At 42.3% G+C, this 71,661-nt stretch overlaps 4 protein-coding genes across 6 annotated transcripts; 2 read left to right on the top strand and 2 right to left on the bottom strand.

Moving 5' to 3' along the window:
• Window positions 1-25,655: 25,655 nt before the first annotated feature.
• thnsl2 (threonine synthase-like 2) lies at window positions 25,656-34,448 on the bottom strand. Of its 2 annotated transcripts, none has more exons than XM_080779399.1 (10): window positions 34,406-34,448; window positions 33,156-33,387; window positions 32,531-32,725; window positions 31,881-32,033; window positions 30,710-30,964; window positions 29,846-29,994; window positions 29,256-29,381; window positions 28,217-28,371; window positions 26,464-27,023; window positions 25,656-26,116 (listed from the first exon to the last, which is right to left on the bottom strand). In XM_080779399.1, exons 2-9 carry the CDS (start codon window positions 33,376-33,378, stop codon window positions 26,816-26,818), a joined length of 1,464 nt encoding a protein of 487 aa, XP_080635525.1. In that variant the 5' UTR covers window positions 33,379-33,387; window positions 34,406-34,448; the 3' UTR covers window positions 25,656-26,116; window positions 26,464-26,815. The 2 variants fall into 2 exon arrangements, with proteins under 2 accessions (XP_080635525.1, XP_080635524.1); XM_080779398.1 differs by having other exon boundaries at window positions 25,656-26,131; window positions 26,477-27,023.
• A 1,300-nt stretch (window positions 34,449-35,748) lies between these two features.
• Window positions 35,749-42,731, top strand: psmg1 (proteasome (prosome, macropain) assembly chaperone 1). The gene is made up of 7 exons (XM_080779835.1): window positions 35,749-35,911; window positions 36,721-36,812; window positions 37,947-38,059; window positions 38,836-38,898; window positions 39,217-39,418; window positions 40,286-40,416; window positions 42,553-42,731. Exons 1-7 carry the CDS (start codon window positions 35,775-35,777, stop codon window positions 42,628-42,630), a joined length of 816 nt encoding a protein of 271 aa, XP_080635961.1. The 5' UTR covers window positions 35,749-35,774; the 3' UTR covers window positions 42,631-42,731.
• A 2,385-nt stretch (window positions 42,732-45,116) lies between these two features.
• Window positions 45,117-60,070, top strand: ets2 (v-ets avian erythroblastosis virus E26 oncogene homolog 2). 2 transcript variants are annotated; one of them, XM_080779695.1, is made up of 11 exons: window positions 45,117-45,236; window positions 48,081-48,154; window positions 52,255-52,378; window positions 54,330-54,449; window positions 55,189-55,389; window positions 56,403-56,483; window positions 56,765-56,905; window positions 57,134-57,388; window positions 57,956-58,074; window positions 59,101-59,271; window positions 59,411-60,070. In XM_080779695.1, the coding sequence occupies exons 2-11, from the start codon at window positions 48,089-48,091 to the stop codon at window positions 59,453-59,455; spliced, it is 1,323 nt and encodes a 440-aa protein (XP_080635821.1). In that variant the 5' UTR covers window positions 45,117-45,236; window positions 48,081-48,088; the 3' UTR covers window positions 59,456-60,070. The 2 variants fall into 2 exon arrangements, with proteins under 2 accessions (XP_080635821.1, XP_080635820.1); XM_080779694.1 differs by having other exon boundaries at window positions 54,327-54,449.
• Window positions 60,071-65,597: 5,527 nt separating this feature from the next.
• Window positions 65,598-70,697, bottom strand: kcnj15 (potassium inwardly rectifying channel subfamily J member 15). The gene is made up of 5 exons (XM_080779822.1): window positions 70,394-70,697; window positions 68,410-68,702; window positions 67,874-68,252; window positions 67,517-67,728; window positions 65,598-66,179 (listed from the first exon to the last, which is right to left on the bottom strand). Exons 2-5 carry the CDS (start codon window positions 68,656-68,658, stop codon window positions 65,985-65,987), a joined length of 1,035 nt encoding a protein of 344 aa, XP_080635948.1. The 5' UTR covers window positions 68,659-68,702; window positions 70,394-70,697; the 3' UTR covers window positions 65,598-65,984.
• Window positions 70,698-71,661: the final 964 nt, after the last annotated feature.

Raw genomic sequence — 71,661 nt, 5'->3', positions numbered from 1 at the left:
TTTAGGACTCACTAGTCTCATAGTGAATTCATCCTGATGTGAATAAATATCAAGGAACAGATAGTTTTAAAAGGCATAATGATTTCTTGAGAGGAACCAAAAATGTAGGGGCCTATATAAGATTACGCTCAAATCAGAAACCCCTACAGCCCAAAAAGGGGATGTAATTTTGTGTAGTGGTCAATTGCCACTCAGATATAACATGCAAATAGTGGTCTGTAGTCAGAGGCAAGTTCGACTCTACAGATTGACTTAAGTATAGGTAGATTAGAAATGCGTAAACGATATTGTACCCTTAAATAAAATAGATAATGTACAACGGTATAGAACATTAAGAGATATGTCATTTGTGGGATACGAAAGATTTAAAATCGTCTGCAGACTAGAGTATTCCTATTTAAGTGGCCTTGCCGAGCCATGAGGCCCATAGAAGAGCCTGCTCCTGTTTCTGTAGCATGAGGCAACTTGATGTATAAGTACACCCCCTGGACATGACACTAGTATGTCGCAGGGATTGAACCCCAGTCCAGCCCTTGATGCTGAGTGTCAAGCAGGGCGGCACTGGGTCCCATTTTTAGAATCTTTGATTGACCTGGCCGGGGGTCGACGAGCTGCGACCTCCCAGTCTCAGGGCGGTCAGCCGGACACTTTGTCCACAAGGCCACTGAGCTGGTCATTGTTTTAGTTTTTAGGTAACTGGTTTTAAATTACGTGAGAGGCTCATAGCATGACATCATGTCACTTAAGTAACAGGTGTCCGTGCTGGACACCCCGGTGATTCAGTCTGTAAGATGCGACTCCTTATAAGTCAAAGGGATTTATGAGTCCCACTTCAACAACAAGGCGTTCTAGAAGTCACCTCAGGTGTTAGATTTAACAGTCGATGTTGCATTGCAAACAGTCTGTGACTGTCATGTTTCCCTATGGGATAAACAATGGTCAGAATACCTGCAATTGGATACTTGAATCCGATTTTGTCTGTATTACTTGTAGCAACAAATGCCAGTAACGTCAATTTTGAAAGTGAGAGCTTCGTCCTTGTAAGTAGAGTAAACTTGCAAAATATCCCAAGAAGGGGCGTAAACAGTTGTCACTTCCAGCTTGCATCCTTGTGTTAGACAGGGACTTTTCTATGCCATAACAGAAGGCAGCAAGCATGCTGATCAGTTCATTAAGACACATACACATTTGTAGGATAAGCTATGAGGCTCAATTTGAATTGGGTGTCTAGCTGATCATATAATTTGTCCCAGGAGGCCAAAGGTTTAGTTATGGATAATATCACTTATATTATCTATATAGAAAGCAGTAAATGGCCATTTATGATGATGTACAATAGAACACCCCTCATTTCGCAGGTGTGGTTTTTGTATTCTCTACTTGCCAGTTGAACGTTATGTTTTTGTGCAAGTTACAAGTCATGTAAATACTAGCGTTAGTATTTTATCAATGAGAACATTAGAGGTGCCAACTTTCACAACCCACATGAGTGTGTGCAAAGTCTCTTGGTGTCATTAACGGTGTCAATTTTATAACTTTCGTTGTGACATTGTGACAGCATTGACCAGGTTGTTGACCATGGCTCCCTGTAGGCCCGGGGCCAAATTAGGCCCATGAAGGAATTATCGTAGCCCGTAGGATGATATTTAATTGGTATTAGAACTGGCCCTCTGGTATATTGCACGGACCACCATAATATTACAAGTCCCACAATGCACGGCGAGTGCATTGTCACGTATCGAGGGCCCACAAGCGCAATCATGCGTCTTCTCTCCACTATTGATCGGCAGTGAAAGTATATCACTTGTGGTCAACTTTCAGCTACCCCTCCCGTCAAAGATGGGCCGTGTGTTGAAACACAGTCCGGCCCTCGACTTGTACCAATTTTACCAATTTTGGGCCCACTGTGTCAAGCTGTGAGGTCTCAATCTTGTAGATTTGTAAAGTCTTGTAAAGTTGATGATCTTAAGTGAGTTGATGATTTACGCAAATGAGGGGGGTGGAGGCAATCCGGTTTTAGTAAGTATTTTGTATTTTGGCCTGCAGGTCTGATCTACGGGAGGGGACTTGCAGATCAGCTATTTTCAATAAGCGAGATTTAACAGTTAAAAAACCACCAAATCTACATTGTATTATATTTTGTTGATTTTTCTGAATGTATTCCTAGATGTTATCTTTCCGATTTGTTGTTTTCTAGTTAATGTGAGATGAGTTTATTTGAAGTTAGGGAAATAATTATGTAAATTAACAGTATCGGCTTAACGGTAGTCCTAAATATGTTTTAACATCCCATTAAGGTGGGATGACCAGATCCTGGGCATGCCATTAGAGGCGGATAAGGCCGTAACTTTCCAGCATGATGTATAATCTAGGAATGGCCCATTTTAGCTTATTAAAACTCGCTCAGAATTGAGTGCGTCGGTAGAAAGGACAGGATTTTTAGAAAAAGCAGATCCCAACTACAGGGCCAGATACGTTTATGCTTTATTGTGTATATATTATATATCCATTGGAAGAACAGGATTTTTAGAAATAGCAGATCCCAACTACAGGGCCAGATACGTATATGTATTATTGTGTATATATCCATGGAGGGTCTTTCCTCACCAATGTGCTCAGTCTGAGTCATGCAGCTGTCAATCAAACAGCTGACTTGACTCCTTCACACTGTCATGTCAACTGACACTTTGAGGGCATTCCCAGAGTGGAAAATAAGGAGAAAGTCACAGTTAGTGGTAATAGGTTGGTGGTGTTTTAAATAGCTTGATAATATTATCCCTAGCGATTGTGAGCAGTTCTCTCTGTCTGAATCAGAAATAAATGCTCACAGGGGGGGAACGCATAGGCTAATTTAATTCATTGCATAGGCTAGGTAATTTGATTCATTTGATAGGTATTGGAACATATAGGTAATTTAAATTAATTTGATAGGCAGTGGAACATTTAGATTTAATTCATTTTAAGTATTTGTAAATATTTTAATTATTTGTAAGTAAATTAATTTGATAGGCAGTGGAACATTTAGATTTAATTCATTTTAAGTATTTGTAAATATTTTAATTATTTGTAAGTAAATTAATTTGATAGGCAGTGGAACATTTAGATTTAATTCATTTTAAGTATTTGTAAATATTTTAATTATTTGTAAGTAAATTAATTTGATAGGCAGTGGAACATTTAGATTTAATTCATTTTAAGTATTTGTAAATATTTTAATTATGTGTAAGTAAATTGGAGTGATTAGTGAAATTATTCATCATGTTTGATTTATTTGTAGCTTTGTACATGAGTAATTAGTAAACAGCAACATTAACTTGTCTCCATGGGGAGTTAGGTTTTGTTGGTGTCAATGGCACCTGGCCATTTATGCAGGCAACTTCAGTAAAAAGTAAGCTGAGTCTAGTGACTCAAGTACTGTCCTATTGGTTAGGCCACAGCTATGAGTGTGATCAAGGATGAATGACCCGGGTATGTTTGTGTGGTGTGTGATGTTTATTGAGTAGGCTTATAAGTGTTAAAATGTAAAATGTATCACTATGTATAACATGTTATCTTTAGGTAAAATTATTGTAATACAATGAAAATTGTTCTTTCCTACTTTCCAGGATGGAAGTCACTGTTAATTCAATTGTTCCAGGTGGCGAGGATGGCTGATTTAATGAATATTATCTTTTTCCCATTGTGCACGGCACGACTAACTCACTAAAACCTTAGATTAACTTGTCTAGGAAGAGTTTGTGGTATTGTGATAAAAAAAAAATGCAATTGCAGGAGGACATTACAAGGGAGAAATTAGTATCTGTCTAACACATTACGTCGACAAGGTAAGAAACCAATCCCACAAAAGAGACACGAATGTGTTACAGATCTCAGACATTATTGAAATATTCGGATTGGCATACTGAACTAGAAGTATAGTGTAATAATCTGATGAAATACTGTGTAAAGATTCAACAATGTGCAACATGTCTATAAAGTTAATAACTATAAAGGAGAGTTTTAACCAGAAATTGGACAACCATGATCAAGATAGGTCTTAAATAATTAGGAATTACCATCCGAGAAATTTATAGAACAAATGTTTTAGTATAGAGTGTAGGGTTTGTTTTGTTTTTTCCAGCTCTGAAATCCAGAGAAACATATCAGGAGATGTGTTTAAAAAAGGGAAAAAAACCCAAATGGAAACAAGGAGAACGCAATCTGGGTTTGTATGTTGGGTAAATATACACATACATTGACATTAGTCTACTGTGTTATGAAAACAATTAATGTAAAAATAAATAATAATAATGAAATGAATTCTATATAACCACCTTTTTAATCATGGTGGGAATAATTCAAGTGAACAAATAATGTGCACAAGGTGTTTTTTTCCCCTCTATAGTTCTGAGGAACCTGACAGATATAAATATGTCACATGGGCTAGTGACACCCATGCGTGAAGTCACATCATCATGTCCATCCTACAAGGCTCCCAAGGCCGAAGGCCCACTCACATTCAACCCCGGTCACCCCCCAGTGACAGATGTGAGGAGAGCCAGATAGAGAAGGAATGCTGTGCCAACCATGGGGAAAAAGACTAGATGCCATGAAGCTACAACTTGTGACACAACGAACATTTGTGTGGAGGAAAACCATGCAACCACTATACACTTGAAGTGCTGGCTATATGAAGTGATCGCTCACAAAAGACAAATCGAGGATCGTAGGATTGGAATTTTCGCCCAAGAGAATGGGTTTTCGCCCCTACCAGCCATCAGAAGTGTCCTGAGTGTAATATAAAAAAAAAATGATCGTGTGACATTGGATACACTTGAATGTAAACCTTGCTCATTCTAGGATATAGTCCATATATGAAAGTCATCTTTTTATAGTAAATTTGCATAGAGAATAGTATTTCATGTTCCTTGGTGTCAATTAATATTCATATTCATATAAATTAATATTTAGATTCATTGACAAAAAACTAAAAGGATGGAATGTAAGAGAAGTTTTGAAATGAGAATACTATCCACCTGTTGGCTGTCCGTCAGAGGACCTATTCTTACAGGAGGCCCATGTCTGACCATGTTTGACCTACTGACCACACCTCCAATGTATTCTCTGCTCTCATGTATGTATAAAGGAGAGCGATGTAAAGGGCTCAGGAGGCTTGCATGCGTGCAGTCTCCCTGGGCTCGTGATCCCTTGTATTAAATAGTATCATTGTTTCATGCCACTCTCTGCCCTGTGTATTTCTTAATGACTCTGATTTGAGTTCTAAAAATATCTTTGACAGTGCCAAGCAGGGAGGCATTGGGTCCCATTTTTACAGTCTTTGGTATATTAATCAAAACATGGTTCCTACTTTGAGCAGTCTTCTAATCGATGTCGTCATCAGTGTAAGATGCTGCAGGATCTCATCATCACATCCTCAAACTCTGCAATGTTGTCGTTTGGACTCTGGGGTCATCAGCAGGATATCTGAAAGAAAGAAAGAAAGAAAGAAAGAAGCTTGTGACTAAATAACTACAATATAGGTCCTCTATTTAACACAGCTTATCTTTTCTATTTCCTGAAAAGTTCAATTTGGACACACACACACACCTTACACTCACACTCACTGTGTGTGTGTGTGTGTGTGTGTGTGTGTGTGTGTGTGTGTGTGTGTGTGTGTGTGTGTGTGTGTGTGTGTGTGTGTGTGTGTGTGCACGCCGGCTACAACACCTATTTGCCAATGTACACATCGCACAACATGCACTGAGAGACATGACAAATAGAACTGTTAAACTGCTAAAATGGGCAAAAAACAAAGGAAATGTGCCCATCTCTGATGGATTAATTACAGACTCCAGCGTGGTAGTGAAGGCTACCCTCACCCACCAGGGAGCGGACACTAGACTACAGGAAGAAACGGCAAGAAGGGTTCTGCTTAGCACGAAACAGACTGAAGCCAAAGAACACTGGCGTGGCCTTCGACTGCAGGGAAAGTTGGCCTGTGTTGATTCAGCTGATCACTCTCTGAAACTCTGTTTCACATTCGATGTACAAAAATGCTGCTATTGGGGAGGATGTTTTAAAATTCACCATCAAAGCAAGACTGTAAGTATTACCAACCAAGTACAATCTGTCAATCTGGTATCCCGACACCCACACTCCACTCTGTATAAAACATCATGATTCTGAACAACACCTAGAATCCATCGCACATAACAAATGGATGTAGTGCATACAAAAACTCGCCACGACCGGATTGTTGACCTCCTAGTGTCTGATGCAGTTCGAAAGTATGTGCCATCTAGTGCAGCAATGTATAAACATTCAAGAGTGTTACCAGATTGGTTTAGCTGCATGCGATGTCTTTGCTAACATCCCGAATACACCTGATGTTGTCTTTGTTGACACCAGTCACAAGGAGGTCCTGATTCTGGAGGTGGGCTGTGTCTTTGATTTGTACATGGACCAGGCATTCCAAGATAAACATTCCAAGTATCAACCATTACTTGGAAGTATAACAAACCTGGGGTATCGCTGTAGATTTGCCATACTGATATTCGGAAGCCTGGGCCATGTGCATAAACTGACCATGAGTGGCCTAAGAATAGCTGGCATGACAAAAAGCAAAGCCAAACAACAGAGAATCAAAACACGGTTCCTACTTTGAGCAGTCTTTGTCGTCTCAGGATCTCATCATTACATCCTCAAACTCTGCAATGTTGTCCTCTGGACTCAGCAGGATATCTGAAAGAAAAGAAAGAAAGAAAGAAAGAAGCTTGTGACTAAATAACTACATTATAGGTCTTCTATTTAACACACAGCTTATCTTTTCTATTTCCTGAAAGACACACACACACCTTAGACTAGAGACACACGCCAAAATCTGCCATTGAGCCCCATTATAAAAGTCTCAAATTTGAAAGCACTATATTTCTAAAACTATGACACCTTTCAAAGATTCCTTTTCAGGCAAACATGTCCACCGTAAGATGAACTTAAGTAGGCTAGAATGGGGTTGGAAGGTTTAAGTATGTAGGACTAGTAGCATGCCAAAGTTTGTGCTATTGCCATAGAGAATGCATTGGGCGTTTAATAACTCTTACATAACTCAGAAACTACAAAACATTTCAAAGTAAAAAGTTCCAGACACACATACACACACACACACACACACACCTTAGCTGGTATAAACAGTGAATGGACAAATCTGTGACACAGCATGAATTCACAAATAATGACCCTCCGTCATGGACTATAAATACACACGGTAAATAAATGTGTGCATTTATATATATATATTATCATTGCAGTAATTATTATTAAAGTTTTATAGGTTTTGCTTTTAATTATATGGACTGGACTGTCTTCCAGTATGTATTATCATCTGGTGACCAGAGTTGTGTTTGTTGTCGGCGCCGTCGGTGGAGGAATTCAGAGAAGAGTCCGTCTCCCGCTCGTAAACAAACCATGACATTTAATTTCACTGAATTATAGATATTAATATAGACTCAAGTGTCCGCTGTAAAAATACGACTATAAATTGCCGTTTAATGAAGCACAAAAGCATACAATTCCTTACCGTAGAGCCACAGGATAGCTGGCTGTCGGTCCGTCCATCATCTTCAAACAAACTTATTGGCGCTTTTTTTAGTTAGTTTAGTTTAGTAGTTTAGTTAGTGAATACACGTTGGTCACCTAAACGAATAACGAGCCTAATAACTAATAACTTAATAATGAATTCTGAAGGAATATTAAATATAATAATATATTGTCCATATTGTCCAAAAAGCAGCGACTGAACTATAAGCTACACGCCAAATTAACAACAGCTGCTGCTACTTTGCTCTAATTATGCCGCCAGACAAACCTCACCCACACACACCCACACACACATTTCACTGAACTACCGGTATTATATATATATATATATATATATATATATTAATATAGACTCCTCAAGTGTCCACAGTAAAAATACGAAAAAGCATATAAAGCACAAAAGCATAATAAATTCCTTACCGTAGAGCCACAGGATAGGCTGTCCGTCCATCATCTTCAAACTTATGGCGCTCTTATAGTTACCGTAGCAGGTTAAATACAATTCACTTTCTGAATGTGAATGAATACACGTTGGTCACCTAAACGACCCAGCAATGACGAGCCTAATAACTAATAACTTAAGAATTAATTTTGAAGGAATATTAAATATAATGTCCATGTTTGTGAAAAGCAGCGACTGAAAGCTACACGCCAAATAAACACAACAGCTGCGGCTAATTTCCTCTGACAAACCTCAACCAGATTCATCTAATAGGAGAGTAGCGACACGCTTTGATCTCGTCCTATGGTAACAATGCAATGCGGAAGTGCTCATTCTATCTCAATGGGATAGTTCCATAGAGTTGATAGTTCCAATGTGTGGCACTATGGGAGTCAACGCTAGTGTCGCCACTCTTTTACTAGATTTACTCTGACCTCACAGAAACAAAAAACTTTAATAGAATACAAAATATAAACTAATGGATGCCAAATGTTAGACAAACCCACCTCTTGTCTGATATGCTGCATAACAATATATATATATATATATAAAAAAAAATAACTCTTGTTCTCTTCACGTCCCACCTGACAGGAGACAAGTCACGTGACCAATAGGGTGAAGTGGGCACCTTCCTTGGATATCTGGGCAACTCGTTGTGAAATTGGATATTTTGTCCAAAATGTTAAAAGATTAGGCCAATAGGCTATAGGCCTACTATATATTTGAAAAGAAATGTCTTTAATAAGTAAAGAAAGTAGGCCTACACATGATCATTATACATTGCTTAAACATTCGATAATTAAGGTCTAATATAATATTTCTACAAATTGCTACAAAACCTATTTTGGAGCATATACTGTAAAAACAAATTTGAAGGATAAAATTAGGTCTGATAATGATGTAGCCTACCGTGCATGTTCACATAATGTATACTTTAATACTTAAAATATATGTAATTCTTTTACATTTTGGACAAAATAGCCAATTTTACAATCGAGGTGCCCAGATGTCCTAACCTGACTCTGCCAGCAGAGGGAGTGGTTTCACCAGGCTACAGGTGTCCATGGTGCCCACTTGATCTGTGGTGGTTCTCAACCTTTCCCAGGCAGTCTATAAACACAACACCAGATATCTGTCTAAACACAAATATAAAACAACAACTGTTAATTTTATAATGGACAATTTACTTTTTGCAGGGCAAGTGAAATGTAATTGGCCATTTATATGTAATTGTCAGTATATGTTGTTCCAGAAGAGTTAAAAACGTTCGCTCTGACAGAATACAATATTCAAAGATTTGCACCACATTTTTTACGATTTTTCAAAAAATAGCAGATCTACAATCTACTTGTAGATCTGCTATTTTCAAATAGCTAAAGTATAACACATAACGCTCAAAACAGAAGTCCCCTCACATCTCAATGCAAACGACCATCATGCTCTGAAATATATTTATTTTTGATGTGGCGTCATAATTAAACAGACAACCCCCCCCCCCCCCCACCCCCTAGACCACATCCAGTAACAAAACCCCCCCTAGCCCACATCCAGTAACAATTTCCAGTAGGGAGAACAGAGCATCGTATTGTTGTATATAGGCATCGCATCGCTGTTAACATTAATTACACCCCTAGCATAAACGGCTCACTGAGACAACATGTAGTCCAGGAAGGAAGTGAGCCCAGCTAGTGACCATGACATCAGAGACACCAGGCTCACTGCTACAATCTAAAATATCTAAAACCACATATTACACACATAAATACCCCCAGGAAAGTGTCCCTTTAACAATGGGACAAGCAACGTACCCCAAAAACTTTCCACATTCACATACAGAGTTGCAACCCCTACAACCAGAAATAAACTAAACTGCACTGTAAATTGCACTGGCATATTTAAATAGGTTGTAAGTGCTTTGTCTTGTTAAAATAAGTGTTAAATAGCTCCATATTCCAACAGTATATCACAGACAAATATTGCGTGTTTGTTCATGAGCAGGGATCTCCGTTTTTACAGCTCTTTAGTAAACAGAAAAGTCACATCCGTGTGAAGTGAGGAGCGCTCTTATCGTCGTACATCATCATGACGTAACATAGACACTATCTGCTCAGACACTACGTGAAATTATCCATTCATTGTCAATGGGAATGTAATGTTTGTGTAGGACAAAGTTTGCGGACAGACACCAAAAGCTGTATAGAGGAGGAAGTTATGGCCATTTTTCTATACACACCATAGACAACCAATATGGCAGTGTTCTAAATTTCATTATACTTTAAGTAGCCTGTGGCGTGTCAAACTAGGGTTTTTTTTATGATTCTGAATCCATTCCAAGCTTTAGTTTTGCACGAAAAACAATCCTTGGGCTAAATTCGGCCATAGCCACCAAATGTGCTGACCTCATCACATTTGTGATGACGGCTACTGAGATTTTACATTATTCTGATAATATTCCCTGACTAGCTACTGTAGCATTATCACAGAATATCCTAGTATTTGCACTCTGGGGTTGTGGAGATGAACCATTTTTGTACCACCCCCTCTAGTGTGACCTTACTTACCTAAGATATACTAAACAGGGAGAACACACTAAATTAGTGAAGTCCAGATATAATACATTGAAATAGTTCTTTGGATCAGGCTATAGGTGACCGGGGGTTTCACGCACACACATTACAGCACTTGAACTCTCTCCCCACCTGCATCCAGGATTGGACAACATTGGACGTTCAAAGGTTCTGTTGTCGCAAACCTTGTCCTCATTCTGTTTTTAAGCCCCAAAAACGTTTCGTGTGACGATGCTGAGTCAGTTAACTCCTTGACCTAACTTAACGTCACACAAATATAACTATAGCTAACCCTAAACCTAACCTGAACTCTAAATCTAAGCATAAATACAAAAAAGAAAGTGCACAGGTCTCCATCCGGAGGATAGGAGTGTGTGTGTGTGTGTGTGATGTTTGGCAAAATGTTTAGGAGCAATATAAACGTGTGTGTGTGTGTGTGTGTGTGTGTGTGTGTGTGTGTGTGTGTGTGTGTGACGTGGCTTGACCTGTTGTAGCGCCACCATGAGGCTGATTTGAAAACTGTCAAGTGGCATTTCTTCCAAAGCCTAGTGGGAATATGTATGCACAGTTTCACCACAATCGGACGCTGCGTTGAGTAGTTGTTTGTACAAAACGGGTACAAAGTGGGCTACTCCTGAAAAGTTTAGAAGCCAATTGTAGCCAATGAGGGTGTATTATGAGAAATCAAACAACGGTGCCGGAGATTAGCTGTTCACAGACGGAAGGACGGACGGACAGACACACACACACACACACGGACGGACGGAGTGCAAAACATACTCTCCCCCCATGCCTTCGGCCTGGTGGAGACAATAAACGTTAGGTTTATGGTTAATGCTTTATGTTTAATGGCATAGCTAAATGTAACATGTCTGGGAGTCCAGAAACAACGTCCAGTGTTTGGGGCGTGGAGTGGTCAGGTGGAGTGTGTGTTTATAAATACTTCTGGCTTCAGTCACCTTTTCAAAGAGCATTTGACCGAGTGACCGAGCTAGATAATTATCAATAGTCAAAGCTGATCCTCCTGTGCAAGGTAATTCTACATGTGCAAGGTAGAATTCAAATTCTCTCATTTGTTCTTTAAAAAAAACCCATTTAGACCTGAGAAGTGATGCTACAAATGTCTTCTAAATCTAAGCAAAGATTAGAGTAAAAAGCGTTCACTGGGAAAGAATAATGTATATATTCAAAGATTTGCGCACAATTTTGTGAAAAAGTTGCCAATAAGCTTCACGGCACACACAACGGCTAAGTAAACTTCTGTAAACACACAATACAGTTTCAGTTAGTTTCATGTTTTTTTTTTGTAAAGCTTCCACTTTCTACCTATTTAAAACAAAAATTGATTCAGGTTTTAGTCACAGAGTATTATAACTTATACAATTATTGGGGTGGTTATATTTGGCCTCCCTGCTCTCCCTGACATTTAGATTGTGTCAAAGGTCATGTCAAAGGTCATGTCTCACCAGATTTTGACCTAATGGTCAAGATTCAGTTCATCCCCTCAATGGTAAACATTTCAATCACTTGCAAATCCAAGTCATCAGTGAAGAGTAATTAACTGTTTCGTTACACGTCCACGCATAAACATCTGTTTATTTATGGTAATTGGTAAGTATGCCGGAAGGACAGCCAATGACATGTGAGGAAGCTTTTTTTTCTCGAAATAGGATGATAAAGGTTTCTCCACTCTCTATCATGCAGGCTGGATGGGTGAGCATAACATATCACAGTCCAGTAGATGGCAGTAGGCTAGTGCAACACTAAAAGGAAGAGCAACAAGATGGCCTCGGCCTTGTCACAATTTAATTGTATAATAATATGTTGTGAAAAGATTTTTTTTTTTAAAGAAGATTACTCTTCTAATTGATTTTTTTCTTTTTTTTGTTTTCACATAAAGATGAATCAAATGTATACAGGTAAAGTGAGACAAACTAGAAAGGTATAAATTAAAAGCACAATACAAAAAAACAAAAAGCACAAAAACAAAACAAACGAAAATGGCGAGCAGCACATACACAATACAGTCAGTTATTCATTAGGGAGAAAATATATATATACATATACATACATACACAACACACATGGGCACATCAGAAGGCAAATTGCAAGAGTACAGCTGGGGCTCTCCAATCCAATGAATCACTTCCTTTATAAATCACAGTAGATAGATCCCTGGGCAAGTAATCTATCAGCGGCTGCCATATATTCATAAAGTTATTCTCTCTCTGTTTTAATCTAATTGATTTCTAACAAAGAAAGTCCAGAAATAGCACAGATCCTGAATTCCTCCTCCGCCCCTTCAAAATGAATCTATCCATTCCAACGTCACTGTACTGAAATGCTGTCAGAGTAGGCTATAGGCTGCATTTCATCATGAGGACACTGGCCTCTTGCAACATCTGCAGGAAGCTGAAAAAGTCATTTTCAATGTTGTGGTGTGCTATAGGTAGAGGTGCCATCAGGGTGGGTGTGTGTGTGTGTGTGTGTGTGTGTGTGTGTGTGTGTGTGTGTGTGTGTGTGTGTGTGTGTGTGTGTGTGTGTGTGTGTGTGTGTGTGTGTGTGTGTGTGTGTGTGTGGTGGGTTTTTTTTATTGATTGATTGAAATATTTATTAACAGTTTGTAGAATTACAGTACATTTCAAGCACAAACTCAATACAAAGACTGTTAACTGTGAGTGGTTGTTAATTTTTTGACCAACTGTTGTTAAGGCATGTCTAGATATTATTATATGCTCTATCAGTGAGGGGGGATAAAAACCGTAAAACCTTATTAAGATTCAAGCACAACTTGACTATATTTCAGGACAACAAAAATGTATATAGAACATTTCAGATCATTTCAGTTCAGCTCACATCTATATTTCTCTGTTTGCCAAATACTGCTGCATCAGACTAGAATAAATATAGGTTATTGTATAATAATCTGGACAAGATTGTCGCCATGCTGTTATGCCATAAACAACATATCTGTCTGGTAAACAAGGTCAAAAGTAGTAACAATGATACAGAGCAAAACCGGTTGAATTTGCAGTTAAAAGTGATACTTTCTGTGTTTCAGAGCAACTCTAACATGCCCCCTCCTCGCTCTCTTGTAGCAGGCAACTCTGCATTCTACACACTGTCTGGGAATGCTCTGGGCTTAGTTGTAGATCGACTATGCTATTTTTGCCATAGTACATTATTTATTTATTTATTATTGGCACCGGTCATTGTCAGCAAAGTAAGTTTGTGACAACAGAACCTTTGGAACGCCCAATGTTGTCCAATCCCGGCAGGGGAAAGAGTTCAAATGCAAACAGCTTTAATGTTTGAGGAATCACAGTTTCGAGTTTGTGAAACAGCTGACCACTCCACGTTTAGTGTGTTTATATATGTACCGCTGGCTTCAGTCAACTTCCAAACATCATTTGACTGGATGGATGATAGATAATATAGCCAAAGCTTTCCGTCCTGCCTGACTTTTTTTCTCCAAACATTTTTCATTCCAGGTGGCTACTTTTCGGAGCATATTCTCCAGTAAACATTTGTGAAGAAGCCTGATCTGGGTGGTCAGCCATGTTTGGTGTGTGGCACAGCGTGTTTGTTTTGGCGGTGGGTTTGAGTCTTGGTAAGGCAGCGCCATCATCATCAACACCACAGGACTGCCAGAGCATGATCACAGCGCTGAGTCTGGACAACACTGCCAAGGTCCAGTTCAAATGATAATGACAATGATTATGATTTGTTTCGTATAGTGCTTTCCCTAAAATAATTACAAAGTGCTTTACAGATAAAGAGCAGCATGGTAACCATGCACAAGAGACAAAGCTACAATAAAACATAAACAACAAACATGAAATAATAAAAGTGGGTGTTATGATAAAAATAGGTACAATATAATGGTGTGTAAAACAGAAAATCTAAACATTTGCCACGGATACGACCAAGTCTTTGTCCATGTACGGACATGTTGGTGACCCCTGCATTTAGTAGAATCTGGTCTTATAGGTCACAACGGGTTCATCTGTGTTTGTCTATCCCTCTGCTATAGCTTTCAGGTCGCTGGAACTTAATTGAAGGCTTTTCAGACCATATTGACTTTATATATCTTCTGAACTGGACTCGGTCTTCATGGATTGACTTCACGCCTTCTGCCGAGGACAACAGAACGCTCACCATGGTGGCACACGAACGCATGTGAGTGTGTGTGCGGGGTGTGCCGAAATGGACATTCTTGGCCTATACCGATGTTTAAAATAACAATCTAGCTGATACTGATACCGATATATGTTTATTTCGCTTTGTTGTTTTTATTTCCCCCTTTTGTGACAGAGAAACAAACATCTTCAATACAATAAAGATAGCATAGCCAACGCAAAATGTACGCTTATCAACAACAGATAGTTTTCAGTTACTGCCATCGGTTAAATGTATGTATATTGACCAATAATGGCAAATATCGGCCGACACCGATATGTGGCCGATATATGGGTTCCTCCCTATAGTGTTAATAACAAAGTGTGTCACTGTGTGTCCTCGTCTAAAGGAACGGATCCTATACCGTAGATCTGTTCAATGTGACAATCATCTCTAACATCACCATGGACGTCAGAGGTAAGCATTGTTGGAAAAGTTACTAAGTGTCGGTAATATTGTCAGAATGGTTTTCAAGTATAGGACCCAAAAATGCAAGGACGTCGGGAATCTTAAATGGTAGTTTTATTTAACAAAGGTTTGCAGGAGCGCAACACTAGCAAACATAAACAGACTTGGAACTCAGGTTACAATACAATAATCCAACCAAACACAGGGCTTAAATATAGGGTGCGTTCGGAAATGCGCACCGGGAATGTGGTCAGTTTGTTGAGTGTGGTGGGCGGTGACGTTCAGTGTGCCTTATTTCCGAACGACCACAGCTGTGACACATTCACACCGGACAACCCCAGCTTCAGGGTAGGGTCGCTCAGTGCGGGCACTCGGCACACCCGGTGCGCAGCGCACTGTATTTTCGAACGACAACGCACCGAGTCCACTGAATAAACGAACGACAAGAGAGCACACCAGTGCATTCAGGGCGCATTTCCAAACGCACCCATAGGCACAAGATTAACATGACTTGCAGGTGAACTCAAATCAATCAACACATGGATTGGCTGGGGAAAACAAGACACAGGTGAAACAAAGAACCAAAAATCAGGGAAGGCGAGACAAGGCAGGTCACAAATACAATGCAAGAGAGGAAACACTTCCCTTCAAGATCCAGGAATATAGCCTAACCCCATAGCTTTACTTCAAAATAAGATGCAAGAACAACAAAAACAGCACATGGAAAGCAGATCCTGACAAATATATTACCTATTACTAGTTACTTTTTTAAAGTAACATTACTTTACATATTACTCCCTGCCAAAAGTAACTAATTACTTAATACTTTAGTTCACTTTTTTCTCTCTCTCGCCCCCCAGTAATTGCAAAAGTGTCACATTACCAAGCTCAGTGGCCTTGTAGCTAGAATGTCTGCCCTGAAACTGGGAGGTCCAGGATCGATCCCTGGCCGGGTCATACCAAACCAAAGACTGTAAAAATGGGAACCAATGTCCTCCCTGCTTGGCACTCGATCAGCATCAAGGGTTGGATTGGGGGGTTAGATCAACCACAACAGCGCGACACGGATGCGGTTCACCGCTCCAAGAGATGGGTTAAATGCAGAGAACAAAATCTCACATCAATACACCACAGCAATGTATGACAAGTGGCTTGTAGATCAGCTATTTTCAGCATGCAACTAATTGTAAAATGACTTATACTGGATCTCTTCTCCTTTTCCTCTCCAGGTGATAAAATTGAGAGCAAGTTCAACTTGCTGTCTACTTGTGATGACATTTTGGTTGTTAACATCACCACGGCCAAACGATGTGACAAGTCAGACAACCCAGCTCCCGTTCATCACTCTCTGTATATCTTAGGTAAGTACAGGTATGCAGCTATTTATCGGGGGGTTCGAACCCGGGCTCCCCCAGAGTTAGTGTCGAAGCGTCCTTGAGCAAGACTCGACTGAACCCCTAATTGCTCCTGATGTGCTGGTTGGTGCCTTGCATGGTTTCCACCGCCATCGGTGTATGAATGTGCATGCCAATGAGTGAATGTAATGCACAATCTATGTGCCTTGGATAAAGGCGCTATGAATGCATGTTCCAAAGCATACAGGCTTCTCGGGTGCGTGCCCACTCTTCTGGTTATAGTCATAGTAACAACAACCACTAGGGGTTTAAAAACAGAATCCAACATGCTTTGATTTGATTGACATGATTTCACATAACATGTTATAATTCAAATACGTTTTATTTTCTTTCTTTCTTTTGTTTTTGTGTTTGTGTGTAGGCCTACCACATTTGTGATGATTTGATTTTGATTGGTCAGTTTTGTCTGTTTGTGTGTACCACATAGAGATGATTCGATTGGCTGAGCACGTAATGCGATGCACATGATGATGTATGATGATAACATGATAAGATGACTCGTGTGTGTGTGTGTGTGTGTGTGTGTGTGTGTGTGTGTGTGTGTGTGTGTTTTCAGCGAGGGGGCGGAGCCTGAAACAATCTGACCTGGAAGTGTTTCATCAGCAGGCCAGGTGTATGAACTTCTCTCTGCCACCAGACTTCCACTATGACCACAGACAAGGTGTTTTAACACTTTTATTAATGTCCTAATTCAGTGGTTTTCAACCCTTTTCAAGGCCCGTTATTTAGTGGGCATTTGAGCCACGGACCACCATGTGATGAGATTTAGCCTCTCACACCCAAAAGTCATTGTAGAACTGTTTTTCATTGGATAAGATTTTGTCTACAATTACATGCTTTTGGCAAACGTTGATCAAAAGTAGATTGTTTTCATCATCAGCACCATCATCATCAACACCACAGGACTGCCAGAGCATGATCACAGCGCTGAGTCTGGACAACACTGCCAAGGTCCAGTTCAAATGATAATGACAATGATTATGATTTGTTTCGTATATTGCTTTTCCTAAAATAATTACAAAGTGCTTTACAGATAAAGAGCAGCATGGTAACCACAAGAGACAAAGCTACAATAAAACATAAACAACAAACATGAAATAATAAAAGTGGGTGTTATGATAAAAAATAGGTACAATATAATGGTGTGTAAAACAGAAAATCTACACGTTTGCCACGGATACGACCAAGTCTTTGTCTGTGTACGGACATGTTGGTGACCCCTGCATTTAGTAGAATCTGGTCTTATAGGTCACAATGGGTTCACCTGTGTTTGTCTATCCCTCTGCTATAGCTTTCAGGTCGCTGGAACTTAATTGAAGGCTTTTCAGACCATATTGACTTTATATATCTTCTGAACTGGACTCGGTCTTCATGGATTGACTTCACGCCTTCTGCCGAGGACAACAGAACGCTCACCATGGTGGCACACGAACGCATGTGAGTGTGTGTGCGGGGTGTGCCGATATGGACATTCTTGGCCTATACTGATGTTTAAAATAACAATCTAGCCGATACTGATACCGATATATGTTTATTTCGCTTTGTTGTTTTTATTTCCCCCTTTTGTGACAGAGAAACAAACATCTTCAATACAATAAATAAATGTTCAGAATCTACAGCTTGGTAGGCGGCAGATAAAGATAACATAGCCAACGCAAAATGTACGCTTATCGACAACAGATAGTTTTCAGTTACTGCCATCGGTTAAATGTCCGTTTTATTTGCCAATACTGATATTGACCAATAATGGCAAATATCGGCCGACACCGATATGTGGCCGATATATGGGTTCCTCCCTATAGTGTTAATAACAAAGTGTGTCACTGTGTGTCCTCGTCTAAAGGAACGGATCCTATACCGTAGATCTGTTCAATGTGACAATCATCTCTAACATCACCATGGACGTCAGAGGTAAGCATTGTTGGAAAAGTTACTAAGTGTCGGTAATATTGTCAGAATGGTTTTCAAGTATAGGACCCAAAAATGCAAGGACGTCAGGAATCTTAAATGGTAGTTTTATTTAACAAAGGTTTGCAGGAGCGCAACACTAGCAAACATAAACAGACTTGGAACTCAGGTTACAATACAATAATCCAACCAAACACAGGGCTTAAATATAGGGTGCGTTCGGAAATGCGCATCGGGAATGTGGTCAGTTTGTTGAGTGTGGTGGGCGGTGACGTTCAGTGTGCCTTATTTCCGAACGACCACAGCTGTGACACATTCACACCGGACAACCCCAGCTTCAGGTTAGGGTCGCTCAGTGCGGGCACTCGGCACACCCGGTGCGCAGCGCACTGGATTTTCGAACGACAACGCACCGAGTGCACTGAATAAACGGACGACAAGAGAGCACACCAGTGCATTCAGGGCGCATTTCCAAACGCACCCATAGGCACAAGATTAACATGACTTGCAGGTGAACTCAAATCAATCAACACATGGATTGGCTGGGGAAAACAAGACGCAGGTGAAACAAAGAACCAAAAATCAGGGAAGGCGAGACAAGGCAGGTCACAAATACAATGCAAGAGAGGAAACACTTCCCTTCAAGATCCAGGAATATAATCCCATAGCTTTACTTCAAAATAAGATGCAAGAACAACAAAAACAGCACATGGAAAGCAGATCCTGACAAATATATTACGTATTACTAGTTACTTTTTTAAAGTAACATTATTACTTTACATATTACTCCCTGCCAAAAGTAACTAATTACTTTATACTTTAGTTCATTCTTTTCTCTCTGTCACCCCCCAGTAATTGCAAAAGTGTCACATTACCAAGCTCAGTGGCCTTGTAGCTAGAATGTCTGCCCTGAAACTGGGAGGTCCAGGATCGATCCCTGGCCGGGTCATACCAAACCAAAGACTGTAAAAATGGGAACCAATGTCCTCCCTGCTTGGCACTCGATCAGCATCAAGGGTTGGATTGGGGGGTTAGATCAACCACAACAGCGCGACACGGATGCGGTTCACCGCTCCAAGAGATGGGTTAAATGCAGAGAACAAAATCTCACATCAATACACCACAGCAATGTATGACAAATGGCTTGTAGATCAGCTATTTTCAGCATGCAACTAATTGTAAAATGACTTATACTGGATCTCTTCTCCTTTTCCTCTCCAGGTGATAAAATTGAGAGCAAGTTCAACTTGCTGTCTACTTGTGATGACTGTTTGGTTGTTAACATCACCACGGCCAAACGATGTGACAAGTCAGACAACCCAGCTCCCGTTCATCACTCTCTGTATATCTTAGGTAAGTACAGGTATGCAGCTAGTTATCGGGGGGGCTCAACCGCAAGGTTGCCAGCTCGAACCCGGGCTCCCCCAGAGTTAGTGTCGAAGCGTCCTTGAGCAAGACTTGAGCTGAACCCGTAATTGCTCCTGATGTGCTGGTTGGTGCCTTGTGTGTGTGTGTGTGTGTGTGTGTGTGTGTGTGTGTGTGTGTGTGTGTGTGTGTGTGTGTGTGTGTGTGTGTGTGTGTGTGTGTGTGTTTCCAGCGAGGGGGCGGAGCCTGAAACAATCTGACCTGGAAGTGTTTCATCAGCAGGCCAGGTGTATGAACTTCTCTCTGCCGCCAGACGTCCACTATGACCACAGACAAGGTGTTTTACTTTTAACACTTTTATGAATGTCCTAATTCAGTGGTTTTCAACCCTTTTCAAGGCCCGTTATTTAGTGGGCATTTGAGCCACGGACCACCATGTGATGAGATTTAGCCTCTCACACCCAAAAGTCATTGTAGAACTGTTTTTCATTGGATAAGATTTTGTGTACAATTACATGCTTTTGGCAAACGTTGATCAAAAGTAGATTGTTTTCATCATCAGCACCATCATCATCAACACCACAGGACTGCCAGAGCATGATCACAGCGCTGAGTCTGGACAACACTGCCAAGGTCCAGTTCAAATGATAATGACAATGATTGTGATTTGTAGTGCTTTTCCTAAAATAATTACAAAGTGCTTTACAGATGAAGAGCAGCATGGTAACCACAAGAGACAAAGCTACAACATAGGATCAGTGAATGCAATGATGTGACATAAAATAATATAACTACAGCAGCCAATTGCATGTACTTTTGGGGGTCCTTAATGGAATAGTTTGAGCACCACTGCAGAGAAACATAGGGTTTTTCTGAAGAAGAAAAGACGTCAGGATTTAGAAGACATTTTGTCAGGGGTCATCGCCATGTTGGCTTGTGGCGGACATTTTTGTCAACATATTTTTTTTGCCACGGACATACAACATGAGTGTATAATAATAATACCAGAAACACATAAATATAGATAGCCCTGAATAACAGGTCTGTAACTCTGAGAGTGTTCAAATGGAACCAAACGGACCCTTACACAATTTACAATTTACAATTTAGGCATTTAGCAGACGCTCTTAATCCAGAGCGATTTACATTAAGCAAGAACAAAAAAGCATGGGAATACATCACATAAAAACATTTATCATGAAACATGCGTAAGCTAAGAAAGTAACAGTGGAATATCTATATAATGAAACTATACATATAAACTATACATCTATACTACTATGCTATACATATGTACTATGACGTGCTATGACTACATACAATGCACATATGCTGTCTACATAAAATTCTATAAGTCTGTATCAAATGCTATCTAAGTCTACAGAAATGCTATCTAAGGGGGTGGGGTAAGTGCTATGGGCCATGATGGAGTCTGAAAAGGTGGGTTTTCAGACAACGGTGGAAGATTGGGAGTGATGCTGCAGTTCTGACTGCAATGGGAAGTGCATTCCACAGTTTTGGAGCCAGAAGGGAGAAGAGTTTGGGACGTTACGGGTCCATTTGGTTCCATTTGAACACTCAGAGTTTCAGGGGTCCTTGCAAATAAAACAATTTGAGAACCACTAGTGGACTTCTAATGCGCCATAGTGTCACAATAAATAATTATGGAGAAAACCTGGAGACCTGACATTCAGTAAAAATAGGTACATTATAATGGTCTGTAAAACAGAAAACCTGCCACGGACATAACCAAGTCTTTGTCCATGTACGGACATGTTGGTGACCCCTGCATTTAGTAGAATCTGGTCTTATAGGTCACAATGGGTTCATCTGTGTTTGTCTATCCCTCTGCTATAGTTTTCAGGTCGCTGGAACTTAATTGAAGGCTTTTCAGACCATACCGACTTTATATATCTTCTGAACCGGACTCAGTCTTCATGGATTGACTTCACGCCTTCTGCCGAGGACAACAGAACGCTCACCATGGTGGCACACGAACGCATGTGAGTGTGTGTGCGCGTGTGCGTGCGTGTGTGTGCGTGCGTGCGTGTGCGTGCGTGAGCGTGTGTCTTGTGATAAAGTACGCATTAATTAGGGATGTGCCGATGTGGAAATTCTTGGCCTATACCGATGTTTAAAATAACAATCTAGCCGATACTGATACCGATATATGTTTATTTCGCTTCGTTGTTTTTATTTCCCCCTTTTGTGACAGAGAAACAAACATCTTCAATACAATAAATAAATGTTCAGAATTTACAGCTTGGGAGGCGGCAGATAAAGATAACATAGCCAACGCAAAATGTACAGATAATTTTCAGTTACTGCGGTAAATACAATCAACGCCGGGATTTTTTCAAAATAGAAGCCCGGGGTGCCGGGAAGATATGGCCGCTTTTACTCTGTAAGGCCCCCCTCTTCCGTTCCGGAAATTATTTTTAGACATAATTTTGCTTGCTTACCTTGCTTTCAATAAAAGGCCTAATGGGTTAAATGTCCGTTTTATTTGCCAATACTGATATTGTCAAATAATGGCAAATATCGGCCGACACCGATATGTGGCCCATATATGGGTTCCTCCCTATAGTGTTAATAACAAAGTGCGTCACTGTGTGTCCTCGTCTAAAGGAACGATGCCTGTACCGTAGATCTGTTCAATGTGACAATCATCTCTAACATCACCATGGACGTCAGAGGTAAGCATTGTTGGAAAAGTTACTAAGTGTCGGTAATATTGTCAGAATGGTTTTCAAGTATAGGACCCAAAAATGCAAGGACGTCGGGAATCTTAAATGGTAGTTTTATTTAACAAAGGTTTGCAGGAGCGCAACACTATAGCAAACATAAACAGACTTGGAACTCAGGTTACAAGACAATAATCCAACATATGACATCATCATGATGTAACACACAACACGTGACATCAGTAAAATGGATGTTATTCTCCTCTCCAGGTGATATAATTGAGAGCAAGTTCAACTTGCTGTCTACTTGTGATGACTGTTTGTTTGTTAACATCACCACGGCCAAACGATGTGACAAGTCAGACAACCCTCCCGTTCATCACTCTCTGTATATCTTAGGTAAGTACAGGTATGCAGCTAGTTATCGGGGGGGTTCGAACCCGGGCTCCCCCAGAGTTAGTGTCGAAGCGTCCTTGAGCAAGACTCGGCTGAACCCCTAATTGCTCCTGATGTGCTGGTTGGTGCCTTGCATGGTTTCCGCCGCCATCGGTGTATGAATGTGCGTGCCAATGGGTGAATGTAATGCACAATCTATGTAAAGTGCCTTGGATAAAGGCGCTATATAAATGCACCATTTATTTTAGTTATCTGTGTTAGTTAAACATGCTTTGATTTGATTGACATGATTTCACATACCAGGCTCGTTCGGAAATAGTGCACTGAGCGCACTGTGCAATGCAAACTAATAGGAGAGTGCGCTCCGTTGCGGTATTTCCAAACGTGCCAACCATGTTATAATTCAAATACGTTTTTCTTTTTTTCTCTTTTTTTCGTGTTTGTGTTTGTGTGTACCACATAGAGGTGATTCGATTGGCTGAGCATGTAATGCGATGCATGATGTATGATGATAACATGATAGGATGACCCGAGTGTATGGTTTTTTTTTTTCAGCGAGGGGGCGGAGCCTGAATCAATCTGACCTGGAAGTGTTTCATCAGCAGGCCAGGTGTATGAACTTCTCTCTGTCGCCAGACTTCCACTATGACCACAGACAAGGTGTTTTAACACTTTTATTAATGTCCTTTTCAAGGCCCGTTATTTAGTGGGCATTTGAGCCACGGACCAACATGTGATGAGATTTAGCCTCTCACACCCAAAAGTAATGTAGAACTGTCACTGTTTTTTGTGATAATCCTCCCTACTATAGAGTGTGCTGACCATAAGGAGTTCCTCCCTGTCCTCAGTTAACCCCTGGGGGTCAAAAAAAACGTAGGTTTCGTTTTTGGCTAGGTGGCCCAGCCTTCATCCAATCAGGATAGAGAGGGGCATTCTGCCAATCATGATCGAGCGGAGGCGGGCCTTGGTGTGTACAGTGCTGTTGGCCTGTCACTGTGTCCCCCCACTGTAGTGCGTGCATGTGCACACACATGCACCCACATGTGTGGCGGACCGGAGGGGGTTTCCAAATCACCCAAATCACTGAATGCTCCTTTAACAATAATGTAACTCTTGAGATTTTGAGATCTATCAGGGTCCATTTGGTTTACAACTCTTCGACATTTAGCTGGGGACCACCTTGAAACCGCCTCAAGGACCACTGGTGGTCTCCGGACCACTGGTTGAAAACCACTGCCCTACTACTTCATCATTAGTAAAAGTAGCAGTATAACCGATCTACAAGCTCACAATGGGTCACGATGTGATGCATTGTGAGCTCATAGATCCGCTATTTTAGCCATGTCTTCTTTTTTCAAGTGAAGGTTAAGAGTGTGGGTTATTGATCAGACGAAGAGTGCTTGTGGCTATATAATAACTCAACCCGACCTCACAGAAATACATAAATATTGCCAGACATGCCTAGAAACCCCGGAATCCGTACACGACTACTGTTTTGACCGCGACGGAGGCATGGCTTTCACTAGTACGGAAGTGCTATTTCACCGAGGCTGGGTGATTTCGGGTGTGACCTTATTTACTATTCTGTCCATATCGGGTTACAACTCGGACGGGGCTGAGTACCGAACTTCGCAACGCTCATATTCATGTGTCCCTTTCCACATTATGCATGTGTTTATCTCGTCATAATCATGTGCTCATCTCTCTCCCTGCAGAGTTTTGCCCTGAACACAACGTGGAAGCTGCTGTGGAGAAACCAGAGAGCAATGTTGTACTGTCCAGGTGGGACACTAAGACTGTGTGTAATTGAAGTATGGGAATGCTTTGGGGTTATGTTGTTGGGCAGGCATGTGCAGTGTTTCTGTAAAGGGCAGGCTGTGTTCTTCCCCATGTCTGTCTTGTTGTTGCTGTGTTGCTAAGCTGACGTTAATAAAGTGAAGTTGTTCCTATAAGATGGTTGTCGTGTCTACTGGAGAAGAAATACTGCAGGCCAGCAGGATAGCAGGATAGGCTTGTAGGATAGCCAAATTTTCAATGGTCAAAAAGTGTATAAAGTATAAATAAGTGTTGAAGTCTGAGCTGCCTTGTCAGTCAGTCAGCAAATTGAACCTGCTAGCAATGATATCCCCTGGAGAGAAGGATATAACATCCCTACTGATGTCTGTTGATACAGTCCCTCATGACGAACATTTACACATTTGCTAAACTTTTTGTTTTTGTATTAAAAAAAAGCGGCATTACTTTGTACATTTAAGACCTATATTTCCCTGTTCTTTGCATGTTGTTCAGAAAGGAAAGGGAAAATCCATCCGGCACATTTGCGCTGTATTCTGTCAACTGTCAACAAGCCTGCGAAGTTTGTATGAGTCATTCTGAAGAACAGATCTGAATGATCCTCACTCTTCACTCTCAATGTGTGCATTAGGCTCTCTGTTGGCCTTGAGCAGAGGGGTCGATGATATAACCAATAAACAGCTAGCTGCCTGGCTGAAGGAATTCAAGGCACAGGTTAACTAAGGTAAGGTACAGTACAGTATAGCCACGGTAGTTGAGCTCAAGTTATAGGTTAAAAGCCTAATTCCCCCGATTGCCTCAACATGGTCTGAGTCTACAGTATATTCACACTTTGAAGTTGTACGCTAAACCGGTGGCCTCCCGTAGCCCCCACCCACCACGTTTCCCCTGATCAATATCAGGGTTGTTGTTATGTAAAGTAGTGTATTCTATGCATTTTGATGAATTGAGTGCAATGCCTGTAGCCTATACTGCTGTACTGTTCTCAAACGTGTTAACAAAGTATATGCATGCAGTCAATCAAACAGTTTTCTCTGACGACCAGACCAGGCCGATCAGAGAAACAACTCCAAAACCACCTTTGAACATCCAATGTTGCCCAACCCTGGCAGGTGAAAGATTTTAAGTGCAAACAGTTGTAGGATTTGTTCTGTGTTTCTGATATTTTAGACCCATGTATTTTGGTACATCATGATTTAAAAACTGCCTTCCATGGGGTGTTGCGCTGGCTATTAGTGTGGCAGGATGCAACAAGACTAAAAGCATTGCCACACTCTACCTGGAGGTGACGCAGGATAACATGTCATGGAGTCACCAATATCACTTTGGTTTATGAAATGTGAGATATTTATTCATTTTCTTAAATGTTTAGTTATTGATGTCCTTCTTAAAGGGACACTTCACCCTTTTTGCAAAAAAATATATGTTAATGACGTTTAGAAGCTTTAGATCACTTTCCTGGGGGTATTTATGTGTGTAATATGTGGTTTTAGATATTTTAGATTGTAGCAGTGAGCCTGTTGTCTCTGATGTCATGGACACTGGTCTCACTACCTTCCTGGACTACAATTCCCATAATGCTTTGGTGCACTGCTCCTCCTTGTGGATAGGGGGGAGAGCTGTCTTACTGAGACAACATGTAGTCCAGGAAGGAAGTGAGCCCAGTGTCCATGACATCAGAGACAACAGGCTCACTGCTACAATCTAAAATATCTAAAACCACATATTACACACATAAAGGACAAATCAATTCATTTGACTTGTCTTCATTGTACAGCAGGCAGCAGCAGCACATTGGTCAACTTGTGTCAAAAAAGAAAGCATGCACGCACGCACAGTGCCTTTGTCCAAGGCCCTTTGCATAGATTGTGCATTACAGCCATTCATACACTGATGGCGGAAGAAACCATGCAAGGCACCAACCTGCACATCGGGAGCAATTAGGGGTTCAGTGTCTTGCTCAAGGACACTTCGACACAAACTCTGGGGGGAGCCCGGGTTCGAGCTGGCAGCCTTGCGGTTCCCATCCGGCCACTCTACCCCTGAGCCACCGCCGCCCGGGCGCCCCCTTGTCCTGAGGGATTAGGGTTGCCTAGATGTGTATATAGACTGGATGCATTCTCTCAGGCGCTTCTCCCAGTCAGTCTTCCAGTCCACACTCCTCTCCAGGTTTTGGCAGCGGGTGGCCATCCCGTCCAATGCCTGCACCGCCTCCGGAGGGTCAAAGGTCAGCCCCGCCCTCTCCACTGCCGCCTGGAACTTGGCGGGAGAGGCTGTAGCTACGTAACACCTGGAGAAAAATAAAAACATTTCCATTGGTTATTTTCTCTAATAACCAATTAACCCTCTAACACCCGCATTAATTTCTACTTGCCAAAAATAGATTTCAACCTTACTACTACTTTGTACTACTAGGACTGACACAAAAAAATAAAAAAAATAAGTTTGATGAAAATGTTATAATAATTATATAATAATTATATAATAATATAATAAATTAATAATTTACATTTGGGGGATATCTTTCACAATAATGAATAAAACATGTTCTAGACATTCTAATGATCACAAAAAAACATATATTACAATTATTTTACCTACTTTTAATTAGGGTAAAGGTCAAAAGTCTTAGGTTAAAAAAAATTCAAAATCGCACAGAGTCCAGACATTTTTTATTTGTGTGAATTTCAGCCTCTGTGGGGGGTGTTTATATGCAAATATCATGACCAATGGCATTGAAATGGCATTGCAATGAACATCACTGATGACGTTTAGGTGAAAAAAGAACAGAAAAAAATAATAATAATTTAGTAATTAATTAAATTAAATTTGTTGCTAAAAAGCAACTCTGGGTGCTAGAGGGTTAAAGACTTTAAGACTTTTTCGGCCTTGTGGTGGTGCTATAACAGCTAGGCAGCTTCACATTTTGGGCTATTAACTCTTGAATTATAGGCTGTATAGAATCCATTTATTGGCTTCCCCTGGATTCCTTGGATCGTGATGCAACTTCCCATTTAGGCCACGGCCATTTCCACCTGACAAGAATCATTGTGCAATGGCTGTCAGGCAGGGTTTGGGTACTCTAAGTTTTGTTTCGTTCAAATCACCTGACCTCTCACCTGTGAAGGTCAGGGTCGTGGGGACAGTGGTAGTGATGACCTGACCTCTCACCTGTGAAGGTCAGGGTCGTGGGGACAGTGGTAGTGATGACCTGACCTCTCACCTGTGAAGGTCAGGGTCGTGGGGACAGTGGTAGTGATGACCTGACCTCTCACCTGTGAAGGTCAGGGTCGTGGGGACAGTGGTAGTGATGACCTGACCTCTCACCTGTGAAGGTCAGGGTCGTGGGGACAGTGGTAGTGATGACCTGACCTCTCACCTGTGAATGTCAGGGTCGTGGGGACAGTGGTAGTGATGACCTGACCTCTCACCTGTGAAGGTCAGGGTCGTGGGGACAGTGGTAGTGATGACCTGACCTCTCACCTGTGAATGTCAGGGTCGTGGGGACAGTGGTAGTGATGCCACACGGCCACCGCCGTGTGAGGACACAACAGGTAGCCGTTCTCCTCCCAGCATGTCCTCATGGTGCTCACGATGCCTTCATCTGTCACCGCTTGCGTCCACATGGCCTGGGACAACTGAGAGAGCACAACCACAGGACCGTTCAACACCAGAGACAAGCAGGGACGGATTAACCCCCACGAAGTATTCACTTTTCTGAGGCCCACATGCAGCAGTGGATGTGAGCCCAATCAGCCACACATGTCTTGTGCACAACAGATAGTATAGGCCAACTTGTATAAAACTCTTATCATCATGCATCATCTCACTCTGGCCAATCACAATTTGCGTCTTCACTTTTGTCCTAGCGCAGATTTCTTTTAAAACTTTATTTAACACAATCAATGGCCAATGAAGGGCCCCATGAGCCCTCGTCAGGGCTCAAACTGTGGGTTTGAGGCACAAACCCAGTACCGTGCGGTCCAGTTTCCCTGAAGGCCCCCTGAGAGCCAAGGGCCCACGGCCCAGGGGATAATTTGGCCCTGGAGAGAAGGAGAACGCCCCAGGACAGGGGTCTGCAACCTGCGGAGCCACGTGTGGCTCTTTAGCCCCTCTCTGTAGCTTTACTAAAAAAGTATTGAAAGTAACTATGTTAACCCTTGAACGACACTTGACGGAATTGACGGATTGAATCATTAATTGTCTTCACATCTTAATCTTAAATTATCGTTGTTGTATACATTCTTACATAGTAAACACGGACAGCCAATCAAAATCCATCAGAAAAAGAAAAAAGATCATCTGGGATGCAGTGGGTCTCACCTTCACTGATAGTTCTGGTATTATTACTTATGGAGATGATTATACAGTATAGCTATAACTTTAGCTGATAGGCTATGTGTCGATAGAATAGAATATAACTTATTGTCATTAATAAAAGATTACAGCAATAAAAACACCAACAGAGTTACAGTCAGCTTCAGGCAGGGTGTTTCTGCAGCATATTAAATGGACCTGTCACCTTTTTGTGCAGAGCTTCAGGCAGGGTGTTTCGGTGAGACCGTTGAAAGTCCTCCATCAAGTCCTTCACTAAGGCTCCATCTCTCCCTGACAGCAGCCAGAACACACGCTCCATGTTGTATGGATCCTATACAGTATATGGAAACATATGGAGACATATAGAAAACAGACATGTTGCATGGATCCTACAGTATATGGAAACATATGGAGACATATAGAAAACAGACATGTTGCATGGATCCTACAGTATATGGAAACATATGGAGACATATAGAAAACAGACATGTTGCATGGATCCTATACAGTATATTGAAACATATGGAGACATATAGAAAAAGTAGACAGAGACTTTCTCCCCCCCCCCCCCCTTTTTTTTGAGTGGCGCTAGCGCCCCTCCTATACACAGGTTAATGTTTGTCTTTAGTTCAATGTTTGTTTTGTAAACGCCATTGACAATGAAGGGAAAATTGACATTGTCATAATGTGCCTCATATATGTCATATTGTCTCTTTGTTGTTAATGTTTGTGTTGGCACCGTTTGTTTTACATCACAAACTGTCACCCAGTGTCTGTGTAACACTGACAGTGTACCTGGATATCTATGGCGGGGGCCAGTGTCTGTGTCACCGTGTCGGTCATGGAGAAGTCCCCTCTTTGCACCGTCCTGTGGACGATGTCGTTGGCGTTCACCATGGCAACCAGACGCAGCGGCACGCCCATCTGCTTCACAATGAGGCCGGCTGGTAGGACACACAGCACACCACTCAGCACCACTGTTGTTTCACAATGCAGCCGGCTGGTAGGACACACAGCACACCACTCAGCACCACTGTTGTTTCACAATGCAGCCGGCTGGGAGGACACACAGCACACCACTCAGCACCACTGTTGTTTCACAATGCAGCCGGCTGGGAGGACACACAACACACCACTCAGCACCACTAGTGTTTTCCTCCACTAAGACTTAAGACAAAAAATGTTCGTCGACTACCTTTTTTCACTGACAAAAAACTAAATGGAAATGAAATGAAAACTAAGCCATGATGACTAAAACTATAAGACTAAATAAACTGACAATTTCGTGTGAGAGTGTACAAATGGTGTACAAATGGTGTACTCTCAGAGTTAAATTAACATTGATTTTACAATATAAATTTGGGGTCCCAGAGATAAATAAATTATAATGAAATGCTTAAATGGGGGTCCGTAGGCTAATGCATGTCAAACTGGGGGTCCTTGAAATTAAACGGGTCGAGAATCACTGCTAGAGCTGCTTCTCTCACGGGGGTCCTTGGCATATCTTTTCAAATGGGGGTCCGCGGGGCTAATTAGTGTGAATTTTGGGGGTCCTTGACATGAAAGTGTGGGAGTGTGTGAACCACTGCCGTACTAATTAACTACTCACACCACACCGTGACCAGCATTGCGTGAAAACCCCTGATGATCACATCTCACCTGCGATGTTCCCGGCCCCTCCCGTGGGCACCACCACCTCCAGAGGAGGCAGTGCTGCAGGGCTGTGTTGGTGGGCCCCACGCTGCTCCCCCACGGGCCCGATGTGCAGGTAGGCGTAGATGAAGTGGGCCAGTTGGACCATCACTCTGGACCAGTTGACGGAGTTCAGACTCATCAGGCCGTGGCTCCTCACCAGTTCCTGGTCGGCAAACAGCCTCCGTATGGGGACGTCAATGTCGTCGGAGCTGCCATCCGCTGCAAGCGGAGACGTAAAGGATTCCAAACTGGTCCTTCAGAGCACTTTTTTTTCCCTCCCCCACACAGTCGGTCGGGACCCATTTGTGGGTCACGGGCCAATTGTTATATGGGTCACGAATCGAGTAAAAACCCAATTTTCTTTTCCTACATTTAAAAACAATATCTGCTATTTCAATTTACAATTCAGGCATTTAGCAGACACTCTTAATACAGAGTGACTTACAGTAAGCAAGAACAAAAACATCAAATACATAAGAATAGTCGTCTTGAATCATATGTAAGCAAAGAACCAGTAACCGTTTCGACCGCAAATCAACCGATAATTCCCAGTAGGTTACTTATTACGACGATCTTATCCAGCCGATAACTGGCTGCGATTGGTGTTGATAACACGTTAACCGATCTTATCGGTCTAGTCAGTCAGGTCTACTGAGCCTACTGAAAATGACAAGCCTCCTCATACCCTCCCCTAAACATAACCGCAAGCATGTCGCAGCACGGTTCTAAAATTAACGCATGTTCGCCAACCTTAATCCTGTCGGGGTTTTTTCAGTCGGCAGAGCATGCATACAATAATTAATAATAGTTTAGGTCTAGTCTCTGTTTTGGGTCTCGACCTTGAAAGGTTTGGGAAACACTATTGCTTGAGAATAAACACATTTTGGTTGCGGAAAGTTTGCCTCCAGAAAGAACCTTTCAATTTCAAAGAACAATTTACTGTAAAGGGTTCTATAACAAGCCATCGCGAGCTCACAACGCATTGCCAGATGACACATTGTGAGCTTGTAGATGTGTTATTTTTCACCACTATGTTTGCCTATATATAAGGACAGGGACAGTATAGCGTCTAAAGGTGTTGTTGTTCATGTCTTTTTGTTTGGTTCGGTGAGCTGCCATGTGTGCCGTGGTTCACCCGCAAACACGTGCACGTTGGGGTCCAGGCAGGTGGTCATCTGTTTCTCCTGGACAGCGGTGATGCGTCCTCGAGGAAACGCCACCACCACATCCATCCCGCTGAGACCTTTAACACTGTGGATGGCTGAGCCGCCGGTGTCCCCGGACGTACCTGCACGCACACGCACACGCACACGCACACACACACACACACACACACACACACACACACAGGACATTCATTCATGCCTTTAAAACAGCGGTTTTCAAACAGTTGTCCGGGGACCACCAGTGGTCCTTGTAGGGGTTCCAGGTGGTCCCCAGCTAAACGATGGACAGTTGGGAACCTAATGGACCCTTATAGATCTTTACCTCTTGAGAGTGTAAAATGAAACCAAATGCGTTGGACGCGTTTCATTTTACCCTCTCAAGAGTTAAATTATTGTTAAACACCTGCACTACTAACTTTATAAGAAGTGTACACAATTAGGGAATGTATAGAATTGTTATTTTGCCTGTTGTCTCTAAATTTCTAATTGTAGTTATAGAGGGGAAGTATAATCATAATGTATTAGACAGATAAAAACCGTTGACTTTGAGACCAGAGCTATAGCCCGGTTTTAGACGGATGCCTATTAGCTGACTAGACTGCTTTCAACCCTTTCTTACCTACAACAATGATGGCTGTGCGCTTCTCTCGGGCGAGGAAGTAGTTTAGGAAGTGCACGGTGCAGCTCATGGCCAGGTCTTTGAAGGCGAAGGTGCTCCCATGGAACAGTTCCAGGACATTCAGGCCGTCCCTCAGCCTGCGCACGCTCACCGCTCCTGGGACCCTGAAGCCCGACAGCGCTTCGGTTACCAGAGCTGTAAGGGAAAAAGAGTTAACATCAATGGGACAGTTCCAGGACATGCAGACACGCTCACCGCTCCTGGAAAACGGAGGCTTGACAGCGATGTATACGGTACCAAGGCAAATAAAACGTAATTTTTGCTATCTAGCAATCCCAGCCGGCAGATTCTCTGCACTGGGAACGACCTCCTGTTAGTCTGAAAAAGGCTTATAAACTCTGAATTAAAAAATATTCCAACTTGTTGACTGTTTTGAAAGCTTCCACAGAAAGCATTGATATAATTTGGAGCCTTCATCATAACAAACGGCTTTTTCAGGCTTTTTAAATTATTTTTTCAACATAATAATTATAAAATAAAATATCTGCTAAAACCGATATTATTATCTCACCGATACCGATTACCGATATATCCTTTTAAGCCCAATATCGGCCTCATGGCTCACCGCTCAGATGGTCTCTGGGCAGCAGCTGCGTTGGTATGAACAACGAGGCCACCTCCACCACCAGCTGGGGGTAGGTCAGCCCTCTCCAGGAGAGCAGGGTGTCGGGGCTCAGCGTGGGCACGCTCTCTGGCATGAACATCCCTCCGTCTGGAGCGAAGCCCGAGAACAGAACGTCGCGGAAGTCCAAGCCGCGGACCCCGCCGCGCGTACTGCAGTACCTCATCAGCACACCCTGAAATTAAATAAAAAGTTGGTCACAAAAAGAAGAAACGTTTATGACGTTTATTATGCAACGTCATTGCTATTATCTCAAATAATTGTGATTAGGCAATTATGTAATAACTGTAAGTAACCGGTTGACCTCCACTGGACAGTGGACATGATAAAGGAATGCTGCAGATATTATGGCGTGCAATTATAGCAGTTACATGACAGATAAGACAAGTTAATGACTTACAGTACACACTCGAATAACAAGCACACATCAGTACATTGACAAGACATTGCACACCACAAAACATGCATGCAGCCAGCATTATACAGGGAAATCAATCCACATCAGTGTGTGTGTGTGTGTGTGTGTGTGTGTGTGTGTGTGTGTGTGTGTGTGTGTGTGTGTGTGTGTGTGTGTGTGTGTGTGTGTGTGTGTGTGTGTGTGTGTGTGTGTGTGTGTGTGTGTGTGTGTGTGTGTGTGTGTATCATGCATTATATAGGCATAGAAAGAATGCTGATGTGTTGTTTTGAAAGCAGATGTGGCAAAATAAATGTAAGCTATACTTTGTCAACTAAAATATCCACTAAAGCTCCTAAGCCTGAACAAGTGTGGGATAGGCCTAATTCAAATAAATAAGAATGTAAACAATATGTAAGTGCATTTTATAACCTAAGAAACTACCCTCAAGACCAGGCACTATAGGCTATATAAAACAATAACCACTAAGATAATTAGTTTACACTCAAACAAACTCAACAACAATGTTCAAAGTTCAGGTCAGTTGCAGTGACTCTGCAAGGGCCGGGGGACAAATGGCAACATGGAAAATATAATACAGTTAAATATAACATATATAAAATAAAATATAACAGAATAGGCTGTGTGTCAACAACATGAACATAGTTCATAACTGTGTGAGTCACTAGCCTATAGTTATGGACATGGTTCTATGTGTGAATGTTCATTACCTATTCTTATAAGACCACCATAACAATCTTCATAAATGATAACTAAACTAATAATAATGCATTCTTACCTGCACGTGTGAGCAAACTCTGGTGTAAAATGTGAGAGTGGATCTGGATAGTAACGGTCTGCAGGGGAATGGGAACTCTACTGCAAAACATACATCACATCCCATCGTCCGGAGGGACGCTTGACAGGCTGTTGGAGCCGTTCTTCCGTTGTTGCCATGGATACCAAGCTACTAAAATATGTAAATAACGGGAGCACATGTTTCACTGCATGGCTGGTGTTACTGTATAACTATAGTTACGTAACACATTTATTAATGGAAACAAGCCACAGTGCTTTCTTGGGTTCAATCCTTTTTTGTTTTTGCAAACTGTTAATAAAGTATTTAATCAATCAACCAATCAATCAAACGAGATGCAAATATAGCCATTATTCCCTCTGATTAATCGAATAATACTGAAGCATGATTAGGACTACAATTAATTGACACCAACATGGTTTTATAATTCAGTAGGCTTACATTTGTAAATGTATATAAATTGATCTTTCACAATATACATCACCATACAATGGTGTCGGGCATCTAAGCTCACATCGCTTTGTGATGTGACTCGTTGTGAGTTTTGTACATCTATAGTATTGTAATAATTTTTTTAAATATCACTATAAATCGATTAAATTAAATAGTTCAATTAACTGCTGCACCTCTGTAATAATCATGAGTAATAGTAATATCACAGTTACTATGCCAAAATAATAGCAAATAGGCCTCTCCATTCATCAGACCATTTGGAACCCCCTCAAGGGACGATCGATCAAGGGACTGGCCTGGCCTGGGCCACACTTTGAGACCCACTGGTGTCGCAGAGTGTTTCCAGTGAGACTGCTGGGAATGTACTGTACACCAGTGTTTCCCAAAGTGGGATCCTTGAGACTTGAGAGAGTTCCAGGGGGTCCCCAGCTAAATGACTCTGATGAAGACCGCAAGGTCGAAACGTTAGTCGTTTGTATACTCAGCACCTAAATACCTACATTCTCTAATTGTGTTGACTTATAAACAATACTTTTACTCTCTCAAGAGTTAAAGATCTATCGAGGTCCAGACCAGCACTCCATCTGGTTAAATACCAACTCTCCATCATTTAGCTGGGTCCTGGGGACCACCTGGAACCATATAGATAAATATATCTATGCCTGGAACCCCCACCTCAATGACCACTGGTGGTCCCCGGACCACTGGTTGAAAACCACTGCCGCAAAGTCTGCCGGAAAGCGTGCGTGGATGTCGACCCTCCGAGCGATGGGACGTTGCCGTTATCTTCACGGCATCTCCTCATAGCATCTCCTCCGCTGCCAGGCAACCGGAGGCAGCCACTCAGAGGAGAGCATCAGCGAGCCGGTGGCCGGCGGAGAGTTGTTGTAGTAAAAATATGGCGACGTTCTTCGGCGAGGTGGTGACAGCGTCCTCACGCGCTCTGGACGAAGATGAAGACTACGATGATGATGACGATGGAGTGTACGAAGATGAAGAAGATGAACACATCCACAAGGAGCTGCAGGAGAAGAGGTGTGCTGTAGCATGTCTGTTACATGCAACATCTAAACACACACTATAGTGTCTGCCGTCTGGGACGTTAGCATGTTAGCACATGATGGGATGTACATCAGTGATTGATAGTTTTAATGTGATCATATTTTAACGTCAGATCAGTCGACCAAATCAATAATGATCTTATTATCACATGGCTGTCTCATGGTGGTCACTCACAGCACTCATCTCCAGACAGTAACCTAATTGAGTCAAAGCATATGGACATATATTACTCAAGTCTCAACTGAAATGAAAGTTGCTCTGTCATACTCTGTCAACTGAACTCTTCCACTGATTTGTGTGAATCTCAATCCAAGTATACGCCCTTTTACCTGATTTCAATTCACCATGCATTTTGCTTAGAAACTGCAAGAGCTAAGCCATATGAATGATATTGATAACTAATAGCCGCCCTAATAAAAAAAGCTAATTGGATGCCATGATCTGCCTTTTTACGTCTATTTCTAACTTTGATGGGTCATACTGTTTTCAGCATTCTTTTTGTTTAACATGTAGTTAAGTGAGTATTTAATGAATTTTACTTGTATTGGACCCCCTCTAAAATATCCTCTTCAAACAAATTCCGACAAATTCTGCCATCTATAGGTTGCAATACCTTATAGCTCCCCTTGAAACAGAAAAGTCCCAGTTCCTAAGTAATTATTATTAGTGTTTCAAAATTGTAAAAATAATAATAATAAGGCTGTGTGTGTGTGTGTGTGTGTGTGTGTGTGTGTGTGTGTGTGTGTGTGTGTGTGTGTGTGTGTGTGATATTATTTGAGCAGGGAGGTGCAGCTAAACTGGTGTCCGGGGGTCTCAGGTTGTGGGACTGTCCCCTGTTCAAACCTCATCATAGCAGTGGGACACAACGCTACAAGTAAGTGACTCGTCTCGCATCCTCCAATCCAGTTCATGTCATGGTCACAGACACGACAACTGGTTCTGCTTTGTTACTGCGCCCCAACGCCACTGGTTCTGCTTTGTTACTGCGCCCCAACGCCACTGGTTCTGCTTTGTTATTGCGCCTCAATGCACACAAGAAGCAATGTCTACTACGAAGCCTCTGAGCAGTATTACATAATCACTTGCCCTAGCCCCGACGACCTTACAGGCGTATGCAAAGGCCCAACTTATGTAACGTAGATAGTATTTCATGTAAACATGGCACTATAAAGTATACATGCATAGTTTCATTATATAGATATTCCACTCTTACATTCTTAGCTTACTGATAACTACTTTTTTATGTACCGTATGTGATGTATTGCCACGCTTTTTGTTCTTGCTTAATGTAAATCGCTCTGGATTAAGAGCTTCTGCTAAATGTCTAAATTGTTATAACCTGATTGCAATTATCTATCTATAAAAGTCTCTGTACGTACGTCTGTAATCCGCGTAACTCGAGAAACCGTTCGCCCCACCGACTTCAAATTTGACACACGCGTTCCACGCCACAACAGGGCAGTGCAGTGCCCGGTGTCGAGTCTGTTGGGTACACCGTCGTCCATAACCGGCGCAAAAGCCTCTTCCCGCCGGGCTCTGGACCCGGGCACCCCTAGCCTCGGTCCCAGCCTCGATCGTCTCCGAAGATAAAGGCACAAAGTCACAACGTAAGGCAGAGAGTGCATAGCCGGAAATGTCGGGCCGGATCATCCGTCAGATGTATTTCCCCCGGATACTATACTATTCGACCAATCACACACGGATTTGTGAAGCATCGACGTAATTTCCTTGAGCACAAAACTTAGTTTATTAAAATGATGAAGATAGCTGGTGTCATTTTGACAGCAGGCTTTCCAACTAACAGCTGTGCGTGTAGAAGTATTGAAGTTTGGTACAATACAGTTGCACGCCATTTTTAATACCGAAAATGTATAAAAACGAGCAGCACTAGGCGCGGTTCGAGTGGCTGCATTTCTCCTGCGCGTGCCGTCCCGTCGTTTTTCGTTTGCCTGTGTTGCGAATCAAGTCTGATAAATGTTGTCGTTATTGTTGTTGTTTTTCTCAACAGATTTTCTGTCGGCGTACGTTTTGAACAGTACGGCGTGGGAAGAAGCCGGACACACGTCGGTGTGGAAGGAGGGGAAGACTGCAGTGTTTCATAGATACAGGGACAACACTTCGGTGAGTGACTCCTCCTTAGTACAGTTTACAATCTACTGTAGGCTAAAATGCCTAGATTTATCCATAGTGAATTACAATAAGACGGTGGTTTTCAACCTCTTTCTTATCGAGGTCCATTATTTATTTTTTTCCTTGGTCTAGTCTAGTGCATGTAATGGAAAAATCCATAATGACGCTGATTAAATTATAACACATTTCAATTTAAAAAAGACACACACAACACAAGATAACTAGCTTTTATGTATTATTCTGAAATGTGTTCATTCAACCATGTCAACCCTAACATTCTGAGGGGAGCAGTGCATTCACCACACCACACCACGGCGGTGGCTCAGGGGTAGAGTGCCTGGATGGGAACCGCAAGGTTGCCAGTTCGAACCCGGGCTCCCCCAGAGTTACTGTCGAAGTGTCCTTGAGCAAGACACTGAACCCCTAATTGCTCCCGATGTGCTAGTTGGTGCCTTGCATGGTTTCCGCTGCCATCGGTGTATGAATGTATGTGCACAATCTATGTAAAGTGCCTTGGATAAAGGCGCTATATAAATGCACCATTTATTGCATTCACTACAAAATAGCAGATATACAAGCTCACAATGCGACGCATTGAACACGTATGAACTATTGGACGGCTTAGTGAGCTTGTAGATCAGCGATTTTGGGCAAATATGTTTGGGGAAAAAGAGCGAACCAGGTACATAAGAGTATTAAGTAGTGAAAGCCTCTTGCTCACTTTGTGGTGAAGAAACAACTAATGTTTGTGTTGAAATGTCTTGAAGGTTCTGATCTGCCAAGTCACAAACTATGTCCCGGAAGACCAGCTGTTCCAGTGGACTGAAAAGGTAATGACACGTCATTGATGCTAGGGATGCAAATGATCCATTAACCCATTTAATGGGCACTCGGTGCCTCGCTATAAGCTTGTAGATCTGCTATTTTTCAATAGCTAAAGTATAACATAATGCTTTAAAACACAAACAGGTTAATTGACAGTTGATAAGTGTTTCTTTATGACCAAAGGGAGAAATCTCGGCCGAAACCGAAAATGAGTAGAAACATAATTGCCTGGAGACCCGGGTTCATCGTGTAAAGAAACGGTCACGACTCTACAGTACGTGCAATGCTAAACGGGTGGTGTTGTTGTTGTTGTTGTTGTCCAGGTGTTGGGGTGTCTTCACAAGGCAGGGCTGAGTGTCACGGTGTTGTCGGACTGTCCCGCGTCGGACTACAAGACGTCGGACATGGCGTACAGCGGGAGCGGCGCTCCGTTCCTGCGCTGCCTGCGGACCAGCACGTCCAGAAGCCAGGCGCTCTGCCGGCCCCTGGAGCCGCCCAACATCATCACTGGGCTGCCTGCTGCAGGTGAACACGCGTGTACCCCATAAACCACTGATGTTTTTGGCAGCACATTTTGATTTTAGTTTTAGTCGTAGTCTCTTGAATAGTTTTCATTTAGTTTTAGTCACATTTTAGTCACCTTAGCGTTAGTCTAGTTTTAGTCGACTAAATATCATAAGATTTTAGTAGACTTGGGGCTCCATCTTGCGCCACCCCTTACCCCTAAACGTATTTACAATTTTAAAACATTTAAAAATACTTCAACTAGCCAATCTAAATTGACAAGTTGTTAGCTTGTATATCGGCTATTTGTACTATTTTAAAATGTTTTAAAATAGTAAAAAATGGGAAATACGATAAGGGTGGCGCAAGATATACGGCTAAATCTACAGTTGATTCAGTCGACAAAATTGTATTTTGATGCCACTTAATGTGTCACATGATGGTATTTCACGTGCAGTAATATTTTTGAATGCTTCAGTTTCCAAGTGGAAACAAACAAAACAAAACAACAGTCGTCAAAAGTGGTGGTGGGGAAGGGGGGGGTGAAATCACCCATCTGTGAGAGTGGCAGTGTCGTACTCGGTGAATGAAGTGAGAGAACACTTGTGCTGTTAAAATTTAGATCTGCTGTTTTTGAAAAGTCAAAGTATAAGCTATAGCATTAAAATGGTTGAACTGATTTTGATGCTATATATTAACATTTTTCACCTATAATGACAAACTCAAAATGGCCCTTGGCTACCGCTACAACAGGTTGAGAAGTGTTTAAAATATATATACATATATTTTAGATGTATAATAATTGCCTCTGTATTGGGAGATGAGTGTGAGCACTGTATACTGCCGTAGCAAATGAAAACATATCTTTTTTGTGTGGTGGGTGTTCAGTCCTCAGTCAGTGTCAGATCCATCACATTCCTGCCGTGGTCTACCAGTGTTACACCGATGTCATCACCCCAGACTCCATCACCATGGAAACCTACAAGCCTCTTCTGAGCAGCCTGAGCAAAGTGGTCAAGGTGAGGGACCTTGAAATGAAAAAGGTTGACATAGAAACAGAGGTTTTTCTGAAAACTGTCATGATTTAGAAGACATTTGTAGAATTTGGAACAGCATCCCACTCAATGTTAGATCTGCCCCCTCCACTGAGAGTTTTAAGTCTAGGCTCAAAACGTTCCTCTACTCTCAAGCCTTCCAGTCCCCCTAATTTTACTCTTGCACTTTATACATAGGATACGTTTTCCGTACTGCCTTTTAACTGCTCTCTCTCTCTATTTTATTTTTATTTTTATTTTTATTGTTTCACTGATGTACAGTATTGCACTGTATTTTATTGTTTTCTTTGACCTGTGAAGCACTTTGGTACGATGAGTCGTTTTAAAATGTGCTATACAAATAAAATTGATTTGATTTGATTAGTACAATGCATGGGCCTATGCGTTCACCATTAGTACAAATTACAATGCATAGGCCTATGCGTTCACCATCATCATCATACTAAAATTCAGCGAATGTCTGTCTGTCTGTCTGTCTGAATGTCCCTGACAGCGCTTTATCTCAACATTGGCTGCCCCAATCACTCCCACTTTTCACACAGGCATGGACCATAATTATATGGAGGTCTTAATGGAGCCCTTTTTCCAATTTGACACATTCATGATTTATAATGAATTTATTAGTGGATTAAAAAATACAAAAATGGGTATTGTACTGTCAATATGACATGAATATGAATGCAAAGTAGCGGTCCATGTGTGGACAGGCTACCTGTCGCCGTTGTGCATGGTGAGATGTGTGCAAACCGTGTAGTTTATCAGGAGAAGAATACCAAAGGATGCAAGATTTATTACTGAATTAAAAACGCTCCGGGCGCAGTACCCCCCCACGGCCACAAGAGGGGGGCAAATATCTCACAACGGGTAAGGGCTAGTTAGTACAAATTACAATGCATAGGCCTATGCGTTCACCATTAGTACAAATATACAATGCCTAGGCCTATGCGTTCACCATTAGTACAATGCATGGGCCTATGCGTTCACCATTAGTACAATGCATAGGTCTATGCGTTCACCATTAGTACAAATTACAATGCATAGGCCTATGCGTTCACCATTAGTACAAATTACAATGCATAGGCCTATGCGTTCACCATTAGTACAAATTACAATGCCTAGGCCTATGCGTTCACCATTAGTACAATGCATGGGCCTATGCGTTCACCATTAGTACAAATTACAATGCCTAGGCCTATGCGTTCACCATTAGTACAATGCATAGGTCTATGCGTTCACCATTCCCTAGTTCAAATATCGCTAATCTCTGCGACTACAGTCAGGGTTTTTAACATGGTCTACAAAGGGCGTCCATGTTTTCTGGAAAGTTATCATGGAACCATTAAGTGAGAATCTTTTCAAGCTTAAGGTAGAATAGTACGTCCTTTATCCATCCGTTATGTGTAGCTTAAGGTAGAATAGTACGTCCTTTATCCATCCGTTATGTGTAGCTTAAGGTAGAATAGTACGTCCTTTATCCATCCGTTATGTGTAGCTTAAGGTAGAATAGTACGTCCTTTATCCATCCGTTATGTGTAGCTTAAGGTAGAATAGTACGTCCTTTATCCATCCGTTATGTGTAGCTTAAGGTAGAATAGTACGTCCTTTATCCATCCGTTATGTGTAGCTTAAGGTAGAATAGTACGTCCTTTATCCATCCGTTATGTGTAGCTTAAGGTAGAATAGTACGTCCTTTATCCATCCGTTATGTGTAGCTTAAGGTAGAATAGTACGTCCTTTATCCATCCGTTATGTGTAGCTTAAGGTAGAATAGTACGTCCTTTATCCATCCGTTGTGTAGCTTAAGGTAGAATAGTACGTCCTTTATCCATCCGTTATGTGTAGCTTAAGGTAGAATAGTACGTCCTTTATCCATCCGTTATGTGTAGCTTAAGGTAGAATAGTACGTCCTTTATCCATCCGTTATGTGTAGGTGGAGAATTAATTTAATTAAATCTTACGACGGAAAAAATACCCGATCTTAAGGACTAACCAAAAATTGTTCCCCTCTCGTTATCTTCATTAGCTTCTGCAATTTGGAAATAATCGGATGTAAACGTGAAGAAATACGGTGTCTAATCTCTTCCCTTCTCTCTTTTGCAGCTCAATCCATCTCCCAGTGCAGAAATCCTCTGCAAGTATGTCAAGTCCAGTGAGATTCAAAGCAACCTGTACATTTGAAAGTTTACATTGTTCATACTTAATGATTCTACAGTAAATAGGCCAATACTTTCTATACTTGTTGTGTGATGTTGTTGAATGAGTAAAGTACATTTCTTGGATTCATTGCATTTTACATTTTTTTTAAAGGGGACAAGAACTTGTGACTAAATAATAACTATAGTGAGTCCATTGGAACACTGGGTGAGTGGGTAACAGCTTTTGGACATGCAAAGTCAGTTTCCACGAGAGTTTTGCATTTATTAATTCATGCTGAAGGTGAAGGTTGATTCTGCCTGACCTAACTGAAGAATAGATACTGAAGAACTACTATTTCCCACAAATGCCAACAATAATGATGTGGCCTGATTAACTACACAAACAAACCCAATCATATGTCGTAGTTCACCCATCTCAATGACTGACTATGGTATCGTTTCCATTTAAGCTTAATTTACAACGATGTCAGTTGGCCTACTGTCAGTTCAAAGTGATGTACAACTGACACACTGAGGAAATGGGCTGCAAAATAAAAACTCTAGTTTGACAGAGTTGTACCCAAATTGTCCAGTAGATGGCACCAGAGTCGTTTATCATGAGATTTTGTTATGGTCTATGGGTGAAAAGCAGCAGAGTACAATTTTATTCAAGACTTTAAGTACTGTATTTTATTAAAATTGTGATATAGTTCGTACGTTATATGTATATATATCTTGCCAGCGCCATAGGCCCCTTTTCCACCGGTTGGTTCCCAATGGGAACCGGTTCAGTTCTTTTTGGTGAGCTCCAAAATTGAAACGTTAATTATGAATTGAGTGGGCAAAACCATACCTATTTATTAGATTTTTATCACCATTAAACTTCCCCAATTGAGTACTTACACGAAGACAATGATTTATTGTATTACAAATACAATATTTAAATTTAAATATGCAAATGAGGCATTATGTAGGAAAATATGCAAAATAATCGAAAATATGAAAAAGCTACTACTGTGGAAGGGTTATCATGTATTAATTTACTTGCATTGATCCTAAAAAACTATTTAATATAGGGTATAGTTTCCCCACCAATTTTGGAGCTCTGGCTCATGGACTAAAAATCAAAAAGAAGTGGAAAAGGGGTCATAGAGTAAGACAGAGTTACGACATTGAGGGGGGCAGAAAACTGGACACTCGAGCGCTGTTCACGCTATGCAGCCTGAACTGGAACAAGCTGGAGTTTGAAAATATAAAATAAAGCATGATTTTAAAACAAAATGTGAGACACCAGAGGAGTTTATAAATGATAGCCAATAGGCCTATGGTCGAATATGACATCAAGGCATTTAATAGCAACTCAAGTAGTAAGTTGCTAACCCAGTACTCCAGTATCGCTTGTGTGAGACAAGATATTTCTGTCCCTGAACAGTTTGGATCTGGTCACCCTAACATGACAACTGTCAGTATTGTACAGTAACAACTTAAGTCTGTGTAATGTTTATGTTGTACTATTACTAATAAACAATCTAAAATAAAGGGATTTAAGATCATTAAAGCTGGGCTGTTGCCTCTCAGTCCAATGCATTTCTGCCTACTTCCGGTGCAGGACTCTGGACACTGTTCGCTTCGACCAATAGAATTCTATGCAGAAGAGCCGCAGCATTGGACTGGCCCTGTGACGTGAACAGAGTTGTCGTAACTCTGTCCTACTGTATGGCTCTGCGTCTTGCTAAGTATAGAGGGTATATGTAACTTCATCAAAGTATTCTGTCTGCATGGCACCCAACTTTATGACTAATTCAGCGAGGTGCTGACATCAAGGTGATAATCACCGGTAAACATTACAATGTGGCTATAAGACTTAACAACCAGGATGTGGCAACAGAGGCTGTTCCTTTTTAATCACCATCAGTCATCATGATAAGATAAGACATCAAGTGGCCTTAAGGCTAGTGCACTGTGTAACTTTCCTCTTCGACCCCTGATTTAACCCCGTTACATGCATGCGCAAGTCCTGCCTTTTTTTTTACTTGCTCAGAGGATAAATTGAATCTTGACCCGGCCTCAGGTTGTCAGATCCTGATGTGTCTATAGGTGAGCCATGACCTTTGACACGATCTAAACCTCTAAAAGGAGACTTGATTGATTGATTGACTTTATTAACAGTTTGCAAAACAAAAAGCACAGGAAAGTACAGTTTGTTTAATACAAGGTCTGCTAAGAGGATTTAAACCCGAGAATGCGTATTGGCTTGTTTCCATAAGGGTCCCTCCTACACAACATGTATTGACATAGTGCTATGCAATCAAAACCCTGATATCATATTCATATTCAATAATAACTAAGAGTGATCGAGGAACCAAATAGACCCGGAGATAAATTAATTGAACGCTCGGGATGTATTCATGAAAACGTCCCTGTAATATGATCTCATGTATTGACAGTGACGTACCATATGGGTGTGTATGATAATTTTCCACTGCGCACAGTGCGCATGTAAAATACTGATGTTACCAATGACCCGCCCCATTCCAACAAGAACACACACACACACACACACACCGCGCCGAGATTCTATTGTACCTACTAATCATTTAAGCTTTGAATTCCTGCTATTGAAGCGTTTGGCGATCGAAGGAATTAAGGGTAAGTGCATTATTTAGTCTTGTATTGTCTTTGTATTGCATTATCACCGCGCCGCCGCGCGTATTAAGTCTACACTACAGTTTACCTCTATTGGTGAGTTTATATTATTTAAACAATGCTCTAATATAGATTCATAAAAGGTTTAAGATATCCGCGTTATTGTTTATTTGTTGGTGTGTACAGTAGAGGCGATGACTAATCAGCACACAACTTGTTTAAGCCTCAGAGATTTGTTCTTCAACGTATCGCGCGCACGCACACACAAAGTCACACACACACACACACACACACGCACACACACACACCGCAATGAGTCATTTCGGGGAACTGTTACTGCTGGCTGTACTGTAGCCTATAGTAACTTTGATTGGGTAATAATGGAATGGTGTTTGTGTGCCGTAATGCAGTGGTTCCCAAACTTGTTTGTGTCAAGGACCCCCAAATTGGCACTAATTAGTAAAATCATTTGGTTCCATTTGTACACTCTCAGTGTTACAGACCCATAAAGGGTCCAGTTGTTTCCAAACTATTGATTGATTGATTAATTTAAATATTTATTAACAGTTTGCAGAATTACAGTACATTTCAAGCGGCGCGCAACTCAATACAAAGACTGTTAACTGTTAGTGGACGTGAGGGGTGAGGGCCCACCATGTTCAAATCATCAAAACATTTAGAGACAAAGACATAGCCAAAGAACAGAACAGGAATTCATCATAAAGGAAGTAAAAAAGGGAAAAGAAACATATACAGTGAGGGGGGAAAATGGGTGGGGGGAGGGGATTCAGATTCTACTGGGGCCAGTTTTGAATTGCAGCCGTGGTGCCCTTTGAGAGCAGTTTTGAAGGAGTCAAGGGATTCGCATGTCTTAATGACTGTTGGTAGGGCGTTCCACATTTTGGTGGCATAGGAGCGGAAAGAATTTAGTTCCTTGTTTGTGCCAAATCTGGGTTGCACAGGGTTTGTTGCACTCCCTCTGGTATTGTGGGTGTGGACTTTAACATTAAGGAAGTATTTAGACAGGTACATGGGTATCTTGGTGGTGTAGCGAATCTTGTGGACCAGACCCATTGCAAGATGCTGTACTCTGTGTTGTGCTGTGCTGTGGTACCAAGAGGTGCATGCATAGTCAAAGAAACCTTGTATGAGGGCTCCTGTTAGGGTCTTCAAGGTGTTTTTGTTGACCATGAGTGAGGAGATCCTGTAAAGGAATATTGTTCTTTGGTTGACTTTTTTGATTACGTTACTATCATTTATAGCTGGGGACCACCCCCTGGAACTCCCTCAAAGACCCCTGGGGGTCCACGCCACAGACCCCACTTTGGGAACCACTGCCCTATCGTGTGTAGGCTGTGACAGCTCATTATAGCCTAGCTAATGTTGATAAGTTATATTATGATAAAAGTGTTATTTATGCTGAAGTGCTATAAGAACTTATTAGCCTATAGGCTGCCTATAATGTTGAAAGCTTATGTTGTGAAATAACAAGTGAAGTTAAATTCAATCCATATTCTGTTGAGTAGGCCTATTCATTTCAAGGACTCCTGGTTTCATATTAGAAGTCTAATTTAGACCTGTGGTTACATCTCAAACGTTTTCATGTCAAGGTCCCCCAAATTTCATATATATTTGGCCGCACAATGTGCACAATGTGCCAGGGATCGACCTGCCCCAAGATTCTTTGAGTTGAGAGTTGAGAGATTGTAAATCTGCTATTTTCAAATAGCTGATACAGGTATAGCCTATAGGGTTTAAGTGGTTAGATGCTACTCTAGGACCCTGGGGGTCCCAGGACCCCACTTTGAGAACACAAGACGGATTCGGATTTGATACCTTTTGTTGAGGGGCGTGTGTCATGAGCACCAAATGTGCTCAGCTGTACGGAATGTGAAGTATGATGATACCAGAGTGAATGATCTATAGTAAGAGAGTGGCGACACGCTTTGATCTCGCCGCAAAGCGTGGTGCTATGGAACATAGTTCCAAACATTGGAACTATCCCATTGAGATATAATGAGCACTTCTGCATTCCAATGGAACTCAACACTATAGTCGCCACTCTCTGGATGATACATCGCAAGTGTGATTTAGCTTTTAATCTCTGGGACCCCCAGTGACAGTCTACACTGTAAAACACTGAGTAAAATACTTGAGTGTTGGCCTGGGCCGTGGCTCAGCGGTCCAGGCACCTTGGCCGGTAGCCCGAGTCTGGCAGTGTGCCGCGGGTTCGACTCCCGATCCCAACGGCCTTTACTGCATGTCACTCCCCCATCTCCCTCCCCCATTACCTGTCAGCCTACTGTCTCTCTATAAAATATAAAATAAAAGGCGAAAGCCACAAAAAAATTGTAAAAAAATAAAAAACAATACTTGAGTTTGAATTTTACTCTGAGTGTGTCAGAAACAGCCTTCCATAAGCAAATAGCCATCTTTTCCGGGTATGCTGTTATACGCATGCTTCGCAAGAAATCTCGGAAAAATGTTGCCCACTTCTCGAGAGAACACGCCCCAGAGACGGAAAAGAGGCTCTTTATATGTCTACACTGCCATTCTGTTTGGCGGTGCCAAACAGAATGGCCCGTGGATATAGGCCCTGTATGCCAAACAGAATGGGCCGTGGATATAGGCCCTGTATGCCAAACAGAATGGCCCGTGGATATAGGCCCTGTATGCCAAACAGAATGGCCCGTGGATATAGGCCCTGTATGTCAAGTGGTCGTATAGTTTTAGAATCTATTCAAAAAGACTTCAAGACTAGAGTTCAAATTGCGTATGGAAAACTCAAACTGTGGGTTCCTAGACCTAGATAGACCTGCTGATGTAACATGGTTTTGTCGTTTTCAGAATCCAACATGTGTGACTTCTACAGAATGGACCAAATCACCCCAAGATCTACTGGCCTTCACTCCATGATCAAGGTAGCATTGTATGTGTGTGTGTGTGTGTGTGTGTGTGTGTGTGTGTGTGTGTGTGTGTGTGTGTGTGTGTGTGTGTGTCTGTGCATGTGCATCTGCTATTTTTGAAAAATCGTGGAAATGTGGTGCAAATCTTTGAATATATATTCTTTCACAGCAAACGTTTTAACGCAAATCTTTGCTTCTGGCGGGGGGGGATCCTTGAATCATCATATTTTCAGATGGGGGTCAGAGGCCAAATGCATATCATTTTTGGGGGTCCTTGACATGAAATATTGAGCACCACAGACATAGAAACATGAGGTTTTTCAGAAAATGGTCATGATTTAGAAGACTTTTTTAAATTTATTCCGATGTCGGATCTAAATGGGTTAAGTGCAGACACATCGGAGCTGTGCTCCCAGCAGTGATTGATCCAGACAGGCCTTCATGGTCGTTAGCAGGGATACAAAGACACACGTGCATGTCCCCATGGCAACCAGATAGCCAGACTGTCGGGTAGAAACCTCGTATAAGGCCTCTTCATTGTCCAGGCTTCCGTGAAGAGGTGACCACCGAAAACTACAACATGACGTCACTCCATGGTGGTTAAAACTACAACATGACGTCACGCCACGGTGGTTAAAACTACAACATGACGTCACGCCCTGGTGGTTAAAACTACAACATGACGTCATGCCACGTTTTTGCTGAAAATAACAGATTGACAAAAGGCGTGGTCGTCAATAGGCTATTTTCAGCCAAAGCTTCCCCCCAAAAATACACTAGTATTGAGCCCTGAGGGTTACCCATATTGTTTAAGTGATTAAACTTGGGATATTTCACTTTCAAACGTGTTTCTAACTCCAAACTCCATTTTAACCACGATAGATTAATTGGAAACACCCGTCCTTGGTCCCAGTGCCTGATAATGTCCTTCTAATGCGTGAGGGGGCCGTGTTATTGTCCATCAAATTTGCCTTTGGCACACTGGCAGTCAGTATACAACAATAAAAACATTACATGAACTAGAACTACACTCTGTCGAGTGCCTACTTGCTTGTTGCACACAAGTAGAAGTATACTGTCGAGCGCTACAAAGTACAAACTGTCAAATCTCAGCTTCTCTGTGAAAGAACGTTTTAAATATTGAATTATTAGGTGTAGCTATTTGCTACATACCTAGTTTTTGGAGGTAGAAAGGTAGTATTGTTAAGTATGCCTCTATGTATATGTATATGAAATTTGTAAGTTGTCGATGGTGACGTAATGACGATATGTTTTAGTGTGGGGAGGATTAAAGGTAATGCCCCTATGTATACATGTATGTATACATGTATGTAATCTGACACCACTGCCATATCAAGCACAAGTAGTCATTACATCATACGCTGGCACGGCACATACGCATCAAACGGCGACATGGACGAAAACTATGACTTGTGCGCTCTGCTTGCGCAAGTAAATACACAAAGAACATAACAGAAAGGCCTTTAAAGACCTCGAAGGCTTGGATGTTTGGCCGACAGGTTCATCTTTTCTCTTCTGAGCGACTGAAGTGGCCAAACGATGGGTAGAAACATTACCGCGTGCATGGACAGCTGAGTCAGAGCGCTGTACACACAGCTGGGAGACACTAGCTGTGCTGCTGTCTCACTAGGACTCAGAGAGAGACTATAGGACAGCTGAGTCACAGCGCTGTACACACAGCTGGGAGACACTATGTGCTGCTGTCTCACTAGGACTCAGAGAGAGCGGTTGCCAACACCCGCAGACTATGGCATTAGATATTGGACGTGATTTCAGGAGTACTTTTGTTTTGTGGCAGTGGCACATACTGTACAAGCGAAGCAAGCAAGCAAGCAAGCAAGCACACACACACACACACACACACACACACACACACACACACACACACACACACACACACACACACACACACACACACACACACACACACACACACACACACACACACACACACACACACACACACACACACACACACACACACACACACACACACACACACACACACACACACACACACACACACAGACAGGGAGGGAAGAAGAGACAGACAGACAGAGAGATAGTGCTAGATAGCACCAGTAGATACAATGGTACATTGCAGTGTGGTTTGGCATTGTGATGACATGTAGTTGGTAAAAGATGATTGCAGGAACTTGCTTTCGATTGCTTTTCCGTGGTATTATTACGCCACACACACACACACACACACACACACACACACACACACACACACACACACACACACAGTGAGAGACAGAGAGAGGGAGAGAGAACCGATAGCGACAGAGACATAAGAACGGTAAATTGCAGTGTGGTTTGGCTTGCTCCTGCATTGTGATGACGTGCAGTTATAGGTCCGGCTCTCCATAACAAAGAAGGGAAACAAGCATGGGATAAATGCAAAAATGTAAAGTTTATTAAATAGAATCATTAAGTTTAAAGTAGAACGAACACATGTTTCCAACAAAAACCTGGCAGGGAAACTAAACTGCCACCACAAACTGAGAACTGATAGTCAAACAAACAATATGCTCTGTGTGGCCATGCCCGGGTGTGGCCCAGGTGGAAGAGAAAGAACCACAGGCAAGGTAGCTCTTTTATAGTGATTGGAGGCACTGGCCAGCTGCCTCCAATCCTTGATTGCCACCACTCTCCAACCAGGTCTCATCGCACTGAAAGACAGATTACTATTAGTAAAGCAAACACAAACCCTGACATAGGCCCTGGGGCCGTCACAGTTGAGATACTGTAGAAGATGATTGCACGAACAAACATGTCTCTCTAACCCAGCAAAGTACACGCAGAGAAATAAAAGGTGCCAACTGGAACCCAAACTGGTTCTCCAGAGTGACGCCATAGATCAGTGGTTGAACTCTTTTGTCTCAGGGCACCGCTTCAGATAACCTTTTCATCCACGCACTAGAAGTGGGACGATTCACTCACCTGCAATCTCGATACCTAGGGTTATGCGGCGCCGCGTCGCGCTTCTGAAGAGAAATAAAGTTTGGGTCCGCGTGCGTCGCCAATTCCAGTTCAAGCTGTAATAATAGATACGTATCCCGTGGCACCCCTGGACTCGCATCACGGCAACCCTGCTGCTTTGAGAAACCCCCACGTAGATGGAGGAAGAACCATTTTTTTTATCCTTTCAGACCTAAACACGCCAACCGGTGTCACGGTACCATACTTCAATGCTGCAGTTTATTTGGCGAATGTTTGCCTATTTTCCCAAAATTGGGATGCTAGGGTTCAAGGTGTCTCAAAGAACCATTAAAACCAAATAAAAATATTCTTTAGTACAGTAGGTGATGGTTTTTCATGGAACCATACAGCCTTTTAAAGAACCACCATCCTTCTGTGTGTTAGAATCTGATCTCAGGTCAGAATGGGTTAAAGAACCACCATTCTTCTGTGCGTAGTGCAAAGCACGGTTGAAAGAGAATGTTTGAACCGTGCTTTGCACCAACGCCATAATAAACTCCATAATAAACGCTGCCCCACACACACACACACACACACACACACACACACACACACACAACTATGCTGCCTCAAGGCCAGGTTGATGCAACAGGAAACACCAAATAAGGTCCTCTTTCTTCAGCGACTTCCCAGCATGCCTGGGCACACAGAGGCCACGGACGGGGCTGTTTCTTATTGACTAATGGTGACAGATAAGAGGCCATCTACGGTTGACAGAAAAGGAGTGCCCTCGACAACGCGCTGCTGTTTACATTGTGATCACTATCTTTCGCATTCATGTCACGGCGTCGGTGTGATACATGTATTGGAGTTTGAATCTGACTGTACACAGTTTGGTTCATCCATCCATCCGGCCGGCCATGGAACACTAAAGGCTCATACATACTCCAGTTTGTGGTGATAGCTTATCACCGCGGTGTAGTTTTTAAAGTGTTGGAAACTACACCATTACGTCAGTCGCGGTGATGATCAGCTATCACTGCGGACACAGACCCTTAATTCTCTCTGTTTTTACTATAAGACAAGTCTTTTCACGAGCCAGGACCAGTGTCAGCGCTCTATACCTGATGTTTTATTACTGTGTTGAGTTGTGTTGTTGTTGTTGACAGAGGCAGCTGGCGCTGGACATGTGTGAGGACTCCGTGATGTCACCACTGATGAGCTACTACCTTGCTACGGACGACGATCAGTCTCTGCAGGAGGTCCCGTCTGGATTGGACTGTGGACCGCAGGGTAACGTTATACTTATATCATCTTATCATACGAGAGGAATTCCAGCTAAATGATAGTTAGGAACCAAATGGACCCTCTTTGTTTTTTATACTCTTTGTTTTAACTATTTTTTAGCTTTTGTGATTTGTTGTAATTTGTGTTGTGAAGAACTTTGTAAACTTGCTTTTGAAAGGTGCTATATAAATACAGTTTATTATTATTACTATTAAGTCTGTAACTCAGAGTTAGGTCCCAGAGATAAATAATTCAGGTCAAACCAGGGGGGTCCTTGAAATTAAAATGGTTGGAAATCACTGCTAGAGCCATAGAAACCTTCTCTTATGGGGGTCCTTAGCATATATTTTCAAATGGGGGTCCGCAGGCTAATGAGTATCATTTTGGGGGTCCTTGACATGACGACTTTGGGGGACCGCTGTCTTATATTACATGGCTTGGTAGAATGCTTGATTCTGATTGGTCAATCGCTGAATTCAATAGTTTCATTTTCACTCAATGGAGAAAACTCCTGCCACAAGTCGATGATGCCTATGTGTGGTCCAGAACTCCAGCCCTATGGATTGTGCTAATAAAATGTGTTAAGAAAAAGTATTTAAAATATTGCTTTGATGCTCATATTATCCTTAGGACGTTACGCTGTTTTATTATTACCACATGCATTCCATATGGCGTTATTGTGTGTTATTTCTTGATAACAGACCGCTGTCTAATCAAAGCCTCAGAGCACCTGGCTGCTCTGCATGGAGTTTATGTCGTATCCAACATGACAGCCATGTAAACACACACACCATGACCATTTACAGCTAAACGTTGCTCTCAAGAATGTTTTTGAAAACATTTTGAAGTGAGAAATAGATGATACAGTGACCGAAAATGTATAGACGGCCAGCGCAACATTTATATGGAATACTTTCAAATCATTACCGTAAGCAAAGAAATACATCGTTGTGTTGTTAGTTTTGGGTCCATTTATTAATGTATTAATAATTAATAGTGATATATTCCACTGGTACTATAGAGTGTAATGAATAGTGATATATTCACTGGTACTAGTGTCAGTGTGTAATGAATAGTGATATATTCCACTGGTACTAGTGTGTAATGAGTAGTGATATATATTCCACTGGTACTAGTGTGTTAACCTCGCCTCACCAGGCTTTCCACCTCAGAGGAAAGCCTGGGCTGTTTCATTTCGGGTATATGATCTGTTCGGGAGCGGATGATATCGTTACGTCATGTTGTGTTGTAGTGTTGTTTTGTAGTCGACAGGCAGGAACAATCAAACGGAACTTCCTTTTCCCTCGGAAGAATAACAATAAAAGCTCTCGTAGCCTGCAGCTTTTATTGAGAACAATCAGTTTGAGGGAAAATGAAGTTCCGTTTGATTGTTCCTGCCTTTCGACTACAAAACAATACTACAACATGACGTAACGATATCACCCGCTCCCGAGCGGATCATATACCCCAAATGAAATGGTGCCCAGGCTACTAGTGTGTAATGAGTAGTGATATATTCCAATGGTACTATAGTGTGTAATGAGTAGCGATATATTCCAATGGTACTATAGTGTGTAATGAGTAGTGATATATTCCAATGGTACTATAGTGTGTAATGAGTAGCGATATATTCCAATGGTACTATAGTGTGTAATGAGTAGTGATATATTCCAATGGTACTATAGTGTGTAATGAGTAGTGATATATTCCAATGGTACTATAGTGTGTAATGAGTAGAGTAGTGATATATTCCAATGGTACTATAGTGTGAAATGAGTAGCGATATATTCCAAAGGTACTATAGTGTGTAATGAGTAGTGATATATTCCAATGGTAGCTACTATAGTGTGTAATGAGTAGTGATATATTCCAATGGTACTATAGTGTGTAATGAGTAGAGTAGTGATATATTCCAATGGTACTATAGTGTGTAATGAATGGTGATATATTACAGTAGACGTGGGCCCCTGCTCTGTGCCCCTGTTGACGCCGTGCAGCAAGGCAGTGATGAGTCAGGCCCTGAAGGAGAGCTTCACCGGCTTCCACAAGGTCCAGCGCTGCTGCGGCATCAACGACAGTGAGTCCGCGCGCACCACACACACACACACACACACCACACATGTCAGCAAGAGCCCACTGTACTGCGACAACTTGTTTTTGTTGGGTAGTCAGGGGGCAACGGTAAGACTTTATGTTAAATTGACTGCCAGAGTTAAAACGTCATCTATAGTTGCCCTTGCCGGCTATCCCGGGGCGTTTTCACTGACCTTTGAAAACATCTTGAAGAAGATGTTGAACAACCCTGAATTACGAATACGGTCGAGGACTCGGAAGGAATTTGTAGAATCGGCCTCCGGTCTTAACAGTTTGACTACATAAAACGCGTAACCCACATTTTAATCAAATATTCCGAGATTTTTTCATTATACCTTTAGATCATACGCTGAATTATTTGGGCTTTTGATCCGTGAAAATCCGGCGAAAAAACGTTCCTCCGTTTGTTATGAGCGATCGCACCACCCGCCATCTTGGTGCTCCGCAAGACCGCCCCCACAAGACCCTCCTCCATGAGGCATTATACCCCGTTCATTTGCATTGGCCTCAATTTCCCAGAAGCCCTAGCAGCCCACAGCATGTGTTGATTTCCGGTTTCCTCATCAAAACATGAAGGTATCGTCTTTAGCTCCGCGGCAAAGACAGAGTTTATTTTTAAGGATTACAATACAGCGGATTAAACAATTAGCGGCCGTCAAACACTAATGGGCTAACAGCCGAATGCCAATAACAACTAAGGACCTGTGGTTGTCTCTCTGCAGACCCGCGCCGGTGGAGCAAGCAGCACGTGCAGCAGTGGCTGCGGTGGGCCGCGGGGGAGTTCAGCCTGGCCGCCGTCCACTACCCCAGCTTCCACATGGGCGGGCGGGAGCTGTGTGACCTGGGCAAGGAGCGCTTCCTGGAGCTGGCGCCCGACTACGTGGGCGACATCCTGTGGGAGCACCTGGACCAGATGATGAGAGGTAGAGAGACAAAACTAGAAAGAGAATAAAACTCTCGGTGATAGATGATTATTGTTTAATTAAGTTAGTATCTGCAGCAGCAGTCAAACCAGACAGACGCGTTTCGGCGAGCAGGCCTTCGTCAGTGTCGGAATTCCGACACCGACGCAGGCGTTACCGCCACCTTCAATACTATGGGATTGCCGTGTGAGAATGAGATGGAGTGTGTATACAGTATCACGGATCTTTCTATTGGCATTAAAATGACAAATTAAACATACTGTATGAATAGTGCAGGCAGAAGGCACAATCCACTGTTAATTAGGCTGGCCTTAAGATATATTTTTGGCCTTTATTGATAGTTAACAATAGTCTGACGGGGAGAGATGGGGCGGTGACATGCAGCAAAGGTCGCCGGGATCGGGAGTCGAACCCGCAACACGCTGTCAGGCTGGATTAGCAGCCTAGGGGCCTGGACCGCTACACTAGTCGCCCGGGTCAACACTGAGGATTTTACAGCAAGGTTATTATTAGGGGTCAAGGGGTGTATAGATGCATTTTAACAGCGATGCATGGTTGACGATACGATACATGGACGATATTGGTTCATTATGGCAATACGATACGATTCAATGATTTGAAATCGATACAGTAACTGTTTAGCAAATACAATAAATGCAGGTTAGTGCAGGTTTTTTTAGTGCAGGTTTTTTTAGTGCAGGTTTTTTAAGGGAAAGATTTATTATTATGGACATGAATATAAATAAGTAACCACAGTGAATCAGTGATTCTCTGGCAAATAGATGGACATTGTATTTGAAAACATATGGACAAACCCACCCCTTGACATGAACACATTTTCCGATGGACCAATTGTAGCTATACGGAATGGAAAAGTAATTAAACCCATCTTTTTCTTTTTTCTTCTTAAAATTTCTGAATACAATGCACAAGTACCCCCCCCCCCCCCCCCCCACACACACACACACACCTCCTACAGCATGAACATGACCGTGATAATCATCTTTCTCCAGGTTGCCAGGAAACGGCGGTGAACTCAGACACTCTCAGCAGTGTGGTTCCTGATGTGATGAACTGGATGAACTGTGCTGGTGGTGAGACCTGCATACACACAGAACCATATGCAGATCTTCTATTTTTCAATAGCTAAAGCATACCATCATGCTAACACCAAAAGGGGTTCCCGCCCCAAAATGGGTTAAAATGTAAACGTTTGCTCCAGCCAAACAGATGCTCCCCTTCCTCTCTTGTTTCTGTATATTTATATATAATATATATATTGATCACTTTTATCTATACTCTTTCCTTCTTCAATACATTTTAAATCTTTGGCACAGACACTATAACCCTCGTCCATGTGTCCATGTGTCCACAGACAGCATCCCTGACGTGTCCGTAGCGGACACTAGCAGCAGTCTTCTCAGACAGCTCTTTGAGAGTCCAGACCCAGTGCCCGACCGCGTCCACAACCCAGACACCCACCACTACACCACCACCACTGCTCTGCCCAAAGCATGTAAGTCAAGCTTATTGTTAAGTTGGGTTGCATTTTTTTAAGCACCAAGGCTGGGTGCTCTACTGAACACTACTATGGGTATATTTTGTGTTGAAAAACCATCCAATTAACATGGGGGCACACAGCATTTTGAACGATGACATGGCTGGCTCTCAAATGTAACCTCATAACCCAGCCGGCTAGGCCTAGGACACCAACTTAAAGCTAAACACTGCTTATTTGTTGCAGTTTCACTTCCAGACCAAAGTTCAGTAGAAAGCCTGGACTTTGAGGGTCTGCGCTCCTGGGGCAGCCAGTCGTCCTTGGCGGACATGCAGACGGTCCCTTCCGTCGATGGCTTCGACGACGACTGCAGCGGCACAGCGGCGCCACCTGGCCTCGGCAAGCTGAAGCGCACTTTTAGGGACTACGTCCTGGAGAGGAGCGAGCTGGTGGAGCTGGGCATGCCTGTGGTACCGGCTGCTGTCCTGGCCGGCTTCACCGGTAAGGCAAAGATACTCTGGAGTCTGGAACTTGGTTTTTACTAGACCTTTACGTGCCCGTCGGCCACCGGTCTACTTGAGAGAGCGATGCAACTTGGGAACCTAATAATACCCGTTGTCAACTTGTCATAGCACCCGTTTTAACTAAAACACAGAAAAAAAGAAACGACTTAATTAAAAGCGAAAAACAAAGGCACTATATAAATGCACCGTTTACCATTTACGACAGTCTTGTTTCTCTCGTCAGTGCCTGCTCAAGCCAAGGGCAGAGGTTTTGACCCAGCCGTGTTAATAATACAATAATAATAACTCGAACGCTTTTCTAAGTAGCCAAAGTCATTATACAGTACATGGGCATTGCTCTACAGGACAGATGTTCTGAAACAGTGGTGCTGCCGTTTAATGAATCCTATGGAATAATAAGTGTCTTTGATCAGGGAACGGACCCATCCAGCTGTGCTGTATAATTGTATTGTTATAATAAGTGTCGTTATGTCGTTAGGGAACGGACCCATCCAGCTGTGCTGTATAATTGTATTTGTTATAATAAGTGTCGTTATGTCGTTAGGGAACGGACCCATCCAGCTGTGGCAGTTCCTGCTGGAGCTCCTGACAGACCACAGCAGCGACCCAGTGATCAGCTGGACGGGAGACGGCTGGGAGTTCAAACTCACGGACCCCGACGAGGTGCGTTACTGTACCATGCTGGAGCTGTACCATGTTACTGTACCATGCTGGAGCTGTACCATGTTACTGTACCATGCTGGAGCTTTGTTTTTCTCTTTCTGTGGGGCGCCAGCAGCCCCTCCTACAGTATATACAGCTTTTCGTCGCGTCTCACATTTGCCATTGACAATGAAAGGAGAATTTACGTCATATGTGCCTGAAGTATGACATTATGTGCCTGAAGTATGACATCATAATGTGTCTGAAGTACGGTATGACGTACATTTGTGGCAACAACAAACATTAAATGCCATTGACAATGAAAGGAAAATCTACGTCATAATGTAGACGAACAAATCGGCTAACCAATCACATAAATTCAGTTGTCATCTTACATGATCATGGTGAAAAGATTTTTTGTTAAAAAAAACAAAAAACATTGTATCATAATCATTGGTGATGTACGATGACAAGAGCCCCCCTCACTTCATACGGGTGTAATTGTTTTCCTACAAATGAACTATGGCCTGTACAGATAGCATACAACTACTCAGGAACAGCAATGTCTGTGACGTTCACCTATGTATGTGACGTTCACCTATGTATGTGACGTTCACCTATGTATGAATGAGCACCAGTGGTATGAGTACCAGTAGGGGGCGCTGTTGGCTGCTGTGCCAGAAACAGAGAGAGAGAGAGACTGTTGTACTGTTGCCTGCTAATGAGAGAGAGAGAGAGAGAGAGAGAGAGAGGAAGGGGGGGGGGGGGGAGAGGGGAGTTGCACCACTCAATTCACACGGGTGTGATTTCTTTTAACGTATGTATGTGTTTATCTTCCTTACTGGAAGTCGCTCTGGATAAAGAGCAACCTGTGTGTGTGTGTGCGTGCAGGTGGCTCGGCACTGCTGGGGCCTGAGGAAGTAACTAAGTTGTACTGTGTGTGTGTGTGTGTGTGTGTGTGTGTGTGTGTGTGCATGCAGGTGGCTCGGCACTGCTGGGGCCTGAGGAAGTAACTAAGTTGTACTGTGTGTGTGTGTGTGCATGCAGGTGGCTCGGCGCTGGGGCCTGAGGAAGAACAAGCCCAAGATGAACTATGAGAAGCTGAGCCGCGGTCTTCGCTACTACTACGACAAGAACATCATCCACAAGACCGCCGGCAAGCGCTACGTCTACCGCTTCGTCTGCGACCTGCAGAAACTGCTCGGCGTCTCCGCGCAGGTGACTGTAGCTTTGGATCTTTCATTAGTCTTTGTTTTGACTTTGTTTTTTATTCCATTGGTTTTATTTCGGGTTTTTTTGTTTAACTAACTACAACATCATCAACAACAAACCCTGTTTCTCTCTCCGGTTGGCTCAGGAGCTGCACATGATGCTGGGCGTCCGGCCGGACACGGAGGACTGAGCGCTGGTCAGACTGGACGGGGGTCGCGTGTAGGAGATGGAGTCCCGCCAGGCGTTCATTCCCCTCACACCCCTCTATAGCGACAGTCGTTACCATGACACGCCGTACAGTGGGCCCACCTGACGTACTGTATGGTGCGCTTTCTGATCAGGCATGCAGGCGAGGCCATGCTGTGAGTCCCTGACCCTAATAGGGATTGATTGATTGATTGATTAATTGATTGAATTTTTTTATTCACAGTTTGTAGAATGGGTACAGTTCAAAGGAACAGTACAGGTCAATGCTAAAACTGCTATACTGCGAGGATATATAGCCAGGAAAAGACTTGTTTACATCAGGGTCCTCCATTTTCAATTGATCAGAACATTTAAAGACGTACACGTAAGGGACGGACAGAGATGTCTGCACTTTGATACCCAGCGGGTATCATTCTCGTTCATTGTACCTTTTTTTGCCCGCAGTCTTTGTGGGATACGTTTTTTAGGACGAAACAATCACGTCCTATGGCAGGCAGCTATTGTTTAGTGCCATGGATTGTTAAATGAGGTTAACGATGATTATGTGATTATGTGAGGTTAATGTGATTAATATGCATCCTATGGAAGGAGGTAGGGCCCGCACACCATTCTTTTGGTAAAGAAAGTGCGGGCCCTACCTCCTTCCATAATTGCCTTATTGGCCCTGCACCCACTGTCGAGGTGCGTGTAAATAGGTATTCTCATTAATATGCATCCTACTCATTAAAAAGTGCAGAGTCGTTGAGCGGAGATCAGTGCAACCCGCTAGTATAGGTCTGTCACGGTTATTGCTGATTGTAATTATTTCAGATAATCGCAATTATGTCACATGATCGTCAGACTTGTTTTCCCTTTGATCTTTCCATCTCATTTTTTAAGTGTTCAAAAACAGAGATGCAACACGTGATCTTGTAGGCCGCTACTATTACAAAAAAATAAAAAATAAACAATGTATGGCCTGTTTTGGTCACAGTACATTTATTTATTTCGATTGGTAGCGCCATCTCTTTGTAAATTTAAGTTATTTGTCTGCCCTGTGCAATTTTCTGTTTACAAGCCTAAAAGGCAAAGAGAAATGTACATTTTATGCCAATGCTAAAAATAAATCATTATTATTGACAATTAATCATGAACTATAGGCTAATGTCACGATAGTGACATGTCGACAGCATGTTGAATGGACAGATATGGTTGTCTTTAATTCCGAGTGTCTGTCGTAATCCGTGAGCTCGGAAGGAACGTGAAATTGGTCAGGGTGAAAAAAACAATCAAAGCTATTAGTTGTTTTTTTTACTGTTTCAAAGTTTGTTTTATTGAAAATGCTGGAAGCTGCTTTTTTTAAATATTTTTTACAGGCGTAATTGTGTGCCTACTGTAAGCTGCTGTGCCGCTATACTGTTCTTCAAATATCTGGATAAATATACTATTTTAGAATGACTTGTTTAAAGAATAACTTATACTGTACGTCATGAACGAAGTATCGGAGCTCAGTTCACACTGTACTAAAAGAGCAGTGAAGGGAACAGTGTGTCATTGTGTGAATGCTGGTGTAATGCTAGTGAACATTTTAAATCAGTGATGAAATATGATCTAAACGTGTACCTAAACATCCTTGATTTACTGGGATTTTGCTGGGATGATGTATATATATTTTTGTATTTTATTTTATTTTAATAATATATACTGTATATATTGTTGACCACCATAGCCTACTAAGGTTTGTTTATAGACATAAAGCAGGTTTGAGAACCACGGTGGAGGTTGTCGAGGTGTTAAGATGAGTCTTTTCTCTTTGAGTTGCACAGAGTCGGTCTATCCAAGGATAGCCTTAGCTTTTGTGGTGGACAGCCTCATGTCTCTTTTCCGGCGCCACCCTCGCCCTGTGCATAATCTTTTTTTAGTGTGGCAGAAGAACAAAACTTGCAGAGCTTTAACAATAAACAATAAATTGTAATGACGTAGTTTTTGCACAAGCTTTTGAATGACTTAGTGTGTACACAAAACAAAACAGTGCAAGAATGCAATGTACTGTAAACTCGAGAGCTCACTGCTATAGCCTTCATGCATTAAACATGCCTTTTAACTGCTCTAGTAGGACCTACTGTAAAGCCTGTATATTGCACTGTTCACTGTTGTGTATGGTTCAGTGGTTCTCAACCTTTTTTTAATTTAAAGGACCAGTTTAATATGCATGAGACCAAGGACCCCATTTATATTTGGGACCACTAATCTGCACCGTACAATCACTCTGAGAGTGTACAAATGGAACACTCCAGACCCAGTTTGGTCCTCACACAGGCCAGACATTGAGATACCGGTCTTAAACTGTTCATTGTATACTATATATACAGTTATGTATTGGTGGCGGACTCCTCTGCCTGTATTGTATTGCTATATTTGTATTATTATTTATATGTGTTTAAAAAATATTTTTCTTCCGTCTATTTGGATGTGATGTTGTGAAGCGGTGACAATGACAACGTCCCCTCTGGGAATTAATAAAAGTTCTTCATTATAAAATGAACCATTTTTTTCTTCTTAGCAACAAAATTCAAGTAGAGCAGGAAAAAAAGACTGAAAAATCACAAGACAAAAACTAAGTTGTTTGTTTTAGTTTGCTTGGTAAGACCATAGACTGTAAAAAATAGGTAAGACACAATACTGTACATTTTCAGTTAACTTATTAATGTGTGTGTGTGTGTGTGTGTGTGTGGCACAGTCAGATCCAAATAGAAGTGCATGTGGGGTTTATCCATAGAGTTATAAGGGTTTATCATACAAAGAACACTGATCAACACACTGGCGACACCTGGTGGACAGACAGGGTAACACCTACTTACTATTACAGAAGAGGAATCAAGTTAATTGTGTGTAATTAGTTTATTATATTGCTAAAGGGACAGTTCACCACAAGGGTATTCTTCCATAGTGATTACCACCAATAAACATAGAAACCTACAATATGCAACCAATCATTCTTAATACAAATCTTAAAGGACCTCTTCACCACTTTTCAACCCATCTTCATATAATTGGTGCTCACTAATGACAAAATGCCACACTTTATTTCTACTCGGTCTGTCTCATGAGAGGGCTGTGGGCAATTAAGAAACCTGTCCACCAGTGATATGGGGAATCCAAGCCAATAGAAACTGCAGGCTTCCTGAAAAGTTGTGATGCGATAATGGAAGCCATCGTTCTCACGATAATACTAATCTAAAATATTCTTTTTACAAAAAATCTTAAATGAAATTAAGCTATGCCACCATCAGTGTTCACTTTAAGAGGAGTTTCTGCTATTTTCTCCAAATGTTTGCTCCAGAAATATGTGAAGCCTTAATTTTGGAGTGTTTCTTTCTGCCAGACGAATCTTCATCAGAAAAAAAAGAAGCTTGAGACCCATTGGTGTTTGACGCACACCTGAAAATCTTTTGTGCCAGGGATCCCCATACACTTTGTCTTTCTTTTATCTGTATCGTACTGTATTTTTGTATGGACGTAGTGTTGGGTGCTTGCACATATGCACACATGGCATCAGCATGGTGTTGTGTGCAGGCACACTACACTTTGTCCTTTTTATCATTCATTTTTTAAGAGCCTTTCCAGGGACTACAGGGACTAGAGATGAAATTTAGCTTCGGCTAACTCTGGCCCATTTACATTGATGTGAAAACTGACATGTTGATTAATGAGCTTTGTCCCTGTCAAATAAAAGAATACAAGATTTGTGTTAATGTTTCAAAGATATTGCAAATATTCTTTTTACAATTTTTACATTGAAAATGTGTTCAATGTAGAGTTAAAGTGGCCACGGGCACATTTGTCTGTGTACAGACATGTTGGTAACCCCTGGTTGCAACCGAAGCACAGTTTCAAGGTTTTAAATGACTGTGTACAGTCTGTGTACAGACATGTTGGTAACCCCTGGTTGCAACCGAAGCACAGTTTCAAGGTTTTAAATGAGTGTGTACAGTCTGTATTAGACATGTTGGTAACCCCTGGTTGCAACCGAAGCACAGTTTCAAGGTTTTAAATGACTGTGTACAGTCTGTGTACAGACATGTTGGTAACCCCTGGTTGCAACCGAAGCACAGTTTCAAGGTTTTAAATGACTGTGTACAGTCTGTGTACAGACATGTTGGTAACCCCTGGTTGCAACCGAAGCACAGTTGCAAGGTTTTGAATGACTGTATACAAAATTTAATGGATGCATGAATGTGCAGCACTGTAAACTCTGTGCTATAGAGCGTCGCAGTCCCGCCCCCTACCAGGGCCCAGGAAATGATCCCCCGTTCATTTTTCTCATAGACTTTTTAAAACGTTTTTTTTCTTTTCTTCTTTGTAATTATTTGTTTGGTCCAAAATATTGCGTTTGTTGTCATGAGTTGTCACAACTCAAGTTGGCTTTGTCCGCGGCGTAACCGTCTTTAAATAAATACTTTTTGAAATGTCTATGGGAAAAATGCATTGGGAATCATTTCCTGCACCTGGTGTCGTCAGACCAATGTCTTTACAATATGAAACAAGTAAAGAGGAGGCCCAATGTCTTTACAATATGAAACAAGTAAAGAGGAGGCCCAATGTCTTTACAATATGAAACAAGTAAAGAGGAGGCCCAATGTCTTTACAATATGGCTGCTATGCATACAGTAGATAGAGAGCCTATTGGGGCTGTTTGTGTTAACGCATGCAGCCAAGTAACTCTGCTGTGTTTTGTCAAAATAAAAGTCCTGCCTCGCTGTGTTGTAACTGGATACACAGGCATTGTTACCACAACAATGCCAGAGAGAGCGAGGCATTATGACCGTATCCATCCTATTTCTTTGTTCAAGTATTGGTTCGTTCCCTTAATAGGCAAACTCTTTTATTGTAGTGAACAGCAGCAAACATTAGAAATATCATGAACACATTAAGTACCCCAACATACAGTATGTTGCGTACATATGTATAAAAATAATGAATAAAAACATTAAATAAAATGCAAACAAAAAGTGGTCACATTTAGTATGCTCACTCTGGAGCTTGTAGATCAGCTATTTTAACTATTTTAAAATGGTTTTTAAAATAGTAAAACATGGCAAATAATAGGGATAAGGGGTGGTATAGCCCTTCGTTGCATGCTGAAAATAGCACATCTACAAGCTCACAATGAGTGACGCTGCGACGCGTTGTGAGCTTGTAGATCTGCTATTTTCATCAAGTGTAAAATCAGCCATTACGACGGCATCAAGGCCCGCGAAAAATTGTTTGTCGACTAAATCAACTGTAGATTTAGTCGACTAAAACTAGACTAACACTACAACATTCCAGGTGGCTAAAATGTGACTAAAACTACTCTAAAGTCTATGACGAAAACTTGCTGTCAAAACCAACACTGGTTTTATGTCCTCTGTCTGGGTTAGAAGGTCAGAGCAACTTGGATGACATTTATATCCCACCTGAAGGCTGGAAATGTGTGTTTTGTTTATTTACGAGCTGTAGAGAAGGGGAGACGCCTGTTACTGAACAAACACTCCCACTATATAACAATGATTACTATCACAATGTAGAGCAAATAACTTAACAAAAACTAAAGAAACAACGTTTTAAATACATAAAAATTTTCACTTTCTTACAACAATATCACTAACAACTTTAAAACATTATTTTGTTCAAGATTGCAACTTCAACTACCAACAGGAAGAGTCTTCTTGGCTGGGATATTACATAATATCCCCATAACGTACACATAAATAAACCATTTATTGCATTCTTCTATTTATTCATACTACGTAGTATAGTATTCTGATGTAGTATGTGTGTCAAAGAATATTGGAAAATGTCTGCTCCAACAAAAACAAAAAAAAGCCGATCTACAAGGCTATTTTCATTCTGTGACGCTGTTGTGATGCCGTTGTGCGACCTCTACTCTCGAATACTAATACTACTAATTATAATAATATCTCAAACGCATATAGTGCTTTTTTGAGTAGGCTACCCAAAAACGCTTTACATGGGGATGGGGGGAAAGAGGAAGCAACACAAATAAATACTACTCCCTTTCCAGTTTCAAGTATCAATAGTAAAACTACTCATTATGCAGAAATTCCCAATTAACATTATTTTAATGTTTTACATTTTAACCTACTAGGCTATATTTTTGAATATGTTGTAGTGTAAAATAAGGCGTCGGCTAATGCATGTTTCTGTAACCATAGCCTAATCTAAACCGCAGAAGAAATGTAAGTAAGTGATATTACCCTCTAAAATGTAATGGATTAGAAGTATAAAGTATATAAAAAAAAAGAAACAAAAATTGAACTACTTAAGTAAAGCAAAAGCACCTCAATAATTCTGTGGGTCCTTCCTTGACATGAAAAAGGTTGAGCACCAGTGACATAGAAACATAGTTTTGGGATTTAGAAGCCTCTTTTTTTTTAGAATCGGTCTCAGGTGGAAATGCGTTAAGAGTCCCCGGTTTCTTTCCAATATGGCTGCCGAGTATCAGGCCTCTACACACGGCACGGAGCGGCTCACTCTCTCTTGTACTCCTCCTCCAGCTTCAGCTTCTCGGCGTTGTTGCCCATGAGGAGGCCGGCGTCGTTGCACACCTGCACCTTGTCGAAGAAGTTGAAGTCGGCCACGTAGCGCCCCCCGGTGGTGCTGAAGAGCACGGGCCGGAACTCGTGGCCCCACAGGATCTCCTGCGGCACGTAGGAGGTGCGGCTCTGCATGGCACAATCACAATCAGCTTTATTGTCACACATCACCGTTTTACAAGTTGGCTAAAAAAACAAGGTAGGTGAAAGTAGTTTTTTTGGCATAGTTACCATCGCGTTATTTGTTTTCCAAGAAACAAAAAATATAGCAAAATATTGCTGATCTACAAGATAGACAATTTTTGCTACGACAGTAATATGCAATGTGGCCATCTGGAGTGAGTGTGGAACTACAGTATAGTGGCCCTCTGGAGTGAGTGTGGAACTATAGTGGCCCTCTGGAGTGAGTGTGGAACTATACTACTATAGTGGCCCTCTGGAGTGAGTGTGGAACTACAGTATAGTGGCCCTCTGGAGTGAGTGTGGAACTATAGTGGCCCTCTGGAGTGAGTGTGGAACTATAGTGGCCCTCTGGAGTGAGTGTGGAACTATAGTGGCCTTCTGGAGTGAGTGTGGAACTATAGACGGCCCTCTGGAGTGAGTGTGGAACTATAGTGGCCCTCTGGAGTGAGTGTGGAACTATAGTGGCCTTCTGGAGTGAGTGTTGAACTATAGACGGCCCTCTGGAGTGAGTGTGGAACTATAGTGGCCTTCTGGAGTGAGTGTGGAACTATAGACGGCCCTCTGGAGTGAGTGTGGAACTATAGTGGCCCTCTGGAGTGAGTGTGGAACTATAGTGGCCCTCTGGAGTGAGTGTGGAACTATAGACGGCCCTCTGGAGTGAGTGTGGAACTATAGTGGCCTTCTGGAGTGAGTGTGGAACTATAGACGGCCCTCTGGAGTGAGTGTGGAACTATAGACGGCCCTCTGGAGTGAGTGTGGAACTATAGTGGCCCTCTGGAGTGAGTGTGGAACTATAGTGGCCCTCTGGAGTGAGTGCGGAACTATAGACGGCCCTCTGGAGTGAGTGTGGAACTATAGTGGCCTTCTGGAGTGAGTGTGGAACTATAGACGGCCCTCTGGAGTGAGTGTGGAACTATAGACGGCCCTCTGGAGTGAGTGTGGAACTATAGTGGCCTTCTGGAGTGAGTGTGGAACTATAGTGGCCCTCTGGAGTGTGTGTGGAACTATAGACGGCCCTCTGGAGTGAGTGTGGAACTATAGTGGCCCTCTGGAGTGAGTGTGGAACTATAGACGGCCCTCTGGAGTGAGTGTGGAACTATAGTGGCCTTCTGGAGTGAGTGTGGAACTATAGTGGCCCTCTGGAGTGTGTGTGGAACTATAGACGGCCCTCTGGAGTGAGTGTGGAACTAAAGACGGCCCTCTGGAGTGAGTGTGGAACTATAGACGGCCCTCTGGAGTGAGTGTGGAACTAAAGACGGCCCTCTCCATCTTAAAGTTAGTACCTGGCACGTGGCGGCCGTGGACTCCATGGTGGCGTTGAGCGTCACCAGCAGCTCAAAGTCGCGCGTGTGCAGGTTGTCGGCCGTCAGGCCCGCCAGCGGGCTGCTCTCGTCCAGCACGTGGTAGAAGGTGAGTGGCAGGATGAGGAACGGACACTCGCCGCTCGAGTCCATGTAGAAGTCCACGTGGCTCTGGTGCACGCTGGTCTTCTCGCCTTTAGAGGGACAGACAGACAGACAGACAGACTGTATGGCTTACAGACAGACAGACATACTGTATGGCTTACAGACAGACTGTATGGCTTACAGACAGACAGACTGTATGGCTTATATATAGATTATAGTGTTAAAAATCCTTGCCTTCCTCCGTCACGTTGGGGTGCAGCAGCTTGCCGGCCAGCTGACACTGGATCAGCAGGCTCTTCCTCATGTTGGCCACGCGCACCATCAGACACAGCTTGCCCTCGCTGCGACACACCACCGCCGAGTGGCTGAACTTGATGGTCTCCGCACGCTTCTTGGGCCGCGCAAGCTTGGCCAGGAAGGCCCCCGTAACGAAGATCTCCGCCAGGCCGGTGATGACCAGCTGCACAACCAGCGTGAAGATGGCCAGCGGGCACTCCTCGGAGATGTAGCGGAAGCCGTAGCCGATGGTGGTCTGCGACTCCAGCGAGAAGAGGAAGGCGCCGGTCAGCGTCTCCACGTTGACCAGGCAGCGCGTGTGGTTGGACGGCAACGCCTGTTAGGTACGGAAAACATTCACCCGAGAGTGGACAAGTGCATTACTTAAAATTAGGGATGTCCCGATACCTCAATTTCTGTGTTAGGCGATACCGATAGCGAATACCGATACCAGTGTCGTGATCTCATGTTGTGTTTATAGCCTACAACAATACCTCCTCGAAGTCGCCGTTGCCCATGCCGATGAAGTAGAAGATGACGCCGAAGATGAACCAGGTCATGACGAAGGTGGAGGCGAAGAGCGTGAGCTTGTAGCGCCACTTCATGTCCACCACCGTGGTCCAGATGTCGTGCAGGTACAGCTTCACCATGCCCTCCACGTTGTCGATGCGCACGTTGTTGTGGCCGTCCTTGGACACGATGCGCCGCTGGACCTCCGCCTTCTTGGCCATCATGCCTTTCATGGTTGAATCGCGGGAGGGCGGGCGGGGACAGACGTCACGGAACCCTGGGAGATGGAGTTGAACGCTGTAAACCCAGTGGGTTATCTCACACTTGTTCCGCTCTGTCACGGTCTATGGGGAGGAAGAGACGGACCCCCCTCCGTCACGGTCTATGGGGAGGTAGAGACGGACCCCCCTCCGTCACGGTCTATGGGGAGGTAGAGACGGACCCCCCTCCGTCACGGTCTATGGGGAGGATTTCAGTGGAATATGTACCGATTTGGGGGTTTTCTAGGCGTGTATGTACGGAAATGCCAATCCGTGCCATTTCACCGGCGTGCAACCGGGTTGCTATCGTTTTGCGTCAACAAAAGGTTGTGGTCTGTGAGTCCGTCTGTGTTCAAGTGCATTAAACTCATATTTGTCAAGGTCAACAATGGATCAGCGTCAAGGCCCATTATCTATTCTGCATTTGACCACCATTCGATGAAAATTATCCTCTCAGACAGAAAACTAAATTATATTTTGTTATCGTTGGATAAGATTTTGTCCACAATTCTGTGCTGTGTTGATCAAAATAACAATTATTCTATACAATCTATTGTGTAGACTTCTTGTAAATGAAGTAATGCAGATGTTTAACAAACATTTAACTCTTGAGTGTAAAATATAAGCAAATGGACCCGTACTGGTTACCAACACTCTGTCATTTAGCTGGGGACCACCTGGAACCCGCTCAAGACCACTAGTTGAAAACCACTCTTTTACAGTAATGCATCTGAGAGTGTTAACTCTGTGTAGAACTCTGTGTTAACTTTCAATGAAATCAAAGAGGGGTTGAACTCTTTTTACTCCACTAAAGTTAATTGAAAACTTTGAAAATTACTACAAAACATACATCCACCAATGAAGCCCCATTTGCCTTTGTCCATTTTTATTTGAAAATAGACGGTTTACAAGCTCACTATGTGCTGCGAGCTTGTGTCAATCTTCGAAGAATTGACACATTTTGCACAATTGCTTTTGGTACATTTGGATGTCATTTAAGTTAACCATTTAGACCCCCCACCATCCGTATACTGAGGGGCAACGTTTACAGAAAATATCCGATCTACAAGTGTTTGAAGATCGGCTATTTTCAGCCAAGTTATCTATTCTAGAGCGAAAACAGAAAAGTCACTATAGTATAGTACAGGTCCCTGAGGGACTCGGGGTTTAAGTGGTTAAATAACAAACCCAAATCTGAGTACTTCTTCCACCACAGCTAGTAACACATTTACAGGTGTATTTCTTGTGCAAATTAATAAGTTAACTTCAAACGAAATAGAGTGAATAACTAAAATGTACTAAAACCATGACGAAAGATGTTCGTCTGCTACCTTTTTACCCCGACATAGAAACTATAAGCTATGGTGCCTAAAACTATGACTATAAAATATATTGACAATCTCATCAACACAAGAACTAGACAGAAATGGAGGCGAGATTCAGTATAGATCTAAGACAAGTAATGTTATGCTTGGTTGTACTATTTTCGGCACACAGCTAAGTATGAATCGGACGTTACGACGCATTACAATCAAGGCCTCAACAGTAGATGTAGTCGACTATAAAATCTCAGTGAGCTAAAACCAGACCAAAACTAAAATGACTACAATATGACCAAACCTATTACTTTTATTCAAAAGACTTGACTAAAGCTAAATCAAATCACAATCTACTGTCAACGCCAACACTGGTGGATCGTGTAACTCACCCGGTACGTGCCGTCGGACGGTAGAAATTAGAATGTAGTCAGGTGTGTGTATTGGTGTGTGTCCGACACAGAGTGAGCGTGTGTGTAAGATGAAACGTCTTAATAGCACCCAGCTCCACACAATGTCTGCTCTCTCTGCTATTGTCCCACTGCATGCACAGGGGAGAGAGAGGGAGAGAGAGAGAGAGAGAGAGAGAGAGAGAGAGAGAGAGGTGAACTTTGTCCCGTTGGTATTCAGGATAACTTCATGAGAACCTGGACAGGCGCTGTTGTTCTGCCACGATTTGGGTCAACTTTGATTCCATCTTCACAACAGAAACTACACCTCTCCTTCCTTTGTGCCGCTTTTATTGACTAAAACATGTGTTGTTCCTTTTTGTGGTTGTTGGGGGTGTATACATGCACACACACACACACACCCTCATTTACCATCTTGTTTCCGCAAGCAGGACAGTCATGTTCTGAAGGACATTTCCCAATGTTTGTATGGGTCATGAGGAAATGTCACGTTTCTATTTTTATTATTGTCGTTTTTTTCCATCTTTCCTACCTTGTATTTGTAATTTTTTATATATTTTTTCAAAATATTTTGAGAAATAAAATGAATCATCTTGTTTTGTGTGACATTTTCGAGAGAATAACATGTTTAACGCAATTAGTAGATCTACAAACCCACAATGTGTTGAGTAATGTCATTGCTGTGTCTGTCTGTGTCTCTGTGTGTGTGAGTGTGTGTGTGTCTCTGTGTGCGTGTGTCTGTGTGTGCGTGTGCGTGCGCGTGTGTGTGTGTGACCTTGAATGGAGCTGATAGGAACTCCTTCTGTTTTCTATTAACCACACTGAAGACCTGTGTGTACTGGAAACACAGGTGTGTGTGTGTGCGTGCGCGTGTGCGCGTGTGTGTGTGTTTGTGCGTGCGTGTGCGTGCGTGTGTGACAACAACATTGTCAGACATTTGGAGTTAATACATTATTTTATGTTAATCCAGGAGGCCAATCATCTCGGAATTAATAAACCAAATAATCATGCAATCCATTTCAAACTGTGTTCATATGATCAGGTAATCTATTCCGATACACATTGTAATCAAGCCGAGAAAAAACATGTCGTGGATCAGCGTTTTTACATCGTCCAATGACAAATAGGCTCCGATTCGTGCAATATTTCTAAGGTGAAAAAAGGAAATCTTGGTAACATGATTAATATGTGAATTCAATTTAAATTCAGAAAGAACTTGGGGTAAAGAACCCCAACTTCTTTACTGTACC

This window comes from Protomyctophum bolini (genome assembly GCF_963924005.1).
Source record: "Protomyctophum bolini genome assembly, chromosome: 13".
Classification (NCBI taxonomy): domain Eukaryota; kingdom Metazoa; phylum Chordata; class Actinopteri; order Myctophiformes; family Myctophidae; genus Protomyctophum; species Protomyctophum bolini.
The sequence above is the reverse complement of the archived record's forward strand: the minus strand, read 5'-3'. Positions and strand labels throughout refer to the sequence as shown.

What these genes read in the sequence shown, in the direction of transcription:
- kcnj15 (XM_080779822.1), bottom strand. Translation starts at nt 68,658, where the DNA reads ATGAAAGGCATGATGGCCAAGAAGGCGGAGGTCCAGCGGCGCATCGTG. An exon ending in GCAACGGCGACTTCGAGGAG is followed by an intron (nt 68,253 to 68,409) that starts GTATTGTTGTAG and finishes CGTACCTAACAG; the next exon opens with GCGTTGCCGTCCAACCACAC. An exon ending in CCACGGCCGCCACGTGCCAG is followed by an intron (nt 66,180 to 67,516) that starts GTACTAACTTTA and finishes TGTGCCATGCAG; the next exon opens with AGCCGCACCTCCTACGTGCC.
- ets2 (XM_080779694.1), top strand. Translation starts at nt 48,089, where the DNA reads ATGTGTGACTTCTACAGAATGGACCAAATCACCCCAAGATCTACTGGC. An exon ending in GCCTTCACTCCATGATCAAG is followed by an intron (nt 48,155 to 52,254) that starts GTAGCATTGTAT and finishes TGTTGTTGACAG; the next exon opens with AGGCAGCTGGCGCTGGACAT. An exon ending in CTGCTGCGGCATCAACGACA is followed by an intron (nt 54,450 to 55,188) that starts GTGAGTCCGCGC and finishes GTCTCTCTGCAG; the next exon opens with ACCCGCGCCGGTGGAGCAAG.
- thnsl2 (XM_080779399.1), bottom strand. Translation starts at nt 33,378, where the DNA reads ATGAGGTACTGCAGTACGCGCGGCGGGGTCCGCGGCTTGGACTTCCGC. An exon ending in CCCCCGCCATAGATATCCAG is followed by an intron (nt 29,382 to 29,845) that starts GTACACTGTCAG and finishes TATACTGTATAG; the next exon opens with GATCCATACAACATGGAGCG. An exon ending in CACGACCCTGACATTCACAG is followed by an intron (nt 27,024 to 28,216) that starts GTGAGAGGTCAG and finishes ATTTTTCTCCAG; the next exon opens with GTGTTACGTAGCTACAGCCT.
- psmg1 (XM_080779835.1), top strand. Translation starts at nt 35,775, where the DNA reads ATGGCGACGTTCTTCGGCGAGGTGGTGACAGCGTCCTCACGCGCTCTG. An exon ending in GATACAGGGACAACACTTCG is followed by an intron (nt 38,060 to 38,835) that starts GTGAGTGACTCC and finishes AATGTCTTGAAG; the next exon opens with GTTCTGATCTGCCAAGTCAC. An exon ending in CACTGGGCTGCCTGCTGCAG is followed by an intron (nt 39,419 to 40,285) that starts GTGAACACGCGT and finishes GTGGGTGTTCAG; the next exon opens with TCCTCAGTCAGTGTCAGATC.